This window comes from Neopsephotus bourkii, unplaced genomic scaffold (assembly GCF_033783945.1).
Source record: "Neopsephotus bourkii isolate Nb327-2 ecotype Australia unplaced genomic scaffold, CSIRO-AGI_Nbou_v1 NB_1629, whole genome shotgun sequence".
Taxonomy (NCBI): domain Eukaryota; kingdom Metazoa; phylum Chordata; class Aves; order Psittaciformes; family Psittacidae; genus Neopsephotus; species Neopsephotus bourkii.
In genome coordinates, this window is record NW_026902104.1 from 989,610 (window position 1) to 1,055,617 (window position 66,008).

Here is a 66,008-nt window from a genome sequence, read left to right on the forward strand (position 1 = left end):
ATGAATGTGCCAATATCAGTCACTGTCTTTTAACTCCATATATTCGTGCTCAACAGTAGCAAAAGCAATGCTTTTTTCCTTGGGGCTGTCAGGAATCCAACTCATTTGTAATTTTTAAGTGGACACCTGGGGCAGATTCTGTCCAAGCACAACAAATCAATGCAGTTAGTTATACCAAATGCATTCAAACAAGGGTACCTGAAGGGGAGAGAAGAAAAAAGTGCTGCAGCAAAGGAAATGATGGAGAGAAGTGTGCATGCTACAGGCTTGGAGTTGGCAGCAAGTTTTATCTATGCCCTGGGAATGAGGAAGAGATTGAGGATCAGATAAAGGGAATTATAAAAGGGAGGTTGGGGCTGCGGAGGCACCTGAATACAAGCCAAAGAGGTAGATTTAACAAAAGAAGAAGGTAAAGTAGTGAGTCTAGGATGGGTCTCCACGGTTGAAGCAGGGGAACCAATAGAACCACTTACTGTGCCTTAGACACTGGACAGGCCTGGAGGGGAATCTCATTTCTGGACCATTTGATTCAGGACCGGTGTTCTGGACTATGAAGCGGCTGGGGTATTTTATAGCTCATATCACTTACGCTGCTAGCATCGCTTTAGCATGGCAATAAATGTCACAAGAAAAGCATCTTGTGCAACAGCCCAGCTCTTGGAAATGGTGCAGAATGAAAAAGAACCTCTTATGGCTGCTTTTATAGAAGCAGGTAATATAGAAGATAGGGTTTGCTTTCTTTTCAAGGGGTACATTTTAGTCACGGGTGGGGGCGAGTTGTAGGACTGGTTGAAGTGGATGTCAGTGCTTTATTTTTTACTTTAAAATGTTTATGTTTGATGATAGCAAAAGAATAAGCTTTTGTGTGACAAAGCAATCCAGCTACCTTGTCATTTATAATGGGCACCTGAGACAGATTATGCCACAGCAGAGCAGACCAGTACAGTCAGTTGGACTAAATGCACTAAAACAAATACACTTGGATGGGAGAAGGAACGGATGCCACAGGAATGGAAATCATATTGGGTGGGCGGGAGGGGGAGAGAGGAGTTACTTGCAACAGGGAATAAGGAGGGATGGGAGGCTTCGTCTCCACGTGCTAGAAATAGCTGAACTCATCCACCAAGATCATAATTAAACCAGCTTTAATAGTGCAGTGTCATCAAAAAGAGGGAAATTATCTCCACTCCAAAATGAGTACACTATGGAAGGATGCTTATAGATGTCTCACAAGGCTTCAGGTAGTTTCTTATTCTCCTTTATTCAAACACCAACATTACTGTAATCCATCAAGATCATTATGACAGAAGGGATCAAGAGGTGCATTTGGTATTTTACATTATGTGAATCTGAATCCTGGAACAATGAGCAGATGGTGGCACAGTGGTAGAGGCGTCTCACTGTGATGAGCTCATGTCGATGGCAAACTCATCCTGCAGGATGATCCTCAGCTGTAGCTGATCACACAGGTCAGACAGTGATGGGATAAGGATCTCAGTGACTTGGCTGTTATTGTGCCTCTGGGTATGTGCTTCACTGAGCAGTCCAAGTTTGACCAGAACTCCAGCACAACTACAGAACAAGTGGTGCCAGTGCGCTTGAACTTGAATGGAAAGGTAGCCCTGAGACTGCTTGTTCCTGAGGGCTGAGAAAAGCCCTCCTGGGAAAGCACTTGCTCCTTTCAGAAGAGGCAGGGGTATACCATTCTTTCACCCATAGTGTCACCTCTAGACTAAACCCTTTCTCTGTATGGGAGGGAACTGAGGAATATGATGTAGGGGCTGCCAGCAGCATCGGGCTGTGTGCACACAAAAACCAGCTCGGCGCTTCTGGAAAGAGGCAAGCGGCTGGTGGCGGGGGAGAGGAGGGAGACACGGCCGCGCTGCGGCTCTTCGTGCAGGCGGATGCTGCTCGGTTCCAGCGCGACCTGCCCCGCCGCTGGAGCCGCTCCAACAGCGCCTGAGCCGGGCTGCGAGGAGGGACCGCACCAGTCAGGGCACAGCCTCATCCGCACGCCTCTCATCTCTGCCGGCTGCGGTAGCGCCACAGATGCATCCACTCGCTGTCAATCTCCTCCCTCCACTGGAACTACTTCACCGGGCCTTTTACCGGTAAGCTTGGGGGGGGGTTCTTTAAAGCTCTTTGGAAATAACGTGAGCAGAGGGTGGGTCCCTCCGTGGCGAGAAGCGCTCGCACATCCTCGCTCCAAGGGTGCAGCCCTCTGCCTTTTCTCTTCCACCCGGGACGGACTGGGGAAGCCGCAGCTGGCGGAGGTAGGGTGGGAAGCGGTGCGGGGCATCCCCGGGGAGGGAGCCGGGCGGAGGTGGCGTTTTACCACCCAGCGGTACCCCCGCCGAGGTGAGATGAGGGGAGAGCCCCTTGATGGGGTGGGCGGCGGTGGGGTATGTGCATGTACATGTGTATGTGTGTGTGAGTGTCTGTCTGTCTGTTTCCGCGATTGTGTGGGGTGAAAACTTGGTGCTTTCTCGCAAATCACGGTCGTTGTGTGAAGCTGAAGGCGTGGATGATGATTTGGGGTCCATGTACTTGTTCTGACTTGATATCTCCAGCCTGTGAAGCCTCCTCATGGGTTTTTACTGCGGGTTGAAAAACGTTTCGGGTGTTGGTGTTTTCTTTCTTTTTGTTTTCCTTTTCAGCGCTTGAAAATCAGTGACCTGTAAACCACGTGTAAAATAAATGCTGATGTGTTTGCATCTCTCCGGTTACAGTGTGAAGAAAGAGGAACATCCTTACAGCGCTTGCCTGCCTACCCACCCTATGAACAAACAGGTCAGTACCTAAAACAAATCCAAATAACTTGGGAAAAGGGATTTCCATGTATAACATGCACTGTCATTTATAGAGATGTGTATTTAACCTAGTTAAACTCAAAACATTGGTGGCTTGAAGTTTAGTCCATTTTCCTTTGCAGGAAAGAGTGCCTTTTGCTGGAAGTAAGGTGTAGAAAGCGATCCTTCCAGTATGTTGCCGTGTGAACCAGTGTGCCTCATTGGGTGTGGGAAATACATATGAATGCTGTTTCTTGCTTCAGGATGATAATGTTTTAATAATGGAATGCAGCTGCCTTTTAATCCTTCATAAAAGTCTTACATTTAACTTTAATTTGCAAGTGTGCAATGTTAGCGAGAGTTAGTTGTGCTGCAGTTGTGCTTGAACTGGAGCAAATGAAATCCCTGGTATCTCTACAGGTTGCAGTGAATGGGGCAAGTGTGACTGTATTGCCCCGTATGTGTGTGAGATTTAGGCAAGTGTAGCTAAAAGTAAATACAGGCCTGTGCTTTTGATCCAGTTGTGTGAAATCTTGCAGCGTCTTGCACAATTCACATAGTGAAGATATCAGCTGCATGAGGTGTCCTTCTGACACAGAGGCTGTTGTGCAAATCAGGATAGAGAGATAATTCTCTGATGAACCTGTCCTGATTATATGAATGTCTTAAGAGATGCTCCCTTACTTCATGTGCTCCCCGTCAAAACTGATTTTTGCCAAGAGAAATCATCTCTAGTGAAGACAAATCCCAGCACCAGGGAAGCAGGTGAGAAATTCAACACAATGAGTTTTCCATTTCCCCTTTGCAAACCACTGCAGCAGTCATCATGGGTGTGCTTAAGTGTTACTGTTGTAACAGTGGTTACTGCTTTGCTCTTCAGCAATGCTTTGGTTTTTCAAAGAGTCATTTGCTCTAAGTGGGGCTTTTTGGGTAATGACTTAATGTCTCCAGCACTGAACAGCAGTGCTTTGATGCAGGAGTGGCTGGTATATGTTAAGTTATGAGCAGATAGTTCTTTTGTAGTCACTTTGCAATTACAGATAACTCCATGCATATCTGAAAGCTAAAGCTAAAGGTTTTTTCTCTCCCTAAAGACAAGTATTTTACCCAGGTGGTTATTGATAAATGTACAGTTAAAACCTGCTGTCTCTTTTAAAGAAGGAATTGATGTGTATCAGTGCTTCTAATTGGTATCCCTTACATCATCCGCAGGTTACAGTGAGAGTTCTTCATAACTGTTATATTCTGATGGTAAAAATAAGGTTTCACTGCCATTTATTCATGGTGTACATGATGCTTGATTGCCTCAGGATAGGAAAGCAATGGATGAGTAAATAAATCACCAGCGTGGCTAGTAATTTTAAACTGGCTGATGATTGATAAAGCTGTTATCAAGCCAAGAAAAGAGAGTATTGGGAAAGTAGCTTGGCAGTAAACAAGGAGCCCATATGGACTTAGAAAAGGGGGCCAATGAGTATAAAACCCTGACATTCTGGAAGTGAAATGTGTCAGTTTCTAAAAAGCCAGTCTGGGTTACATTTCACAACAGAAATCAGAAGACAGAGAAGGAAAGTGGAAGCAATGGGCAAAGCTCAGAGTGAAGCCAGTCCCCAAACCTGACAAATACCTTGCTTCTCTTTTGAATGTGAACATAGGTGTTGGACCATGGGTACGCAGGCTGAAGAACTCATGGGGTTTAGAACATGGAAACTGCATGAGGAAACATTCTGCCTTGTCCCTCAGCTGTCTCTGGTTGGAGCTAAGGAGACCACGGGGCTGACCCAGTGAGTTGTGGCCATGGACTACAGACCACCTCTTAGCTCCTGTCCTCAGCACAGATTTGCACTGGCAATTGCCGAACAGGACAGCCCTTAACAGCCACTGGTATGCTCCACTGTTGGTATGGAAGAATTAGGAGATGGGGGTCAGGATCGATCACACCAGAATAACTTGTTATTTCTGTGCTCAAATATGTGGTTTCTGGAAATGAGAAAGGCAGGGAAGTGCTCATTCTTGTGTTCCTCTGACACTCCTAAGCTTGCTGTTTGGCATCACCCCTTTCCTCCTCAACCCCTGTGGAGCATAAGGATTTCTGATGTGGGAATTGTCAGTACTCTGAGGTGTTGAAAGGCCTTTTGGCGTGAAGAGCTGTCTGGCCAGGGCATGGAGAAATAAAGGATGAACGGAAATAACAGGAAACCTAAACCACATTTGAATCCTAGAAAACCTTTCTGGAGGATATGAACTGATCAACAGCCTTACCGTCAGCGTGCATGTTCCATGTTACCTTTGGGTTTGTCTGACATAACTACATGTTAGATTTGTTTGGATTGAGTGACTTCTCATCACAAGTTAAACTGTTTGTTTTATGTGAAGAGTGATCATAATAGGCTGTGTATTAATATGCACACCCACATGTACACGAACACATCAGCAGATAAAAGAAAGATGCCTGCCTTAATGTTCTTATAACCTTTTTTCTTGCTGAAGCAGGCTGTATCTGCCTTACAACTCTGGCAGAAGCATCCAGCTGTGCTCAGCAGCCACCAGCATTGTGCCTGCATGGCTGTGGTTGTGTCTGTGTTGTAGGGATACGTGGGATTGCTGAGTATGCACTAGCCCCAGCATGCCCATTGCTCTCCTTTCCTGGGGCAACGGGAGCTGGTTAGCGTGTATCTACATGTAGGCACTGTGGGGAAAGGAGCGGACTGGGACCTGAGTGTGAAATCTGGCATCATTAGCATGACAATATAGACACCTCCCTGCTCAGCAAGGAAAAGTTAGTGGTAACAAACCACCCGGCAGCTCTTGAGGAGAACACAGGGTTTTCATGCAGTATGATCTAGTTGACGAAATGAGATTTTAGGAGGAGCCTCACCTGATTCAGTTGAGTTCAGGCCTTGAGACAGAATCACTGAGTTCTTTCACATTGCTTAAGTGTTTATCTTTTTATTGTTTCAGGATGCTCACCAGAACGCCAAGTGTTGTTGCTCAAGCATTCCTTCTTCTAAGCATTATTCTTGTCATTGCTATTGCAGTGATTCAGATAAATCAGCAACAGATCCTCTCCCCAGGGCTTAAGGTAAGTCTTGGGATACCTGAGGAAGGAGAACAGTGTTTTCAACTGATATTTAATAATGTCCCTTTCTAAACTAATTTTTTATGGGATGAGTCAAATGAAACATAAATTAATGCTTAATCACATTGGGAAGACTGAAGCTGAGAGAGAAAGAGAATTGCTTAAGATCACAGAGTCAGTGGCAAAACAGGAAAAGCATTCCCTCATTGCCTGTGATGCCTATCACATAACGTCTTCTCCAGGACTGAAAGGCCAAACGTGAATCTGCCACTGCTTTTCTGGCTTTGCCAGATTTAAAGTAATAGTATAATAATTTTGAATTTAAAAGTTTAATTTCTGCACACTCCCCCCCAAGCAGAGCCAGGAAGTTTATGCTGAGATCTTTGCACTCTGCTGCTGTGTATCAAAAGTATTTGGGCTGAGTGTGCACTTTATGATTTAGCATGTATTGAGTCTTGCCAGATACTAACAGAAGCAAAGCAGCTTCACAAGGAGGGGCAGAGCAAACTGGAAGAGGTAAAGTGATGTCCTCTGGAATTCAGGCTTTGTCTTGTGCTGCTGGAGTATGTGTGCTGGTTCTTCAGTGAGAGATGCATGCAACTGGGGACAAAGGTGTAGAAATGAGCCTTCTAGGGAAGCTGTGCAGTCTGGCAGTTTGAGTTCTGCCAACAATAGCTGTAAGCACATAAACCTTGTCAAGTCTTTCTCTGAAGTCCTTTTTGCTTTTCCCTCTGCGAAAGCACTTAACTGGATAGTTCACATAACAATAGGCCAATGTGTTATTACACTTCATGAAGTTATAAATCGTTTGGTGGTGTGTATGAATCATACAATGGGATAAAACTGTATTCTAATACCAGTTTTATGTGTTTGTGGTGTGGCAGGGTGTGCACACTGGGATCTTGCATAGGGGGACAGTGCCTCAGGTTTACTCCCTGTTGTGAATCTCAGCCTTACATCCTGCCATTTTTCATGCAAGGCAAGACTGGATTGACCTGTAGGCTGAAGCCACTATCTAAAAGACAGCCTACGCATTGCTTGTGTTTGTCATCCATTCAGTTTCACATTCAGGAGGATGAAGTTGTCTGCCTTTGAGCAACTGTTAGACCCATGTTGACCATTTGGTTTAGGTGGGGAGATCTGCTTTCTCAATCTCAGCAGCTTCATGGCTGGTTCTGAAGGAAGACTAATCTTCTGCCTGCCAATGCAGAAAATCCCAGCTGACACAGAGGATCCTGTGTGTGCAGAGATGCTCAGTGGTCCTCAGTTAATGATTAACACTCACAAAAGGAGGACTTTGGTTATGCCAGTGTGAAACCTTCCAATAGTTGATCTGATGGAGCCTGGAAGGGGCAGTGTCCTGATGTTAGTGGTTGATTAAAATTAAATACATATGACAATAACATGATGAAAACAGACTTACTCTTTGCAGATGGCCTTGTTCTTCTGGCTCTTCTCCATAAAACCAAACAGCTACTGAATGATAACTAGAGTTTGTGTTATAATAGTTCTTTCCCAGGATGCACATTGAGAGGGTCCAGGTTCATTCCTTTGTGGACCAAGAGAGAAATTATCTGTTGTGCTATGTTTTAAAGCGTTGTTGCAGAAGTAAATGGTTTGGTTCCCTAGGTTATCTGAAGATTGAGCCAGGGATTTGTGAAGGAAGGGTCTGGCCATGTGCATGAGGCTGAGGCACTGAAAGAGCTCATGACTTAGTGGCACACACTGTGAAGTCAGAAGACTGATGAAGAGAGCACAGCCATCCTCACTGACATAGTTTGTGAAGAAGCCCAGAACTGTAGATGATGCCAGCTCTGAATGTAGTGAGCCTTTGTACCAGTCGAAACATCTTGCGTTGTCTAATGATGTTTGGTGAGCCCTGAAGAGAAAAAGCCCTCCCTTCATTATTGTGTTTCTTTAATTTACCTCTCCAGGTGCTGCAGTTCTCTACACCTAAATTTTGCATGTCTCTTTTGGCTCTTCGGGAGTGTTTTGGCCTTGTTTGTGGATCATATAATTGATTAAAAGTAGTTCAAGCCTATGTAGCTGAACTGAAGTGTGCTTCTGGCATGGATGCATTTTTATAGCCTCTATCCTCCTGGTTTAGCTTGTTAGCTTCTCATGGTAGTTTTCCAAAGCATCATAACTGGGCCAGCTTTAAGAATTCTCTCACTCTCTTAAAATGCTGCATCCTCTGTCATTTCTGTTTAATTAAAGATTAATCTTAGTCCTGGTATCTGGCACACTTCTCTGTGATCACTGCTTCATGATGCTGCATGGACCGGTTCACACAGAGTGAACTTGCCCAAGTTCAGAGGAGCTTCACAAGTCACCCTGCAATGGGCTCAGGAGCCCTCTTCAAAAATGAGCATCTCTTCAAAAGGACTCGGGGGAAAAGAGGTGGAGAAGGAAGAAAATAATGAACACATTGGTTCAGATAAGTGCAGCATTACTCTTTGGAACTGAAACCTGTAACTTTCAGGCAGGAGGCTTGGAAATACAGGGAAAGATGGAAGTAGGTCAAAAAGCCCCACAGCTAGCCAGGGTAAAAATATTTCCATTATCTTCCAGCTCTCCTTGGCCATGATAGCTCTTAAAGTAGCTAAGCTAAAAGCTTATGGTTGGCACTTCGAGCTGCCTGAGACTGGATTAAATTAATAGCCCTTGAGCAAATTGACCATTACTGTATTATGTGTCTCCACAGTGCTTATCTATCTCTCTTTCAAGGAGCGGGAATACACTCGCAGTATCTTTGCTAAAGCAGTTCCTTGAACAGAACCTGATGGTGTAGTGGCTTGCTGGTAGCTGTGGAGCCTTCCACCTTTTGGTTGATCAGGGTAAACATCATCCGGATAAGTATAAATGGAATTCTCACTGTCTAACAGTCCTCTGGGCAACAGACCAGACTGGAAGTGCTGGTATTTCTTTGGGGTTCAGGAGTGTAGGACTGCAGTGGGATCTGGAGATTAATGGGGTGTGGAAGTTGAATGGTTTACCACCTGAAGCAGTGATCCTTCTCCATCAGACTTGAGGCTCCCTAGGGAGGCAGTGGGATGAAATGCATTGGCTCGCTGCAGAGGCTTGTCCTGCTTTGCAGCCAGATGGAAGCTCTCATTTTCCAGTATTGCCAGGCTCTGAGGCAGCTGTGGTTTGGAAAGGAAAAAACGTTAACAGAGAAATGAACTCTACAGCATGAGATTCCTACCAATGAGATGGCTTTGGAAGAGGCAGGCAGCTAAACGTGCTTTCAGGGATCACAAAGAGGATAAGCAAAATCACCGTTTTCTTCCCGTCATGCAGTTTGCCTTCTCAATTTCTACAGTTTTCCATTGCCATAAAAGATAGGAAAGGGGGAAAGACCCATCTGGGTACCAGTGAAATGGGACGAGGAAACCTGTGCTTTAATCCCACAGGGAGTCCAAGTGACCTGGGGCAAGTCACTGAAGTGTTTGTCATTTAGTTCATAAATAAAGCTGGGGTAATCTTGATTCCCTCTTTGTTTTCTCACACGCTGGCACAGCCTGTTTTCAATGGCAAACTCTTAGGTGGCCTGCCTCAACCACTCAAAGGGAGAGGCTTATGGAGCAATCAGAAAAGAACCAGACTCATTGCATCATTCTCACTGTGGGCTGCTATGTACTTTACCTCTTTGCTTGTGGCTTCATGGATCCCTTGTGCATCCTTGAATCTAAACCTGTGCTTAGGTATCAAACCCTTCAGTGTACAGGGAGTCTAGCTGAGGTAATAGGAAATGGTCTTGCCGTAAAATCAGATCCTGACACAGTGTTATGTATGTGTTAGTGTGGATTTTGAACCTCATGCTGAAATGGGATGAGCATTCTCCATCCCCACTGAATTCATTGCTGTAGATACATGGGATGTTCTTTGTTTTGCAGCCAGATTCATTCTGTGCTTGGCTGTTGGATTCATGCCTAAGTGCCCGGCACTAGAAATAATCTCTGTTATAAATATACTGTGCATACATATTTTACAGTGTTTGATGGTGCAAAGAAGAACAGCTGCATATGGGCTGTTAAGCTGCCACTGTCTGTTTCTTGATCTGATGTAGTCTTTTTTAATCCCCAGTATGGAATAGTCCTTGATGCAGGATCCTCTCGAACTACCATCTATGTCTATGAATGGCCAGCAGAAAAAGAAAATGACACGGGAATAGTAAGCCAAACCTTCAAGTGCAATGTGAAAGGTGAGCTCCAATGGAGTTATCCTCTAAGAAGACGTTATCTGGAATTTTATACTGCCTTTTATACACTATGTTCCCTTTTTATTGCTGAGGAGCAGAACTGTTCAAGCTATGTCTATATCTGTCAGCATCAGTCATTCTCCTACTGATACAGCAGCGTGCTCTAATCTGCAGTGGGGATGGGAAACTGTAGCTAAACTTGATTTACTGATTTAGTAACTGCAGTGCATGAGCGGTGCAGGCAGATTTCAATCTACAGAGAATCAGGCCCTGTCAATGTTTAGTTCTTGTGCACCAAAATGATTTTTTTTAAAAGGAAAGTATAAAATATATTTAAAAAAGAGCTTGGAAGAAGAACTCTTTGAGAAGAATGGGGATCTGCCCTCCTTAGATGTTAGCCATTAATTTTGGTGGAGTGGTGTTTAAAACCCTGTCTCTGATGTTTGAGTCAGGTTTCCTAGAGGAACAAGGTGATGCAGGTCATCTGGAATTGTTCTGTAATTACTTCCTTCAGGTATCAACCGCAGTGATACCTGAGTAAGCTTTCAAAGATACCAAAATTCCACACGTTTTATGAAGACAGGTGGCCATGCAGGGAAGAGCAATCCGTATTATTAAGCAGTAGCTAATCCATAAGGGATTTCTGCAGGAAGCCAGACTTCATAAATTCTACCCTGAGCCTAATGAACTTTAGTGTATTCTCTAAGGTACTGACTTAAGCAGTACTGCTTTGTTTAGTGTATGGGTTTGGGTTTGCCAGTTAGCTAAGAGGAGAAGGTGGGGCAGCTCAGGAAGTCTCGGTGCTGATTTTGTTGCACATAATAACTGTAGTGTTCAACAGGAATTTTCCCCTTTCCTTCCCTCTCAGTCCTACATCACTCTTTGTGTCTGCAAATAGATGCTGGCGATGCAGTCATATTGGTCCGTGAGTAACTAAGAGATAAGGCAATAGCTTCCTAACAGCACCAGCATTGCTATCTTCAGCATTAAACATGTGTGGGCATTCTTAGGAATTTTGGAACAAGGAAAGCAAGTGTAATGTGCACAGATGTAATGCACTGTCATGTGCCTGACGCTGTGTCTTCACAGGCTGTGGGAATGGTGGCCAGCCTGCTGAAGTGGGGAAGCACTCTGCTAGCTCATGCCTTCACTCATTAGAGGCAAGGTAGAATATTGCCTTTAAGAATTATAGTGTGAGAAGAACCTGCAGAGAAACTGCATTACTCTTCTGGAGAGATGACAGAGGAGTACTCTGAGCACTTGTTTTAATTGGATTAGATTTTGGTTTAATTCCAGCTGAATATGAAAAGAATTGTGAAATGGATGAGTCCAAATTGCTGTGAACCGTTCAGGTCTACAAGAGCCTTAACAATGATCAACCAGAGCTCTCATCCTCCAGCATACAAAATATCCAGGGTTCACTGCTCCAGTCTTGGGTAACTGCACTGGAGGAGACAGAGGGCTCAAAGGAGAGGTTCCCATAGAAGTACAGAATGGTTTGGGTTGGAAAGGACCTTAAGATCATCCAGTTTCAATTCCATGCCAAGGGCAGGGATGCCTCACACTAGACAATGTCCCCCATCTAAGCTGTGAATACATCTGTCTTGTTTCTTTAGTGACCTTCCACTCATAGCCTTAAGCACTTAAATTGGGGGTGGTTCAGGGCATATTGAGAGGCAGATTTTCACATACCTACTGAACTTGAAAGTCAAATGATCAACTACTCTGTTAGCTCCAGGGTGGTTTTGTGATTTCCTATCTACCTTTATTAGATACCTCTGCCCTGTGTGTGGGAACCAGCCCCAAAACCCTTTCTAAACAGTGTAGTTCATCTGTCCTGGTTAGGGTGTAAGCACCGGCAAACCACTTGTCCAAAACAGAACGGTCACTGTCTGTGACCTGCTCTGTCTGAGCACTGGGAGATGGAGGTTGCTGCCACCAAGGGACTGTGAGGCAATGGCAGGATGTAAAACAGTAGTTGCTGCTCTGTTTATTCCCAGTAACAGCTTTTCCTCCAGCTTCAGGCCTGCCTGTGCTAGACTTCAGACTTTTAGAAGGTCTTATGCCAAACCATCTAATGATGACACGATTCACACTGTGAAAAAGAGAGTGGCAGAGCATGGAGTCTGTAAAGTCTTATGTATTTTTGTGGTTTGTTCTTTTTTCAGTGCAATGTGGCTGGACATAAATGGGTTCCTTGTGGACCTGGTGGTCCTTGGAGTGTTGAGCAAGGGAGGAAAGACTCTGACGTTAATTATTCATGTAACTTTCATTCCCATTATTCAAAGGCTTTGGGAATCTGGGAAGCTGTGAGGTGCCGATCAGTTCATCACCAGCTTAGACTTGGACCTCTTAGGACTTCAAGAGCTGCATGTGCATCTTGCAATTTCACCAGCAGTTCTTTGCAGAAGCTGCTTTATTTTGTTCTGAGCTGAGAGCAGTGAGCTGCAGAGGTGCCATGGTGTCCAAAACAGCTGTGGCAAACCAGATGGGGAAATCTCTGGTTTAGGTTGTGGAAGGAGGGATTTTCTATACTTCAGCAGATCAGAGAAGTTTTACATCCATAAGACATGCTGTTGTGTGCAGCATCTGCCATGAATAAGCCTATTTCCTTCATAAGTATAGCACTGTTGTCACTGTGTTATCACACAGTTATGCTGTGTATCTTCCTTTAGGCATGGTATAGAGGTGTATATGTATACACACTGAAATACAGGCGAGCAGTTTGCAAGTATCTATCTCCCACAGCTGAGACAGTCACTACATTGATTAAGCACTCCCAGCTATCAAGCATCCTCTCCTTGTTTGCAAGTACAGGAGGGATGGGTAAATCTCTTTCTCTTAACACCTGCTTGCTAATCGGGCTAATTTGTAGTTGGCAAAGCAGAATGAAATCAATCTACTTGTTCTCTTTTAGGCCCTGGTATATCCAGCTATGAGAGTAACCTTGGAGCTCTTGCCAAACCTTTTGATGACTGCCTGAATAAAGTCAAGGAGAGAATACCGGTTCATCTGCATAAGAACACTTCTGTTTATCTGGGGGCTACAGCTGGCATGAGGCTACTGAGGTATGGCAGAAACTTGAGCTCCTCTGTGTGCATTATAGCAGAGCAGTCTATGAAACCAAATGTTCTGCAAATGTTCTGGATGCATTTTTATCCGTTGGAAATTGGCCATCCCTAAAGGAAATGGAGCCCAGCCAATTTAATTTAATTAACATTTCTGATAGGGAAAGTGGGGCTGTGTGAAAATCCTCTGTGGTGCTGTACTGAAAACAAATCGTGCTTTATTCTGGAGAAGGCAAGAGTTCAATTTTCCTTTCCATACCTGTCTTGAAATTCAGTGTTATGCAAACAGGTAATGATGGTGTGTATTGGTGGGCAGCAAAGGCAGATTAAAGCTGGGCCCCACAGAGTTTTCTGACTGCTAATGTGGCTTTTGGGCTCTGCTTGTGGCTTTAGCCCTGGCTTAAACTGGCTTTTTATAGTAGTTCTGTGGCTGAATGGAGTGGGAAGAAAGGCTCCAGGACTGTTCTGACCAGCACTTGTCATGCAAGCATTCAGTTCACTGAAAAAGAAAGTGTATGTGTGTATGTATGTATATATATATATGTATATGTGTGTGTATATATATATATATAAGAAACAAAATACCCATGAGCTTGTAGGCTAAAGAATGAAGTTTATACGTAGGGGGGGGAGTTGCTTGCTGAAATGCTGTTGGATAACATGGCTGTTCCCTGTCATAAACTTCCCTTTGGGGAAACAACCTCTATTTTTCATTAGGTGATGGTAGGAATTCTCTTGACTTGCCAGCCAGTGAACAATAAACGTGAAATTGCCTTTCCAGATGCTCAGTGTCTTATATTTTGTGAATTGCTTAGGTTGCAAAATGAAACGGCAGCCAATGAAGTCCTTGCGAGCATTCAAAACTACTTCAGAGCACAGCCTTTTGACTTTAGGGGTGCGCAAATCATAACGGGGCCAGAGGAAGGGCTGTATGGATGGATAACAGCCAACTATATAATGGGCAATTTCTTAGAGGTGTGTGGAAAAAACCTGCATGCTTTTCTTTCACCGTTTCTCTCTTATAAATGAGAAGTTTGAGAGGACATGCCTGTTAAATGTCATAGCTATAGATTCCATTTCGCACTGAAATACATAACAGCATCTTTTTTGTGGCAGTAATAGAAAAAAACAAACATAAAGAATATGATGTTACAGGAACGTGATGTGGCAAAGGTAAAATTGTTGACCCACAAAACGGGGCTCGTCCCTAAATGACACCGGATGCCCTTCCTAGAAATAGGAGTTGCACTGCTTTTAAATGCATCGATGTGTTAAGTGTGACAGGTCTTGATTGTCTTGACAGTGGTGCCAACTAGAGAGGTCTTCTTCTGCTTCTTGGTGAATTCCTCAGTTGAGTGCTGTCCCTGCAGCTCTGCTGGTGAAGGATCTGCACAGCTTAGGGGGCTCCTGGCAGTGTTGGCTCACTTGTCTTAGTGGACAACATTGAAGCAGTGAAGGTGTTGAAGCTGATGTGGCCAAATGTGCTTCATCTGAGCCAGAGATCACTCCTACACCATTCATCCCAGTACTGCTGGAAAGCTGCAGGCTATGAGCAGTGGGCTGTGATAATCTTGTGCAGACAAAGCAATACCAATATAAAGATACTTGTGCTGTGTTTGAACTCAGAATAGGGTCATGCAGGAGGCTCATGGCAGAGAGGTAGTCAAGTATATTGGAAGATCCCTTTATATATATATTCAGTATAATTTATTCCCAGTAAAAGCTTTACCAAGATGGTGAGCAACTGCATTCATGGCAGCAGTTAACTGCACTTAGATAGTCTTGCTAGGTTGAAAGAAATTCCAACCAAACCCCCGAGTATTGTTTGCTGTCCTGGTTGAATGGTTCCTGTTAGGTCATGGCAATTGATGAGGAGGAATTAGTCATTAGTAATCTTAAGTGATAGCTCATGGTGAGTGTGTTGCTGACTCTTGCAGAGAAAAGTGGCATTGGAATGGCATCTTCTGGAATAGGTTTTCTCACTGTGTGTATTTCGTGCAACACACATGATACAATAAACTTCAGGGTGGTGTCAGTCTCCTACCACATGGATTTTAATAATGCAAATAACAAATTGTATCAAATTATCAAATACATCAGGTTCATAAGGAATACTGAAGGACTGCAAGACAGTGTGAAGCCAGTTTAGTATGGAGAGTTGTGTGAAGACCTGTATGGGGAACATCACTAGTAGGGGAGAGGAATGGCCACCATTCCTGTGACAGTGGCCTGAGTCAAATTCTGGTAGGGGCTGTTAATGGGAATCTTGCACTGTAAAGTCTTGTGAGTGTATTTGCTAACCCTGGGAGCTTCTTTTCCCTTCCTCCGCATACATTCAATCATCATGTTCAGTAGGTAATACTACAGTAAATACTGAGGTAGATGATCTTACAGAATCTATATTCTGTGTAGATCAAATACAGAATTTGGGCAATGTTTGAGTAATAGGAAAATGCCAGCTGAATGGGTCAGATTTATTGCCACTGCAGTTTCAGGGAAGGAAGTGTGCAGACCAGGGGGTTTTGTTCTTTTGACCTCAATGTAGCTTTCATTTTTCTGTGGTTTTCATTCTATTTTCACCCTTTTCCTGTGTGATCTTTTAATATTCTATTCCTTTAATAATCATTCTTGCCTTGAAACAAGCAAATCTTCATACTATTTACATCCACGTTTGTTCAAGTTCTCATGGGTACGTAATACCCTGCATTCTAGTATGGATACTGACCTGGCTAGTCCTATGCTTTGGTTGCTGTGCTGCCCTCTGAGTTGAATGCTAAACTGCATTCCTTTGTCCATCTCTCAAGATCACTCCATTCTGTGCAAATACATCTCTCTTCCATGAAAAACACCTGCATGCTTGCCCAAGAGCTGATTTTTCTGAAAGGGTACAGGACAAAGAGGCAGGGAAATCTCCAAAAGTTAAGAGCAGAAAAGCTTGACCAAAAGGGAGAACAAGCAGATGGTATCTGATTAGTCCTTTTACTTTTACATGTAGAGAAACCTCTGGAGAACGTGGGTTCATCCTTACAGAAAAGAGACAATGGGTGCATTGGACCTTGGAGGAGCTTCCACTCAGATTTCATTTATCCCAGAGGACTCTCAGGAGAACTTCAATAGCACCTTACAAGTGAAGTTGTACGGTTACAACTACAACGTCTACACACAGAGCTTCCAGTGCTACGGGAGAGATGAAGCTGAGAAAAGGCTTTTAGCGTTGCTGCTCCAGGTCTGTTTAAGCCCCTTTGCTATGTTGCTCTTCCAAGTGTTCAGTAATTGTAGGAGGTTCTTCAGCTTGTGTGGAGTTTTGGAGTTTGGAAGCCTCCAGACTTCCCTTTGGTGGGGTTTGGAAGCCTCCAGACTTCCCTTTGGTGGGGTTTGGAAGCCTCCAGACTTCCCTTTGGTGGGGTTTGGAAGCTTCCAGACTTCCCTTTGGTGGGGTTTGGAGACCACAGTAAGAGCTCTGTTGTGCTTAGTTATGGACCAACACACTTGGGTTTCATACAAAGATCCTTGTATCTGTTAAAAATTGGTAAGTTTTCTACCATTTGACATAAAAAGGCCCAACTGGTCCTGTAAGTGTTTTGCTGGTCTTGCCAATGCTTTCTTGAGGAAGGAGTTTCTATGAATGACAATGATCAGCAGTGTTGTACTGATATCAGTCGTGACAGAGGAGAGAGCAAAACTACATGCATGTGTGGTTTAAAAAGATTCCCATAGTTACAGTCAAATTGGGTCCTTCTTGCATTTTAATAGCCTTTACTGGGTTTGGTTTTTTTCTTTCCCAGAAATCAAACAGCAGCTCCAATGTGGATAATCCATGTTACCCTCACAATTATACTACTGCATTCACCATGAAGCATCTCTCTGGCAGCCTTTGTACACAGTCCCTGAGACCAGCAAATTACCACCCAAGTGAGCTTGTGCACTTCCATGGAACAGGGGATCCAGGTCTGTGCCAGGAGATGGTTTCTTCATTGTTCAACTTCAGTGCTTGCAGAGACAGAGAAGACTGTCCATTTCATGGAACACATCAGCCAAAAGTTAAAGGGAATTTTGTGGTAGGTTTGCAAACTCCATTTCTCTTTGAGCCTCCTGGCTTTTGATTTCTATAGTTATAAAAATAACAGGCCTGCCATCTACTCCTTTCCTATAGGCTTTCTCAGGATTCTACTATACAATTAATGCTTTGAATTTATCCGGGCACTTTTCCCTGGCTGACTTCAATTCAAGTATGTGGTTTTTCTGTTCCCAGAGCTGGGCACAGGTGAGTGGGTTGGCTGGGATTTTGGGTTGGTTTTGCTTTCCCTTCTGTATCTGTAAAAGGGACATATAAAAAGAACACGATCTGAACAAGCATTCAGAACCTTTTCAGAAGGTCTGGTTTAACCTCAATGTTTGTTTTCCCAATGCCCTTCAAACCATGTAGTATTTGTAGCATGCTTAAAACTTGGACTAGGTTTCAAAATCTATTTCAGAGCTTTAGCCATGCTGTAAAGATGACATGGAAAGCATAGAAACCATAACATACTCCATCTTTTATGTATAGTCTAAGATGTAGTTTCATTGTTTACCACGTAAACTATGTCACTGTCAGGGTATTTCTTTCTTTACATCTCTGTATCTTGTTGTCCACAATTTGGGGTTCTTGAAAAATGCAAATAAATTCTAATTAGAACCCAAACTGTTCTCTAGTTATAAAGCCTGAAGCGTTTTGTGTAAATTCCATGTTTATAACCAACCTTTTGCTTTCAGCTCCAGTTTATGCTGCCTAAATTTGAAGAAGTATATGCTAGATCCTACTGTTTTTCAGCCAATTTCATTTATTACTTGCTTATACATGGTTACAACTTTGATGCAGAAACTTGGCCACGGATACATTTTCAAAAGGAGGTGAGTAATAATAATCTCCTCTTATTGTTCCTTTAATCCAAAGAAGTTTAGAAGGAAAGAGAAGATGCAGCAGCTTACAAAAACAGTCAAAACCAGCCTTTGTAAATGATTGTCAGACCTTTGGCACGAGGCAAAACTACTTCTCAAGCCTCAGTAGCAATTTCAGTCTGGTTCTAGTGGCTGCAGCATTACCTTGAGATGCTGCCTAGATTCTTTGTAAGAGCTTTAAGAAAGGATCAAATAATTGTGTGTTAAACCTTGTCCCAGTTGGTGAAAGCAGTAGCTCAAAACACCTCACCCGTCAAGGTCCACTGCTGGGTTGGATGGGAGAGCTGCTTTTGTCTGCAGGCAGAGCCCTGGGGGAACCAGCAGAGCTGGTTTGTGATCGGTGAGTGGTGATGATGCAACTCAGGCAGTTTTAATCCTCAACTGGCATATCCATCTGTGCCATGATCTGGTTCCCTGGAATAAGAATGTGTCTTGATGGGGTACTGGCTTTCAGCTGGCAGAGAGAGAAGGCTTATAACATTTCTGTCATAGCTGTGTTTCTGTCTTCCCTGACCTCAGTTTTCCTCCTAAAAACCAGAGTACTTGTGATGAACTTGAGTGTATATATATCTGTATCTACCTCTCTCTCTCTATATATATATCTCCATTCTAAAGATACTGCTAAGAAACCCTTGCTTTCATATTGGAAGGCATGGGTACTAGCAAAGCTTGGCTGTCACATCAAGAAGTGTGGTCCCCACAGTCCTCTCTGCGACTGTACAGAGACTTATTTTAAACCCTTGTCCCAGACTGTCTCATCATCTCCATACAGTTTGGAAATGCTTCAGCACTTTCATGTAGCAAAACAATGGGTTTACGTAGTTTCTTCAGGAGAGGAGGGTGAACATTTATAGCCTATGCTAGGCCTGTATTCCTTTTTTATTAGTGAACACAATGAATGAAAAGAACCTTAAACCAGTGCAAATGTCTGGGCAAGATCTAGGGCAAGATGATGTGCAAATGTTATCAACCTTATAATAAGAGATTTTTTTCCCCTCTTTTAGCAAAGAAAAACCCCTTTGATTCCCCTTACCTCTTTGCTCAGGTGTTGTGTTCCAGTTGCTGTTGCTGTAGCTTTCTTCTTATTAGTGAAACAGAAGGTATTAAGATATACACAACTATAAAAAGGACCCAATATTATAGGCCATTATGATCTCCTACCACCAGTAGGTGACTGCTTGAAAGTGTTCATTAAAAACATTAAATCATTTATTGAAGTTTCTCTCTCAACTCCATCATGCTGTTGATGGAATTCTAGGAATTAGCACAGTAATGCTGATTTTATTTTTATTTTTTATTTTTAAATTCTTTCTTTTTCTTAAGTGTGTTTCTTGGACAGAAAATCGTGTAACTGGCTGCCTGCATACACACCCACATCCTTGTACCCATCCATCTAATACCTGCATCTCACTTCTTTAGCCCAGTGATCAATTTTATCCGCATCCTCTGGAACCACAAAAACAAGAGCAATTTAAAATGGTTTTATATCTTTGTATATTCCACTCAGGTTTTCTCCTTGGTTAACTGAAAGGGCAGTTGTCAGCATCAGCAGTTGAGCGTTTGGAACCCCTTTTCTTTGACTGTCCAATGGGAATTCTGTCTGTCTTTCAGGTTGGCAACAGCAGCATAGCGTGGTCACTCGGTTACATGTTAAGCCTCACAAACATGATCCCAGCAGAAGGCAAGCTGATCCAGTTACCTCTGAAACCTGCTTTGTTTGCTGGGCTCCTTGTCTGCCTCACAGCTACAGCATTGTTGTGTCTTCTCTTCCTTGTGTACCTGTGGATTGCATCACGTCACCAGAAGAATGGCAGCCGTGTTGAACATGTATTTATTCCAGAATGAATGACTTTTACTGGAAAGTTTTATAGTGCTATGAAGTAGGACTTTATTCTTGAAAAATGGAGGGTGAAATAAAAACAAAATGCAGAAAGAGTTCAGGACCAGAAGCACTGAGGAGAGACATTAAGGAATCTGTGATACGGTGACTTGGAGTGCTTTTATCTTGACACTTGTTTCTGTAAACCTCACTCATCCAGTGTGCAGCAGAGGAACCATGGGCAGGTTTGTTAATAAGGGATTAATAGCCTTTTCCTGACAGGTATGTATTATTGCTGTTGTTCATGTTGATCTGTGCTGATAAATAGATGTGACCACAGTGGTGGTTGTTTAAGTGTGCCATGAAACACAGCAGCTGTCCTGGTGTGCTGTGCTGCCACTGAAAGCTCCCAGATAATCTCATTTCTGAAACTGGAACAAGCACTGGGTAATGACAGCAACTGAAAGGAACAGCTAGGGTAGAGTTTCTTCTATTGCTGTTCCAAATTGGTCTGCATAAAGATGTAATAAATTGCCAATACCTCTCAGGAATGTCAAGCCAGTTTCAAGCCTAAGCTATATCTTTTTGTACCACGGAGATCTTGGCATGCCTCCGCTATGGTACGTAGGATTTGTTTTGAAGGTTGAACAAAATGCTTTCACGCTTTGGTAACTGATCCTAGACTTAAATGTCTCATAGTTACTTCCAGAAGCCACTGGGGTTTTCAGTGTCCTTTAATGCTTACAGAAATGCTTCTGGTAGGTTCTCATCCTGAAACACTAAGCTGTTGATCTCAGGCAGCTGCAGTCAGTGCTGACTTGTCATGTGTGTGTTATTTCAACTGTCTGGATAGACTCTCAGGCCTGGGACCTTCTGAAGCATTAACATGTTGAGCCCTCCATTCAGAGCCAAGAGGAACAGGATCCACCCTGCAGGGCAGCAGAATACCCTTTCTGAGGTGGGTTTAGGAATGTATTGCTGGAGCTACAGTCAGGCTTGTAGTGCCTCGATAAGCCTTTTACCTGTCCTGGCCTCCGTGTGCCTTCAGCAGCACTGGGATCTACCTAACACATCAACTCCGGAGCTTTTGGGAAGTGCTGCTGCCTTTGTGCTCCAAAGAGCTGACTTCCCTGACTTTCAGCTGACTGAAAGCCCCAGCATTCTTCACCAAACCTCTCATTCCCTTAAGTCATAAGACTACAATCTTACCCACTGCTCAAGGCGTTCTTCATGGTTGATGCCCCTTTTACCTGCTTGTCTTTTGGTCTTCAGCTTAGTTCTGAAATAACCCTTGAAAACAGACTCCTGCCACGTCATCTGTCCTCTTTTCCCCTTGTACACTGTTAATTCCTCTTTATATTGCCATAACATGATCTATGAAACTGCAACGGTAATACAGCTGAAGGAGTTAGCAGGAAGAAGGGACTGTTGTACTTTTGAGGACCTGCAAGAGGAGAAAAGAGCATCTCTGCTTCACTTTCCTCCTCCCCTTCTACTGTCTCCTTTTGCCCAGACTCAATACCCCCATGGAGCTCCATCCCCAAATGTCCTCCAAATAGCTACTGCCAGTCAGTTTGCATTCCTCTCTTTCCATCTTCTCAGGATTGCTCCCATTTGTGCGTTGTTTCCCCTGCTTACATCTTTCCTCTGTAAAGGGATGGTTACTCATTTAATGCAGTTTTTCAGTGTGAGAAAGTAAAAACTAGAAGGGAAATTGCCATATTCAGCATATACTGCTAATCAGCTAAAGTTTGTGAGGCCACTTGAGTACAGGTTTCCTTGCAGCTGTGTGGCATGCAAGAGTGCATGCACTCAAAGTCAAGTTAACACTGGATTATGAATTGCAGTGGCATGTAGCGTGTTTTCTATCCTGACTTCATCTATTCCCCATATTGATTAGGTTGTGAGAGAACAGTGGCCAGTATTTTTAGCCATTAATATTTTCATGTTCTGTTTTTTGCTTCTGTATCACTTTCTTTCAGCTTTGGTTGGGATTTTGCTTTGTGTTTCACAGGCTGATGGATGATTTGAAATGAACTAAATACCTTTTTAAATGGAAAAAAGAATGAAAGTTAGTGATTTTCAAGAGGATCAGCAGGGAGGGTTTTGTCCCTTCTGTGTCGGTATACCACTATGTCCTGTCAGTCTTACTGGAGTAGCAGTACATAAAATAAGGCAGAATGTATCACAAGGTGATAAAATGCTCTATAGCACCCAACTTACATCTGATAAACCAAAAAGCTTAATTCACAATTCATTGGCATTACAGAATAATGGCATGAGATAAAAGCTTTATCTTGGGTGTGATGCATCTGGGACTGCAGTTAAGGGTAAAAAATCCCAACAGTTGGATGACAGCATTAAAATATTTTAAGTTACCAAATGGTATTCTGGAATATGTACCTGCCTTACAAAACATTTGCTTTGTGAATGGCAGGGCCAGTCAGTCATGGGTTTACAGAAATGGAACATGCTTGGAAGTGTGCTTCCTTGAAATTGGCAGCTACAGAACAAATTTAACAATCATTTGGACGTGGATGGAGACAGGGAATGCCTTCCCCCTGCCAATCACCTCCTCTTTACCTGCAGTTCATGCCTGGACAAGCAGAAAGCTAGGCTGCACTCGGCTCCCTGCAGTGGTTGCTTCTTGGAGGGAAGCTGGGGCAGTGGTGGTGGTCATGGCTTCACATGCAGAGCTAAACCCTCCCTGAGGTGCAAGGCAGAACCCCATCAGCCATGGGGTCCTTGACCTGTCAGCTGGAACCAAACAAGGGTCTGGGAAAGACAGTGTATTAGCAGTGATTGAGAGCCTGCACAGTTGTAGGTTGTCTTTTCATACACTTTATTGCCTGTATATGAAGACTAATAAAACTAACTTGTGAAAAGTTAATCCAAGTGTACTTTTCCTTATGATTTCCCCCGGTATCAATGTTGTCATCCTGGTAGACACACTGTTATTACTGGAGAGGTGGGAAATCTCTGAAATGCTTTACTGGAGGGTGGAAATGAGCAAGCTCCCAAAGTGATGCTGCAAAATGCTGCACAGTAGACAGTGCTCTTTATCTCCAGATTCAATATTCTTAACAAGGAATTAAAACCAAGCCACTCTTGTGATTTTTATTTATTTTTTAAACATATATACACAACACAGACAAACACATAAGCTTCCACTTTTAAACACTGTTTTCAGTTAGGGACACCACCACATTCTAGGGTTTCTTTCAGATTCAGGGCCAGAATACAGAGCTGAAAGCTTATGTGCCAAAGAGGAGCAGCAATTCCCGGTTACCAGAGCCAACTGATCGAGATGCAGCTGCATTAGAGAAAGAACGGTGGGGCACTGGGAAAAGGAACTATAGGCATTCCCCTATAGGGAATAGAGATTGTCTAACAGGAAAAAACACATCTATGGAAAAACAGCAGGAAATTAATCCACCAGAAGAATGAGATAAAAGATGAATTGCATAAGGCCATGGGGTGGGGGTGGGGGGGGGGGGGCAAAAATGACAATTTCTCATAAAGCAATATCCAATACTGGTGGAAGAAAGCAACTTGTACTGCGATGTAATTCAGCACTGCCGGGATGGGTGAAGAGAACAGAACAGTAAGCAACGTAGACTGGTGTAACCCACTACGGGGAGGTTTTACTTGAGTTTTAAGTTCAGTAATCATTTTGGGCACAAGGCACGTTCACTTAGATGGCCACGAAGCAAGTGTATCACCCGGAGTGCTTGCCTGTCCTGCACTTGTCTCCCGAGCTCGGAGATAACGTGCCCAAGAACAGAACGAACGTCCCTTTCGGCTGTTTCTAAACCAACTTCTCACCACCTACGGAGCCCACCGGTAACGCTGGATTCACCCCATTCCGCATCTGCTCTGTTGTACCCCGCGTGCTGCCAGGCCACACTCCCAAACGAGGGGCCGGTTCTGCGCGGTGGTGCGAGCGAACACCCACGGCCCGGGCCTTGTTCCTCCTCATCCCCTCGTTAAAACAAACGTCCCGTCTCGAACATGAGGACAACTGTAACAGAGCGCGTCGCAGCACGTGGGCTGTTCTCTACCTGAGCTCAAACACAAGCTCACAAGACAGGTTTCCGCCATCCTCCACGACACCGCGCCGCTGCCTGACGGTGAGGCGGAACCAAGCGCACCGAGGCTGTCCTCCCTCCCCTGGACCTCGGGAGAACCGCAGCTCGCTGCCATCCTCAACGACACCACCCCTTACCGGCAACACACGCGGGCCCGGCAAGATAGCAGCAGCCCTTCCCTTACCCACCCCCAGCGCGCATGCACGCACAGACGCACGCACGCACGCACGCACGCACGCACGCACGCACGCACGCCACCGTGACGCTCCTCCGACGCACGCGCAGTGGCGGCTCCGCGTGGATTTCCGGGCGCTGCAGGAGCAGCTCCTCCTTTTCTGCTCGCGGGCGGCCATCATGGTACGTGCGGCCGGCGCTGGGCTCCGCGGCCCCGGCGGGCTCCCCGCTGCCTTTCCCCTCTCCCTCCGGTGCCTTCCCGCTGCCCCTGTGTCTCCCTGCGCCTGGCTGAGCGGCTGGGCTCACGCATTCAACCCTCCGTGAGGGGAAGGCCGCGGCCGCCCCACGCGTGCTGGGCTGGGACCGGGCCTCGTGTGTGGGTGCGGGTCGGGCAGGGCCGTGTCCGCAGGACGGTGCCTGGCTCAGGGCTTCAGCCCCGCGCCTCTGCCTGCCCGCGGCCTCCAGCGGAGTCATCTAAAAGTAGCTGTGGAAGTGTTACCGTGGGCCCCGCGGCTCGGGCGGAGGGGGTTCGTGCGGTTCGGAAGCTTGGGAAGCTGCTTTAAAGGCTGTGAGGGTCTTCGGTCTGTTCTCACCTAACTGCGACCAATTCTCGTTGCTCCCAGGTGTTCAAACGCTTCGTCGAGATCGGCAGAGTTGCCTTCATTTCCTTCGGGCCTCATGCTGGCAAGCTGGTGGCCATTGTGGATGTTATTGACCAAAACAGGGTAAGCCATGAGTGCCCTACCTGTAATTTTTATGGCTTAATAGAAGCTTGTACACTAAGCTTGTAAATAGGGTTTTCAAAGAAATAAGCAATTGACAAAATACGGAATTTAGTAGTCATTTTCTATTTGAATCTTCCAGTAGCAAGCTTTTATCACTGGAAAGTGATACATTCCCTTCTCTGCTATGTTTCCTAGGAGTAGAAGTGGACAAGTGATGCCAGTTGGAGTGTAATATTTATGAATGGAATGGCATTGATGTGTGTTTAAAGCAAGTGCTTGGGCTGGGGGACTCTCCTTGTGTAATGCTTAAAGAAAAATGGGAAAAAAAAGGTGAAATATGTAATTTTAGTTCTGTGGGGGGTTTTCTTTTTACATTCAGTTTGTTGTGTTTGTTTTTTCCCCAAAACCAAAGATTAGGCCTTTAAAATTATTTTTGTAAAGCTTGGGTTGTGTACATAAGACTAAACTCGAGTTTTGTTTGCTTGATGTAATTTTGGACCATTGTTGTCAAGGTGCTATTCATAAAGTATTAGGAAGTTGCTGTCTAAATCAAGCATGAAGGGAAAGTGCTGGTCCAGTGTGCCCTCATATGTGTTTTCTTTTTTCAGGCCCTGGTTGATGGCCCCTGCAGTGGTGTCAGGAGGCAGGCTATGCCCTTCAAGTGCATGCAGCTGACTGACTTTGTTCTCAAGTTCCCACACAGGTGAGTTGTTGGCAGTTTTTGACCTCTGTAACAAACTGTGCTGTCACTTGATGACTGAATTATTTGATCTGATGCTTACTAAATCTGTAAGGTTCGTACAACATGAAGTCAATGGATTAATGTATGCACAGTAAGCACTTGACAGGCTGTATTATAGTTGAATGCATTTAAGTTTGCATTACCAGTGTTGGCTGATAGCTGCTGTGCAGGAGCAAAGGAAACACCATGCTGGCCTAGGTAACTTGCAGATAGTTGTGGGGGAAAGCAGTTGCAGTAAATACTGTGTGCATCTTTGCTTTTGCTACTATCTGGATCACCTTTAGACATTAAATGTAATCCCTGTGTACAGAACTGCACTGGAATTGCAAGAGTTCTTTTTAGCTTAGTTACTGTATAAATTAATTTAAAATCAAGGATTGCTGCCTTTCTGATTCTGAAGTAGTGCTAAGAATAGTACCTCAGTATGCCTTTTGGAATCATCTGTGAGCCCTAGCAAAGCGTTTGCACGCCAAAACATTCATTAGGTCACAGAGATGTATGTGGCATTGACTTAAAGTGTCTGAAGTAATGTGATGTATGGAATTTGATGGGGCAGCATCAGAGAGAACCTTTTTATAAAGCCTTTGAATACAATTTTGTGGCTGTTGTATTGCAGTGCTCGTCAGAAGTGTGTGCGTCGTGCCTGGGAGAAGGAGAATATAAATGAAAAATGGGCAGCGACAAGATGGGCAAAGAAGATCGAAGCCCGAGAAAAGGTACGTCTTTCACTGGATGCATAAGACACATTGTACTGCTTATACTTACTAAAATCAGCTTAAATCTAATAAACTACGTGTATATGCAGTTGCAGGCTAAGATTAAAGATAGATGAGGCATAGATGTGTTGAAGTTGCTACCTGTTGGCTTCAGCCTTTTGTAGTTTAATGGCAGATATGGTTTTGTTAAGTCATTTCTATAACCGCCTTTCTTCCTGCACCATTGCTTCCCAGCAAAGGCCTTAAACAGTGAACTAGTTCCAGATGTGCAGCTAAGCCTAATTGGAAATGGTCAGGGTTACTTGTGGAATGTTTTGAAACAGAGTTGTACTACTTGTATATGAGTATGTCAGAGCTTAATGACTTGATTCTTTTCAAACAGAAAGCCAAAATGACTGACTTTGATCGCTACAAGGTTATGAAAGCAAAGAAAATGGTAAGTATTGGAGTGTTGCTATTTTATTGCTTGTAGCTTTTACTATATTATATAGAGTCAGATGCAGACATTGGGAGCCTTACTGTCATAGCTGGTTTGGGTTATGAAGTGGCATAAAGTATGTGAATGCATTGAATTTTTCATGCTACTGTGGGCTTCCCTTCAGTATTTGGTCACACTTGAACCTATGTGATCTGTGTGTCAGTCCCCCTGGTTATAGCTGAGGAAGGGATTACCTGCTGATGAAATCAGATGCTCTCGATGAGTTGCTGTGATAGTATTTCATTCTATACACATAAAATACTGGGATGCCCAAGTTACCAGCCATAATGATGTTAACCATTTATCAGAACAGTTTTAGGTGGAATTTGACGTTTTAAATGTAACACATGGTAGATGTTGTGACTATAAAATATAAATAAAATTGGTTAACAAAGGGTGACGACAGAATCTGAAAGCATAGTATTTAAATTAAGGCATATTTGAGTCGTTGCTGGTTTCATTCTGATTAATGGTCAACATTTTCTTTTTTTACAGAGAAACAGGATCATCAAGCATGAAATGAAGAAGCTCCAGAAGTTGGCTTCTCAAAAGGGCAAGAAGCCAGAGAAGGCGCCAAAGCCACAGAAGGCATCAAAGGCAGAAAAGGCGCCAAAGCCCCAGAAGGCACAGAAGCAGGAGAAGGCGCAGAAGGCACAGAAATAAAAATGAACTTCTGGTTGTGTATGACTTTGTGTCTTCTGATTCTTTAAAATTAACAAATGGTTTAACATCTGTTTTTAAATTTTAATAAGTTCACTTTTGCATCTGACCAAGAATTGTTGTCTGTCTCCTTTATTAATAATGTCCCAGTGTTGGGTTCTGGTGGTTTCGAGGAGTGTGCAGAAATGTTTGTCATGTTCTGTGACACCATTCAGACTGCGCTGACTGCTCTATACCTAGTGCCAGTTGAACTCTTTGCATGCCCGGTTAGTTGTCCAGATCCTGACATTTTAAAGCAGCCTGTTATGGAAACAGTTGGGAATGTACAGGATTACTTGCACAGCCTTGGGTATAAAAGGTGAGAAATGATTACCCTCATTTTTTCTGTATAAGCCATAAACTGAAAGTATGTGTTCTGGTTAGAATCAAAGTATGTCAGTGTTTGAAAGACTGACATGTTGCTGTTCAAATGCTTTAAATGACTCCCATGTTTAAAAAAAACCCAAGCCTTCCACCACTGTTCAAGTACTGACCTGGAATACTTGCATCAGATGTCTAACACCACAGTAGTCCTGTAAGTACAGCTACAATAATTAGTAGTTAATAATTATTATGGTGACTTGTGTTTAAGCATGCTTGTTTTTTAGAATGGTTGAAAGATAAAGAGTTTGTGTCAAGAGCTGAGTAATTACAGTTAGGCAGCATATAATTCCTGCTTTTTGGTCAAGATTAACTAAAAGGGGTCATGACCTAAGAATTACTCAATCCATTTGAGGCACTGAAGTGCTTTGCACTATGTTTCTATATCTTAATGCCATAATCCATCTTTTCCTGTGTTTTCCCCTGTGCAGTTTGTTGCCAGGGGTTATGTGTTCTTCATTTTGAGTGAAGAAATAGTGGAAGTCTTGAGATCTCTGGTAATGGAAAAGCAGATTATTTTTATAATGAAATATAAAATGGAGGAGGGAGAATATAAGTTTTAAAAACAAATACATAATAAAATATATAATATAATCATGTGTTTTTAAGTAGTTACATGGCTAGTGCTGCTTATTTCAGCCAGCATTGGCCATCTGCATGCTGAAACACTTCAAACCGTATAATGTTGTCTTGAGCTATTTTTATGCCCTTGGAAATTGAGTTGATATGAACATGGTTGATATGAATGGATAGAACAACTAAGGAAAAAGAATCAAATTATGCAACTTGAGATTAAACCCCATGTTCAGGCATCGGGATCCTGATTTTAAATTGGATTTTAAAGTGATTAAATCCACGTACTCTGAAACTCTTAACTGGAAAGGAACTTGAAAGGTCTGTCAACCTGGAGGTCCTTTAAGGTGAAGGATTTGTACTTTAGGGTTGTTTGGGTTTTTTTTTATGTACTACTGTTAAGCTCAGTTACATAAGATGGGGAATATTGGTACAAGTGCCTGTAGACAAACTGCCTTTAGTCATAATGAGCTCACAAGTGCTGTTTCTACATTATTTGGTGGTTTTTTAAAGGTACTTGCTTCCAAAGGGTAACTGGTTGTGACTTCATCAATTTATCCAGTTTTCATTCCCACTAGTACTGCTTGGCAGCCACTGAGTTATCCAGAACATTTCCGTGATACAGTGTGTGCTGTAGCCTGTGATGCTGCCTGGCAGTTCCTCCACAGGAGCCTTATAACAGTACAAAAGATAGATGCAGGTTGTGTCTGCTCTAGCACTGCACTGTGGAAGTGGGTGTACTGTGGGAGGGCAGCATTAAAAATGATGGCCCTGTTAGGGAGAGTAAGTGTTATGTGCCTTAGAAGAAAACTTGTCTGCTGTCAAGTGCTGTGAAAGCACTGGGTTTTAGTTTGGAGGAAAGGGGAGAAGACAACAGTAGAATATATACTGGTCTTTGGTACTTGTGCTGTGTCTTTCTGACAGCATATTCCATGTGAGCAGCGTCTGGTGCTCCTCTTAGCAACTGAAACCACCTGTAGCTCTGTACCGATGGTAGCCCACCTTCCTTTCAATCCACGAGTGCTAATGCCATCTATGCTGCTTTGTCTTCTTAAAGCTATGAGGTTACACTTGGTTCAGTTTTGTTTCTGAAGGTTGCCACACGATGGCAACGTTAGCTCTTCACAAGGCTGTTCCTAAGACCCAAACCAGGCAAGCTGCCTGCAAGGGGCAGTGCCAAACAAAGGGGATGGCACTCACATTTGAGGGCAGTGGGTGTGCTAATCCAGGCTTTTATTTTGCCTTTAGTTGGCTAAGATGTAAGGGTTTAGTTAACTAAGGGTATACTTCCTTACTTTGTGGATCTGAGTGTAAAGAAAAAGGATCTGCTGTTCAGAAAAAGCTTAAAGTAAGTCCCAGTGTTGATTTTCTCAGTTTATTTCACATAATGAGGTTTGCTGGGGGCAGAGTGGGGGATGTACCCTACCCCAGATATCCTGAGACCAGCATGTGATTGCTGTACTTCCTAAACTGATACTGCTAGTTTGCAAACACAGTCCTGACCTCTGTGCCTTGATGTCTGGGAGATGTGAGCAATGCTAGGAGTAGGATTGGACCCTTAGCATAGTCTGTAGTTAAAAAGTGTAAAATCTACTGCTACTGTGAAGCAGCTGCAGTTCTGGGCCAAGTGATTTGCAGGTGATGCATAATTTGGTTTTCTTCATCAGGAAAGGTTTTATTTAAGTGCTTTTGTTCTTGTCTAAGCATGTGTGTTGTTGTTTGGCATCTGAATAGGTTTTGTTTTGGAGATGTAATAGTCTTGGAAGAGGAATCTCTGGATTTACTGGTCTTCCTGGTTTTCACATACCAGTATTCAGACTGTCCTTCAGTTGAGGTTTGCTTGGTGACCATGATGTTTCAAGTAATCTGATCTTGTACCTGCCTATATATTAATAGTAGGTAATGCTGTCCACTCTGAACTACTGTACCACTGATGCTGGCATGGGATTATGGCTGGTCGGGAGTACAGCTGGATTCTCTAATTTATTTTGCCTTCACTTGTAATGCTCTTTCAGTGTTTCCAGCCCTGTATGCTTCTCTTTCCCCCTGCCCACATTGGGAAGGTGTCTCTGAAAACTCCACATGCCTGCTTTTCATGGTGATGAGAAGGTGCTGATTTCTACTCACAACATTATTCATATATGAGCAAGTACAGCTTACAAGCAGGAAGTGGCAACTGGAAGAAATTATGGGGATGGCTGTGTGGTTGGGCTCTGCTCATTTCAGGTCTTTAGCTTTTGGTTCCTTCTTTGTATAATCAATTTTTTTCTTTTTTGTTTAATTTGGAAATAGTTTTCGTTACTGTTTCAAGCTTGACATCATATATACTATTGTAATCTGGTACTTTTGAGTTTCTACTGGGATTTCCTTCTCTGAAGCAGAAAACGTACCTGTTTAAGCACTGCATGCCTAGTTGTGCTGAAGTGCCGCAACCCCTGTCCTTACCTTGATACAGGCAGTGTGGCCCTGTGTATACTGGAGATGTACCCATCCCCTCTCTTTTTTAACCTGAACTCATAACAGGCTTCGTTTTTGGATGCTGTGCAACCTCCACTTCATGCTGTTCACAAGTGCGAGTTTGGCTCAACCTTCACTTTGTGCAGATGACCCATGTGTCATATTGTTTTAAATAAATGAGGAGCTGGTGATGTTTTCCTCACCACACATTCAATAATCATAAGTCAGTCTGAGTGGTCTCCAGGTAAGTCTTTGTAGCAAACTCCCCTTCCTCCCCCAAAAGCTTTCACACCACTATGTGCATCTGAACTAGAGAACTCTTCCACCTGCAGTCAGCTATTTGTGCTGATCACCAGCCTAAAAATTACACCGTTGCTACCAGCAGAGAGCCACTTCCTCCTTCATGAGCTGCACTGACCTAGTTCTTATTATAGAAGAAGCATTATTTAACATTTTGTCAGTGGTCTTCTTGTTTGAGGCTATTTTCCAGGGTATTTTGTTCTGTCACTGTTCGGGAGCATCATTCCTTCTATACTGTGGGGAGAGGCCCTGACCTGCCATTGTGGTCCTCAGCAGAGCTGAGCTCTTCCCTCACATCTGCTTTGGGCTGCTCATGGAGCATGGGTGGTGTTTTGGGGCGGTGTGCTGCTAATAAAGGTTTCTGTGGAAGGATCTCATCAGGAAGCTCTGCTTTGATGAAAACTCTGGGTGCTTTGGAAAAGTTAATGGTGTTCATATTTAAACAACATGAAAGAACATTGTCTTTGAGATCAGCTGTCCTTTACCTAAGGATGCACATTGGGAGGCCACAACATACAAATATCTTTCTCAGCAGTCAAGATGTTTTAGAGCCACTGTTTGAACCTCGTATTTACAAAAGGCATCAAACAAAAGAAAGGACCATTGCTTAGCTGTGTTAACTGCAATCAGATGCTATATTAAGATGATCTAAAGAAAGGACGGGAAATAGACTTGTGGGCTTTTTCCTTCTTCTCTTTTTCCCTGGAGCCCCTAAATAACTTTTAAAGGGATTTCTCTTTTTTGTTTTGATTATCTTTTATTTCTACTGCTTGTCTCATTTGTATTGCACACACTGAGTCTTGGCTCATCCTGGAAGTCTCTGTGGATAATGGGGAAAAAAATCAGAGCGTTTACAGCATAGTGAAGTAAATTAAGTCTGACTAGCTGAAAGTGGCATCATTTTTGCTCTGGTTGCTCAAAGCCTTTTCAAGGTCCAGGGAGAGGCTGGCAGGCTGCAGCTGTTGACAATGCATACAGGTCCTCAACCCAGTTTTAAGCAGGCTTCCTCAGCTCCCAGCCACCTGAATGTGACCTTGGAAGGGAAGATGTTCACGCAGTGGACATGCCTGGCCTCTGCTGGCAGTGCCACTGTTGTCCTGGAGTGGGAGGCAAGTGTCAGTGCACAGGGGATAGAAACCAGGTGATGTGGGGGTTGATGTGCTTCTGCAGCCCACAGCTTCACAAGTGGGGCATAGGCCCTGTCATGGCACAGTCCTCAGGCTCTTTTCATTCTCCCCTGCTCACTGGGTGGTTTTGGGTTGCTCTTCAGAGGTCAGCACCATGCATAGATCAGGTAGGAATGACCACTTGGCTGTGGCTCCACTGACTTTTCTCATTGGCACTGGACTGCACTAGACTGCCAGCATTCCCGTTGGGAGCATAAGGAGTGTGCTTTGCTGGGTCAGACCAGTGATCCCTCTCCCCCCAGCCTGGGTCTCTGGCACTGTGGAGGCAGAGGACGTTAGTTTAGTCCCTCCTCTTGCAGTTCCCCAGCATCTGCAATAGCAGGATTATGGGTGCTGAAAGATAAACCCCTGCCCATTCCTCTTAGTACATCTTTTACATCTACTGTCTGTGAATTTGTTCAATCTTTTGAGCCTGCTCATGCTGCCTCCCTCCAAAATCTTGTAGTAACATGTTCCAGAAACTGGCTGCTGCTGTGTAGAAAACTCTGTTTAGTGTTTTAAATCAGCCTCCTTCCCTAAGAACTAACCAGTGTTAGAGACAGGAGCTGCTATTCAGCCCCATGACACTGTGTGACACTCAACTTGGAGGTGAAAAGGAGTCCATGGAAAGGAGGTGAGTTACGGTGAGTCCCTGTTCAGAGTGACTTGGTGTTTGAAGGTCCATCAGAGTCACAATTACGTGTCAATGTGGGCAATGGTGTCATAGAACAATTATTCCAGTAAGACACTTAAAAGCATCCACATGCTGTGTGGTGCAAAATGCTTTCATCCTATAGCAAAGTTGAGACTGTGGGCAGAAGGAAGTCCCAATGCTGGGTCACAGGATGAGAGTGTCCAGGACCACAGGCACTGCCAATAGCCCTGGGGCACTGCTCAGGCAGGAAATTCAGTGTCCTTATGGTCCTTGGAAGTCGGAGCTTGGAGCAAGGTAGGCCCTGACTATGTGACCTTTCTGACCATTTTACTCAAAGCCTGCAGGGGGCTTGGCTCCAGGGCTATTTCCCTTCATCATTAGATGATAACGAAGCAGTCCCTGGGGGAATGGAAAGGACAAATGCTCCAAGCCTCCAAGTTTCCCTCTCTCCCCTCCTACACTGTTCCATGGGGTTCCCAGCCCGCTCCCTCTCATGTCTGAAAGTTCACAGAACTCAATTCCTCTGATGATTAGGAACTTTCTAATTGTCAACCTAAATTTATCCGTGACCAATTTATAGCCAGGAGGCTCCACTTCTTGCTTCTGTAACCACACAGTTGTCAGGAAAGATTCATGAGCCCATATGTTGGTCAGGCCCTTTTTGAGCAGCCACAATTCAAAGCCTTCGGATTAAATACTGCCTGATGACTCCATGTGTTAATGCATACATTTTTCTCCCATCCTGCTCTCATGGTGACAAAGGACTTTCCCTAATGCGGAGGTATATATACCCAGCCAATACAGTGTCTTTGTGGACCCAACTCAAGCATATGTCACTGACTCCTTCCAGGAAAGGAAACAGATTGCTTCTGTCTTGTTTTCTCTCTTTTTGGGGGGGAGGGAGATGTTCTGTGCATCAGCTTGTGTTCATTTCTGTCTCGTTTCTTTCTCCCTGATCCTGTAGGTTGGAGTTGGAGGTCTGAGATGCTCCGAGGGAAATCAAGTCATAGTTCAGCCTGATGCCCCCCAGGCATGGGACACCGGTGCAGTGAATCCAGGAAGGCAGGCTCTGCCCCCAGCATCTGGTCCGTTCACCTGCAGAGGTAGGAATTGAGGTTTCTGTCCCTGGGGAGGTCTCAGAGAGAGCCACAGCCATGCTCTGCAGGGAGCCAGGGCACACAGCACCCATGCAAAGTGCTCCAGTCTCATGCTAATGCCGGCTGCACTGCTCTGCGCTCCTGCCTGGCTCCATCCATGCTCCCTTTCAGGCTTCCTCAGAGTCATCCCCCTGCAGTTTTAAGCCATGCTCAGTGTGGGTTGTGCAGGGAAAGCTTTGTTCACCCTGCCCCTGCCTTTGAGGTGCAGAGCCCCACTGTGGTTCCTTGCCTCTCCTTAAAGCACCTCTGAGTAAGATGAGCTTGGACAGCTCTTGTTCAGGAGGTCGAGGGAGTGAGCCAAGCAGCTCTGAATCACCAATGCTGATTCTTAGCCCCTCTAAGCCCAGATAATTAGAGCAACTGTTCAGGATATCCTTTTTCTGTGATGCTATACAGTTCCCAGTATTCCCAGGCTTGTCTGTGGCTTTTCCTAGCCACCTTCTGTGAATGTGGTAGCATGGGTGGATGGCTAAACAAAGTCCTCATCAAGAAGGAGTGTAAGGATCATCAGCTAATGTGGTTTCATGGTCAAACTCGTTATCTTCCTGAGACCACAGCATCTGTGCTGGCAGGGCACATTTGGGTGTCTCCAAGGCAACGGGCACAGCACCATATGCCAGTTGGATTTGGAAAATGGTATCATTTAGAGGGCTTTACATACGAGATGAGAAACTGTGTCAACAACAGATCTCAACACGAGAAATCGGTGCTAAAGCTTTTTTACGCTGAGGGGTGGAATTGTCCTTCATCCAACACGCAGTATTTTTAAACAGTGACCAAGTTAAGGATACACAGACACATGCATGCATTTAATTGCTGAAGTTTGCAGATGGTGTAGGATTAGTGGGATAGTAAATAATAGAGATCTGAATCCCTGGATTTACATGGTGACAGGCCAAGAAAATGGTGTTTCTGACTCATCTGAGTGCTGGGGTTTGTATCTAGAAAGGCGATTCATAGAATCACAGCCTGGTTTGGGTTGGAAGGGACCTTAAATCATATCCAGTTCCATGGGCAGGGATGCCTTCCTCTAGACCAGGTTGCTCCAAGCTCCATCCAACCTGGCCTTGAACACTGCCAGGGATGGGGCAGCCGCAGCTTCTCTGTCACTTGTCACTGACCTCCACTTGGACATAAAGCCATTGACCACAGCTCTCTGAGTGTGACCTTCCAGGTAATTCCTTACCATGGAGTGGTCCATCTTCCATCTGTCAAATCCATGCCAGGCCTTTGGCAATGCAGAATGGTCACAAATGATGCCTTTTCCTGGGGGAGCAGGCCAGGAAATAGTTTCTTCTCTAATAACACAGCAAATGTCTTGGGCATGGGCCATGGGTGGTAAGAGCTGCTTCTGGCTGAAGGTGGGAGAGCTTTAAAAATAGCCCTGAGCAATTATGGGATGAAAAGAAAACCCTAACTCATTTGAGTCATCCCAGTTCATGTCCTGCAAAACGATGCTGCGGTCTGACAAGCCATCCATTGCTCCTAGCATGTACCTAAAATGTAAGCTGGAGGAATGAGTAATCACCTCTGAAGGCCTTAATGACCCTTTGAACCTTCCTCCATCTACTTGTGTCTGAGTCATGATAGCAAAGAGGATGCAATAGGTATTTGTGGGAGGCATGAAGCCGGTGTGCTTAGGGAGCATGTGGTTGCTCTGCAGATGTTACTGTTTCCTCTGGCATCTTAAATGCTGCTTATAAAGGATTTCTCTCCCTTCAAGACATGACCCCTGCCTTTTGTCTCGAGTCAGACAAACGGGGACAAAAGCATCCTGGCGGCATTAATTTATTCTGATTAGAGGATTGGGGGGGTGCAGCTTCTTCAGTGCATTTGGGAACGTTCAGAGCATTCCATAAGTGACCTGGGTGGGCTCATTTCCATGTGAACAATGAGGGAAAACTGAGACGCAAGAGTCTGTTCCCACACACAGCGCATTGAAAGAAATCACCCATGTCCAGCTTTTTCTCTGCATTAGGGACTTGGGGCTTGTTCCCTTCAGGGACAGCAGCTGGGGAACTGTGGAATGGATGCATAGGTTGGAACTAGGTAATCTTAAGGTCCTTTCCAACCCTAACTATTCTGTGATTCTATGTCAACGCTCCAAAACCAGATACAAAACTCAGTTCTGCAATTCATCTGCTTCTCAGCATCTTCTGGGTACCACACTCAGACCCACAGCGCTGAGCAGGAGCCCAGCTCTCTTCCCCATTCTGCTTGATCCCTATAGCCTTTGTTTCCCATCTTTTTCACAGCTGCTGCAAAGGAAGGCTGAAGTATCAGCATCTCCTCTACAGCCTTAGTAGTGTGTCAAGGCCCATTACCAACAGATTTGAGATGGAGACCTGGAGTGGCAGGAAGAAAGGCTTTCTGAGCAGTTCATTTGTAATCAGTGGTTGATAGGCAGTGATTTATCTGGATAGGGTTTTGGTTTCAGAAATCCATTCAAGCTTATGATTATCTTGGAATATAGGAAAAGTCATATTCATAGTCCCCCAAACCCATTAGAACCTCTCACTTTTCTAAAAGAGAGGGGGAAAAAGACCCCTTCAGCTTTACTTTCTTAGAGGCAGAAGAGCCTTCTCTTCTCTTGAAATCTGTCTGCTTTCCACTGCCTGTCTTCAGCTCCCAAGGGAGGAAGGAATGCAGATCCACTGGGACAGAAAGGGAAAGAAAAAAATAGGGTTTTGGGAAAAACCTAATCAGCCTATTTCCATCCTTCTGCAGCAGGTATGCCTTTACAAGGACAAGCAAGGGGAAAGGCAAGTCAGGCTATGAAATGGAGGTGGGGTTATACCAGAAGCTTTTGCTAATGGCTGTAGTGGTGGCGTTCTGGGGAGCACAGAGGTCCCTGTGCTGATGTGGGTGCACCAGAGCCCATGGCTGCCTTTGATCTCCATCGGTTTGCCTGGGCTCTGCCCTTCTACTGCTTCTCCCTGAGGGAAACATCCTCCCTGTGCCTTGCAATAGGAGTAAACCAGCTTTTCCTCGTGCCTATGTGCAAGGTGAGAGGGAGCAGGCTTGAGAGAACCTTAACATTGGGAATTGTAGCTTCCCTGGTCTGAGACCCTTGTGTGGGATGGGGCTGGTTTGGAGGCTGTGTGTATTTGGAGGCTGTAAGCTGGGTGCAGTCCCCCTCCCTGCTCTCCTCTGTCTGCATTTGCTGCCTACATTGCATGGTAGTTTCTTGGAGCTTGGACCACCCCTCATCCTGCAGAGATGGCATCGATATTATCCAAGGACCATCCCCAGTGAAAATGAGGGAAACCTCAGGGATTTCTTGTGTTTGACAGCGAGCTGTATGAATAGCTGTGAGAACATGGGCAGAAGCAGTCACAGGGTGGAAACCTAAAAAGAGAGAGGAAAAGCTGCTTCCACTCTTCAGGTAATCACTGCTTTTCCATAATGAAGTAGCAGGGATGGGGCTGGAGCTGTGCTGGTGGGCTCAGGTACAATGTAGGCACGACTCTATAGATTTAGGGGCGGCTTCCTGGGCCTCCTCAGGAAACAGGTTCTTAGGTCTTGCTGCCTTTTTAATCCGATTTTTGCACTGTGAGCATCATTTAAAGCCACTTCTTCAGGGGAAGGAGGGGCAAAATACAATTGAGATTTCAAAATGCTGAGATGGAAGCATTTGTGTCGAGGCTCGGTGGATTCATCATAGCGGTTTGGCCACTGATCCCTTAAGTCTGCCTCCCACAGCAGCCGCCCAGGCCTGTGTCTGATGGCAAATCCCTCAAATGCCAGGCGTGCATTTCAAGCAGTTATTTGTATGGAGAGGCAATCCCGGGAGAGCAGCCGGAGCGCCTGGCCTGTCAGTCAGAGCTCGCCATGCTGCTGCCCCGGCAGCAATCATTTTGACAGAAGATTGCATATAAATTGGAGTGTTTCAAACTTAAGAAAGGGAGGTGAAAGCAAACGCTTCCGAGGTGCCACCGGTGAGTTGTGATGTGCAGGGTTCAGCTTCGGGAGCCTGCAGGTCCCTTCTCCTCGGCTGCCACTGGCCCAACAGCCATGGGCTTGGTCCAGTCTCTGCACCGAGGATAACATGGGGTTATTGCTGACTACCTAATATCACTAATTCTGTTAGAAATGGTAGGTGATCGGCTGCCCTGGAGGACTGCCTTCAAGGAAAATATTTTGTCATAGAATCATAGAATGGTTTGGGTTGGAAAGGACCTTAAGAGCATCCAGTTCCAACCCCCTGCCATGGGCAGGGACACCTCACACTAAACCATGCCACCCAAAGCTGTGTCCAACCTGGCCTTGAACACCGCCAGGGATGGAGCATTTACCGACATGTCCAATGCTGGTGTGCCCAGGACAGCCAAGGGGGCCAGGGAGCTTGGCAGCAGCAATGGGAGGATGCAGGGCTTGGTTTCTGTACCCTTTCCTCATGCCCAAGGGTGGTGTAAAGAGGGGCATGCTGAAACTAAAATCATAGAATCATAGAATAGTTAGGGTTGGAAAGGACCTTAAGATCATCAAGTTCCAACCGCCCTGCCATGGGCAGGGACACCTCACACTAAACCATATTACCCGAGACTCACTGCTTTTGTGTGTAACCTTAATTCCACTTCTGCAGTTTTGAGTAGCAATGAAAGGGGTTGGGAGATGCACCATATTAAATATAACATGCACTCAATGAAGCCAGGCACTGGTTGAGGTGGTTGCACAGGTCGGGTTTCCTCCTGTCCCCAGCCTGGGCTAGTGGGAGCTGAAGTCACTGTCAGGCTGGGGCAGTTGGTGGCATCCCCATCCCCAGGGACTGATGGGTTTTGCTTGGCTGCAGCCCTGGGCTGGAAGGGGAAGGTTATATCAAAACTAACTGCTTTGTAGCATGGCAGCTGCCTGTATGCCCTGCTTGGCCATGGAGGGCTGGTGGAATGCATTGCTTTGCAAAGTGATGCCTCCAGCCCCTCTTCTCCCATAGATCTGAGGAAATGGCATTCAGGATGCATGCTATAACTGGGTGCTAGTGTGGGGGGAGCTGCACTGGCCAAGCACTGGAGGTCACGGCTCTCCTGCCTGCCCTGGAAAAGCGGTCACCTGAGCACCCTAAAAACGGCTTTAACACATGGGTGCCTTTTAAGCAGGTAAGAGATGTCCCAGGCACCGATGTGGCGCAGCTCTTTGCTGGGCTGGCATGAAAGCAAAGCAAAGCGAAGCTACCAAACCCCTGCAAGGGGTATTTGTTTCTTCAGGCACCCGTGAGCAGAGCTGTGATTCGCTTTCCCGGCTCCGGGACCAACGTGGTCCCTGGGGCTCTGCCTGTCCCTCCGCTTGGCTGGCACCGGGTCAGTGTGCGCAGAGCGGCACATGTGCCTCCAGCCGCCTTTACCTGCGCCTCCAGGCGCAAACCAGCCCTCGGGATGACAAAAAGATGGAGGAAAAAAAGCATCAAGAAGGGCTTTTATTGTGAAAAAGAGACTCTGCAAGAGCCCGTTCCCCCCTTCCCAGCCTCCCCGCTCCCCTCCCCATAGGGAGGTGGGTCTGGGATGAGGCAGAGTTTGAAAACTCGCAGCTGAAGTGGGCTGTGCGCGCTGCCCGCATGTCAGCCCTGTGGCAGCGCCAGTGGGGCAACAGGGGTTGCGGAGGGCCGTGGGGAGCAGGCAGCCCCTTGCCATGGTGAATGGCTTGGGGAGAGGAGGCTGCGGGATTTATTGCCCTCAGTGTTGCTGCTTTCTGAACGGTTGTGTTTTTGGGGGGGGGCTGGTGCCCCATGGCAGTGCCACAGGCGGCTGGCACCCGGCGAGGAGCAGCGCTGTGAGACATGGTAGGACTGAGGGGTTTCCTTGCCGGGCTGGCAGTGGGAGGTGATGCTGCGTCTGCTCAGGGCCACCAACCCCGTGAGATGAGGTGCAAGGCCATGGCCTGGCTGCCTCTGTTGCGGGGGGAAAGTCTAGTGGGATGCCTCCGAGAGTATGGGCACTGTGAGGGAAGCAAGGCACAGACCCGCTCCAGCGTGTGTCTGTCCTTCATAGCACTAAGGGTGGACAAAGGAGGTTGTAAGGATGTGTGTAAAGACAGTGCTTGGGGCTGCTGTAGCTGAAGGCACTGCTGTTGGCCAGGGAGGCAATTAGTTTCCTCAGCCAAAACCCATCTTTTTTAAGAGGCCGGGTGGCATCGCTTCAGGTAGGCAAAGAGCGTGGGGCAAAGGCAGCGCAGTGCAAATAGAAAGCACAAAGATCCCATCAGTCTTCACAATGCACAGCACTCTCATCAAAACCAGCCACTTTGGCAAGGGAAAACTCCCCTCCTCCCCCTAAGAAACGTTGCATTTCTCTGGCATCAGCAGATTTCCCTGCATCCGCAGCGTGTTCCAAACCTTAGGGTGGTTTTTCATGTCTGGGTTTTGCGCTCAAGTTTGGGCTGTCCCTTGGCGATCAGATTCCAGATCCATCTGAGCAGACACAAGCCAGCTGAGCTGGGATGGGGACCCCACCACTCCCGTTACTGCTGTGCCACCCAGGGATCTGCAGCAGGGCCAGGGTCTCTGCCTCTGCTTCACCACCTCAGCCCTTGCGAAGCTGGCATGGGGCAGGAATTGCAGACGTGTCTGATGAATGAGCCTGGTGCCGCTGCCAGGAACCGGTGCTTTGGTGTCAGTTATGTTGTGTTCTGAATGCTTTTGTGTCCTCAGAAGTGTGGTGATGACTCAGAGCATCCCTGGGAGCACTGGGGCAGTGCCAGCCTTCACCAGAGCAGGAGCGTATGTATGCGGGGCACTAATGTCGTGCTTTATACTTTCTGTCCTACACTTTGCATAGGCTGTCTTGAGTTTCTTACTTAATGGACTTTAGCAGCAGGATAAATAGACAAGGCTTTGGCTCCTGTCACCCATTTTAGGGCTGGAGATAGCTACTCCCTATCAGAGGAAAACAGAAGGCAGCTCTCCGTGCACCAGCTTTCATTTGCAGTAATGCTTTCCTGTACGAGCCTTCACTATGAAGCCTTTCAAAGAGTCTATAGTCTGTGGCGTGGTCTCCCCTCTGAGAGCACGGTATTCCATTTTTGCCAGGGGTTCCGTTTTGCTTTGGTAAGGGAAGGTCTGCTTCTGCAGTCCTTTCCCCTTTGTGAGCTCCCGTATTGGTTGCTTTGATTTCACCTGGGTCATCCGGGTTTGCCCTGGGCACCTGTAGGCAGGGCAGCGATGGTCATGAGGAATAAACTCAGGCTTGCCCCAAGCTCGTTGTCTCATTGCTTCATTTACAGCAAAGCCCTAAGCAGAATGCTCCAGGCAATCTCTGACTCCTTTCAACATCACCAGGACGGTGACCACTTGCAGAGAGCCAGAGGGATCCCCGCTGTTAGGATGGAGCATGGTGCTTGCAGCCGGCTGCTTGTCGGATCTGGATGCTGTACGTGCCTGACCTGCAGGAGCAGTGAGCGCTGGGGGATGACTGCATTGCAGAAACATCTCCTTTATTCTGGTTTCAAACCCTGCCAGCGAGTCATTTCCAACCCCGCTGTCATTCGCCTACTATGAGGCAGCCAGAATAAGAGGGGCTGATTACACTTTATTAATCCTCTGGCATAGGTGCCAGATGCCTTAATTCCCCCTTCTGTTTCAAAGGCTTAATATCTCCAGTCCATCTGCAGCTATTTGCCTTGCCCTGATGGAAAAGCCCCTGTTTTGGAGCCAGGCTTGATGCTTATACAGTGTTTGCTCCAGGGGGTTCACTGGGTGAAGGGGAAGCAGGCTGGAGGGTTGCAAGCTTCACCAAGAATGGGGTCTGCAGGACACAGGGGCAATCACAGCCAAGCAGTGAGCAGCTTTCCTCCCCTTTTTTCCCCTTTAAGAAGAGGAAAACAGGGTTATAACAGGGTTCTCTTCCTGCAGCAGAGGCCACAGCTTGCATGAGCAGCTCTGTTCTGAAGAAAGCCCGCAGGGCTGAAAAGCCCTGCTGTCCTCTTCATTCCTTTGCTTTGGAATCCCACAAATGCGCTTTCCATGCTCTCCAGGAAGGGAACAATCCTGACAGCCAGCTCAGGGAAACCCAACCAGACAACTTGGGCAACCTGTGCTGAGATGCCAACGAGGGAATCCAGTGCTGCTCCTCACCAACAGCCTGAAGTGGGTTTTGCAAGCCCCTGATGGGCATCAAACAGGCACCCCTGTGCCCTGGTGCTGATCCAGTGGTCAGTAATGAAAATAATGGATCAGAATCCTGTCCCCTTCCCAAAGGTAGGAAAAAATGTGACCCCCCCAGTACAACAGCTAAAACGGGACTGGGTGCCAACGTGTGTAAGCGTATTCTAGCGGCTTTCCAGGCACTCACCAGCAGCACTGTAAAACTCATCAAGAGGGATAGGAAACCAAACGTGATCTTATTTAAAGGTTGATTCTGTTTGAATGCGTTCCTCCCATATTAAATGCAGCCCAGAGCATGCTGCAAAAGGATGTGGGTTTCTGGCCCTTCTGCTCCTTGCTGCTGCTATGTGTGGAGGAGCCCAGGCAGTGTAATCCCATGGGGGATGGAGGCCAAATCTGGTGAGTGGTGCAGGAGTACAGCAAGAGACACTACTGGGGTAAAGGGGTTTGCGAGGAAGGGGATCCAGAGGTTCTGGATCTGACTTTCCCCAGTTTGGGAATCCCACAGGAGGCATCAGCGTGAGCCATTGGTTGTGGCTGGAAACAAAGCCCTGTGGACTGACCAGAGCTATCTATTCCCAAGTGTTACAGGGAACAAAGCATTTTGGTTTTTGCAGAAGAAATCCAGGCATTTCGAGGCAGTTTGTGTGTGGGACTTGAAGGGAAGGAGTCCAGCCACAGGCTGCTGCCCTCCTCCAAAGCATCCTCTGCACAACCTCTCCCGAACAAAGGCAAGCCTGTTCAAAACGAACGGGGGCATGAGGCACAGATGTTGCACAAAGGCAAGCCACATCTGTTTCGCCGGGGAAGGGGCCCCCTTCTTGCTGTTTCAGCAGGCAGATGGGAAAGCTGCTCTGCAAACCTCCGGAGCTGAGCGCAACAGGCTGGCTTAGAAACTGGGATGAAGGGAAGGGGGAATCCTGCACAGCAGCAAGGGAGCAATGGCTGCCCCAAACCACTGCTCTCCCTCCTTTCATCCCTGCCAGGATTCCTAGCTTGTGCTTGTCTCACGTAGGGGTGAGGGCTGGAGGAATGAGCAGAGAGGAGGGAAGGTGAGAAGGACCTCCCTAGTGATGCTAGTAGGACAGTCGTGTATTCAGGGCTGCTTGGATCCTAGCTGTCTCCTGTGAACACGAAGGTGCTGTTTTGGGTCTGTAGTGATCTGGATGATGTGGGTGCAGGGTGATATCGCTTAACATAATAAGGCTTTTAGTGGTGAAAGGTGATGGAGGTGTTTGCACATGTAACTAGAGCAACCCTGGGCATCTCCTGCAAGACAGCCAGCAATCTCATAGGAGATGTGTCACCAAGAAGCAGAAGATCCAGCTAAGAGTCTGCAGTAAATGTCCTGACTCTGAACTTAAATAGGAGAAAGATAAGGCTTTTGAAAGCTTTTAGTTTGCTTGCTTTAAGCAGAAGTATGGCATCCTGGAGACTGTTTATTTTTGTGGTGCTTTATGTTGTCTTATGGGATTAATACGGAAAGGTCCTGAGCTGCGCTGATCACAAAGCTCCCTGTCCATCCCTCACAGAGCTGAGTGTTAACTTCCTGCAAGCTGTAAGATTTACAGAGGGGAAGCAAGGAGAATTATGAATCTCTCCTTTTTCTCAGTGAAAATCACAAGATTTAGGGGTAGGGACAGAGCACAGGAAAAGCAAGGCCCTGCTGGTACCCTGCAGGGCTTTCATCTATCCCAGGTCTTTCGTAAAGATGCTGAGCAGGACATTTGGGATGCTGAGCAGGATTTGGGATGACATTTGTGATGCTGGGAGCCTTGCCGCTCCTGTAGGCTCCTCCTGGGCAGGGGTTACGAGCCCTTGTTTTGGCTGTACTTGTTTGGTCCACAGCTGAGCTGTAACCAGCCGGCGCAGTGGGAAAGGCACTGTCACATACAAGGGCTGGGGTTTTCTCATTGCTAAGAGCAGTTTCCAGCAGTGGCTGAAGGTTTTGTTCAGAACGGCGTTTTGGGTGATGGAGCGGATGAGAAGAGGCTGTGCTCTGTGGCTGGGCAGAGAAACACCTCCCAAACCCAGGAACAGTGAGTCTGGGTGAGGGGGATCGAGCAAGGAGGGGGACGCCTCACACCTGAGGAGCAAAAAGCTCAAGGGGCTCATGCCAAAGACACCAGGTTGTGACTACAGAACTGTGGAGCTCGAGGGTTTTGGGGTTCCTATAGTTTGCTGCCCCAAGGGAAGAGCTGTGAAGGCAGCATTATCTCACAAGCTAAAGGAAGCACGTTGACACCATCCCTTCACAGTCAGTGCTCAGAGTGAAGGGTACCAACAGCGTTTCACCCCTTTCTGCTGGAGCATCGTCCTGTGCTCTTGCAAACCGTGCTTGTCTCACAGTTAGGCTATAAATGGTCTCCTTGAGGCTTTGCACACTGTCCAGAGTTTAGCAAAGTACAGCATGTTATAGGGTTTCACCCTGGGCAATTTAACTTGGTTTTGGACATGCTGGTGGGAAGGTTTGTGCGCCAGCTACAAGGACTTTGCTGACTTTGCAGGGAAGGACCCAGCACCATGTGCTGATGCATCACTTTCCATTGCCCAGTGCTTGCTGTGACTTCCTTGCCATGCAATCTGTGGGAGCACAGACAAAGCTGGTGCAGGTCTGCTAGGAATTACAGCCCCTTTGATGGATCGTGAGGCCGGGTGAAGGGCCATCCATTCCTCATGCCCTGTGGTTATCCGGGTGCAGGTGGGTGCTGGTGGGACCTGGTGCTGTCCCATGTGCTGGGTGTGCAGCAGTTGGACCTGCCCTCCTGGGCAGCCACTCTGAGCCGGGGCTCCCTTTGAGGCTGGCAGTCATCATTTAATAGCTGTCTTTAGTAGATTCTCACTGCAGGCCATCTATCTTCCCTGAGCAGGATGATGTAGGAAGGTACTTAAGCACTTGAATGATGGACAACGCACGCTGCCAAGGATTTCCTTCTGCTCAGGCTTGCCCGGAATCAACCCAGAGGCAGAGCTTTTGTCTCCTTCCATATCCTCAACCTGGTTATGGGTCCCCAGCAGTGAGCTTAGCCCATGTGCCATGCCCTGGACAACACCAAAGGGAAGAGGCTGCTCCCCTCCCGGATCCGGTTGATGCACCAGCTCTCAGCCTCTCTCCCTGATGCATCACAAGGCTCTGGAGACGTTCCCGGAGGTGGGGGGCAGCCAGAGGAGCTTTCCCAGTTGCTTTTCAGACGCTCTTTGTTAACACTGGTCACGGTGGGCTGCGTCTCCTATTGCCTGGACAGCTTTGCGGTTCATCGGGCGGGCAGCGAGTGTAAGTGCAGCTCTGTGTGTTCCACCTCCCATGCAAATGATGCCCTGCGCTGCGTGCATCCAGGTAAAGGCACGTTCCTGCTTATAACCTGCTCACTGGTGGCCTTTGGCAAAGTCCTCTGAGCTCAAGAGGCCAAGAGGGACGTGTCCATGGCCAAGGCATCCTGGTTGGGCACCTCACTGGGATGGTGGGATTTACTGCTGGAGAGGTCTGGCAGTGCTGGTGCAGGGCCAGGAGCACTCCTTTAGATACCAGAGGAAAGCAGGGATCCATTCCCGTTTTAAAGGCCACGTATTTCCAGGGCATCTTTCTGGGTTTAGGGCTGTTTCTCTTGCATTCCTGGATAATGAAGTTTGGGGTTTGTTTTTCTTTTATTTCAAGCTCAGCAAAGCCAATTTGATGCACTTTGAAAAGAAATTGAAAACAGGCGTCTCTGCTCCAGATTCTGCCAAGGTTCAAGCATCCCGGGAATACAATGTCAAGGATAACCCCACCCCCAACCACAGCTTTATCCCAGATGGCCAGGCTGCACAGGCTCTCCACTGTGCCTTCAGGAGCCCATTCATGCTCTATGTCCCCCTGACGAGCAAGGATATACATGATTTACTTACTGGCATCCTGGAACAAGCAGTACCTCTCTTAAGCCTTTTTATGGGCTTTGCCTGTAGCTTTCCCACTGGGAAACGGATCCGATTTCTGGTGAAGACGTGCTGTACTGTCAGTCTGTCTGGCAAAGCAGAGCTCTATGCATGGTTTGCATTTGGGGCTGAATGGAAGCCATAGCTTGACCTGCAGCATGAGCTCAGAGAAAGTCTCCATGGAAAAGTATTTATCCTGGGCTTGTCAATAGAGCTTTATGTGCACGGTGTTCAATCATTAGGTTACTTGCAATATCGACTGTCAGAAATAACACAGGGGCTGTCCTTGGGCTTTGCTTCTTTCTCCTTATAGTCGATGTGGCAGGGAAAGCCTGAGCAGTGCTGGGGAAGGGAGCCTGCGGTGGTGGGGGAGAAATGAAGCTCTAATTTATGGTGCCCAGACCCAAGCTCACTGTCAAAACAAGGCAGGGTGGGTTTGGACAATAATGGTTCCTTAACCACTTGGGCTGTGAGCTGACTTGACATTAAAACCCCAGCCATCATTGCCAACCATTTGGCACCCACTGCTTTCCAGCTGTGGATTAAAAAGGATTTTCCCTGCAGTATTTCCAAGGCTCCTGCGTGGTCCCCTGCCAGGACACTTGGAGTTTTTAGGCTCTTTCCATGCCCAGGGATGCAGTAAGTGACCAAAAAGTTATTATCAGGTGGATAACAGCAGCGATCACCCCACGAATCCTCTGTGCAGAGGAAGAGGGCTGTGGGTGATTTTGGTGAGAGCAATGTGGGTCGTGTCTCTCAAAGGGATGGGATGGGGGAGGCAATGGAAAAGGTTGCCCATGGAAGCAGGGAAGGGAGCTTGGCTGGATGCAGATGGGAGGACTGAGATTTAGTTAACCCTGCCCATGGAGATGAACTCCATAGATGTCATTGCAGTGAATTCAGCCTGCTTTGAGGCTGGAGGGGACTGAAGCACTTACAGTGGGGACTTGAAAGGAGTATGGGTATCAGGGTATCAGGACCTGACATTCTTACCCACAGAGTTATTTTACTGTGGTTATACTAGGATTTAGACATTGCACCTCCCTTAAACTCTTGCTCAGGATGCCAGACCTGCATTGGGGCTGCTTGGGAACAAGCTTGTGTCTGCGTTCTGCAAGACTTGCTTAAAATCCAGGACACAAAGGTTTTGGGTAGCTGGGCTCGGGCGCTGCCTGTGTTGGTTGGTGTTGGCTGTGGTTCCATGACAAATCATTATCCCATCCAAGGGGAGCATTGCAACCAGCCACTTGGCAGAAGTCCTGCTGCCCCTTGGGGCTGCTCAGGGGGTGTTCGTGCTCACCCCCGGACCAGAAAGGGGCCTAAAGCAGTAACTGGGACAGGACATCACTCTCTGAACAGACTCATCCTGGACTAACTCCTTTTCACTTTGGGGTTTAAGGGAGAGCTAAATCAGAGGGTGCCCTGGCAGGTCCCAAAGCCCTGTAACAGGCAGAGGCCAGTGTCAGCGATGGGTGAGCGCAGAATTCGGCCTGGAGGATGTGTTTTGCTGCATTACATTGCATTTCTGGGAGAGAAACAGTAACCTGAGAGCTGTAAAGCTGAATCACTCCAAGTGCACCATCACTTGTTCTTATGAACTGCAGTAAATCTGCCCAGTCCTTGGAGGAAAACCCCCATGGCTGCTGCCAGTGAGTTGGTGGCTTTGTGGCTCCTCTTCATCACCTTGGCTCTGTAGTAGTGCCTTTGGGAGAGATGCGGCTCCCCATCATGGGGCCACCCTGCGGTGAGGGCATGAAACCTGATGGATTTAGGATGCTGCTGGATCAGCTTAGGAAGGGGCTCACATGCTGCATGCAGGTGCTTGGGGCTGGAGTCGTGCTGGTGGCGGGTCCCTGCAGCCAGCAGGAACCTGCAGTCCGAAAAGCCCCATGGCTGGAAGTGCTTCTGCTCATCCAGCTGCTTTCTGGAAGTCATTCCGGCTGCTGGCTCTCACCTCCCTCCCATCCCTCCCTAGCGTTTCAGCTCCTATTTTCCAAGCTTTTCCTCTCACAAACAATCTCCTACCCCTCCTTTGGCACTGTGCTGCCTGCCATGGATGTAGTTCTGCTTCCAAGATAAATAATGGCAGAAAAATGTATCCCCGTGGACGTTCCCTTGACTTCCAGAGTGGGTTCGAGCCACTTGGAAATGCCTCTTGTGCAGCAGAAAAACAGCACCAAGGTACCTTTTGCTGCTCCAGCCCAAGCCTGGGTGGATGTGGCACGGGCACGGATGTGGTCTGGGGATGGGGTGGGCTGGGAGGTTCTCTGGGTCCTGCCCCATCTCTTCCCTCCACCTCACCCTGAAAGGGAGGGTCCTGTGCCCCAGTGCTCTGTGCATGGGATTGCTTTCAGCCAAAGGGGAGATAGGAGGTTAGCAATGCAGGAAACACGCACAGTATTTGCACACAACTGCCTTTCCAGCTTATATAGTTTTTATAAGCCTCTACAGATTATAAAGCATGAGTAAAAGGAAGGAGGAGGAGAGCTATGTGTATGAAGATACGTACATCAGAACGTGGCAGTACTGGTCTAAAGGTGGTTCCTTACTGCAGGACATCAGAATATGGTAGGTTTCAGAAGGAGCACTTTGCATTCTAGGCTGTCACAGCTCCTGACTGGTGGTTGGAGCTGCCTGGATTTGCTGGGTGCAATGATGGGTATTGCTCCAGAGGCTGTGTCTCAGCACGCACCGAGATGTCCTGCAAAGGAAGGCATGGGGATCCAGTGTGCAACCGGGATAGGAACCACTGAGGGTACCCAGAGTAAGGTCTGAAGATAAAAATCTCTTAGGAACTGGGAAATGTTTGCATCCAGCCAGGAATCTGCTCTGGTTTTGTCAAGGTTTTTTTACTCTTTTTCATTTCTTGAGTCTTTAAAGCAAAATATCTGACCATGAAGAATTCATTGCCTGTAAGGTTGTCCTGTACATCAGTGCTGCAGACATGGCAATATCTGCGGTGGGTCTGCCAGTGTTCTGACTGGCTTCCAAAAGGACTGCTGCTGATTTATAGCACAAAAGAAAGCCCATCAAGCTTATTGACAGCTCTGCTTGCAGTGTGGACATCCTAACCCATAAACCTCAAGGGGACCCCTGGTAACGCTCTCTCTTTCCCTACAGGTGCAGCGACCATGGAGAAGGACGGGGCTGAAGCCCCCTGCCCCGGCAGCCCTCGCCGTGCTGCTGGCCCTGGCCCTGCTGGCCCTTGCCCGCCTTCCCCCCCCTCCACACCACTCCCCACACCCGCTGCCAGCATCATCCCCCCCAGCCCCATGGCGGGAGGTGGCTGCCCCCCTATCCAGGGGACGAGCCCCCAGTGGAAGGGTCCCTGTACCCTCCCCTGGCCTGCGGCAGGACCAGCCCCCTGGCCGGGGCAGGAGGAGGCGGCGGCGGGGGGCAGCAGGGGATGCTCCCCCATGGCTCTCTGATGATGACCTCCAGAAGATGCAGCTCCTGGCCAGGGGGCGGGTGGTGTCCAAAACCCGCATCCCAGCCCACGGGCAGGTCCTGCGAGTGGGACTGCGGGCCATAGGGGATGCTGAAGGGGACAGCTCGCCAGGAAGGGACTGCCAGGACGGGCGCTGTGGGCTCATCAAGCGCCCCGGGGACCTCTACGAGGTGCTGGCTTTCCACCTGGACAGGGTGCTGGGGCTGAACCGCAGCCTGCCCGCCGTGGCCCGGCGCTTCACCAGCCACCTCCTGCCCTACAGCTACACCGACGGCTCCCCAAGACCCATCATCTGGTGGGCACCTGACCTCCAGCACCTAGAGGATGCCAACAACGACCAGAACTCCTGCGCCCTGGGGTGGCTGCAGTACCAGGAGATGCTGCGGCCCCACGGGCCAATGCCAGCGACTCGGGATGCTCCCTGCTCCAGCATCCCACGTGGCGAGTGGAGCCGCCTGGCCCTCTTCGACTTCCTCCTCCAGGTAGGGCTGGGGTGATGGAGACTCCCATCCCTCTGGCTGTGCCCCCCTGTGTGCCTGCCTTGTGTGACTGTGGGCTCCTCTGCGGGGTAGCACAGGGCTTTGGGGATGTGTTTTTACTCATTCGGTAACAGGGAGCAGCAGAGCTTTGTGCAGAAGCAATCATGGTCCATGCTTGGGACTTGCAGGGGAAACACAGGGAGGTTTTGGATGCAGCAAGTCTGCTCTTACATGGACGAGCTTTCTCCCATCACAGCTCTATTGGCTCTGCCTCACATGGATGCCAGCAGCAGCCTGGCGTGGGGCATTCCTGGGGACAAGCAGTGTGTTCTGCATCAGATCCAACTCCAGGGATGTGCTGCTGGTGCTGGAAATCAAGAGCTCTGCACCTTCATATGGCATTACCTTCGTCCTCCTTCTCCTCCTTGGCTTTAATAGTGCTTAATCTTCTGTCTGGAAAATCATACCCTGCTGCTGTGAGGGATTAGGGCAGCATCCCAGGGAGTTATCATTTCTTGGAGGGCAGCTGTGAGGAGGCAAAAGTGATTTCTATGGAAGAAAGCCTCTTTGGGTACCTTTGGGCTGGAGCTTTGGTTATCAGACAAGGGGGAAATGCCTGAAAGGGCAAGTATTAAAATACAGAAAAAGTGAAGAAAAGCCTGCCCAAAACTGTTAAAATTTGTGCTCCCTTTATTCTATCTCCTTTTTCTTTGGCAAAGCCTGGCCATTAATCTTTACAGCCTCAGACTGTGGCTGGCAGAGGTGGAGCAGTGCTGGAACAGCCAGAGAAATGAGATCAGCCAACCCCTTTCCCTTCCCCAGGCCAAAATTCCATCAAGTGCTATGGAAAGGCTGAGTCTCCAGGAGAAAGTGTCTGGGTTTAAGGAACCTTTCCTCTGTGGGGCTGAAGCAGAAGCAGCACAATGATAAATCCAAGGGCAATCCGCTGGTTTTCCTCAATAGCTCCAATGGGATCCTCCCATGTGGAAGAGTCAGGTAAAGAGGCACCAAGTCAGCAGGATGTGAAATAGCAGCTGACAGAAATGGCTTTAACCTCTCAGAGCTCTGGCTGGGGAAGGAGATGCTGCGAGCTTGGAGCCCTGCTGTACGCTGGCATTGAAGTCTTGGTTGTTTTCTTCAACCAGTCTTGAAACTGGGCTGCTTCTGTATGGGTTTCTCTTGGTGTTGGCCACAAGGGAGCATCCCTCTTGGTGCAAAGCTTTATGGAGGCAGAACACTGAGCCCCATGGAAAGGAGGCAGCTGCTGGTGGCTTTGTCCTGCATTTCAAAGGGCAAAAAAGAAGGCATTGACTCCAAAGCTCTGCAGCTGCATCCATACCCTGTTGGACCTAAGGGGATGCTCTGGTGTGGCTGAGCTTTGTGTGGGTCCCAGCTGGGGCTGAAGGTGAGCTTCTCATGGGGTTTGAGCTCGGGTGAGAGAAAGTGTGGCTCACGTATTTGTGTTCTAGCAGCAAGACCTAATGACCCATTCGTTAGAGCCATTTAGGCTCTGATGAGGGAAAGAGCAGGCTCTGTGTAACACAGACTGCTTTTCCCCTTTTCCATCTATCCATTTGTCTTTCCATTAAGAGCTGCTCAGGTAGGGATAGATGAAAGGGCAGATATGTGACTGCAGCCAGATGAAACCATCATCCAGTGCACCAAGACTTGGCCTGAGGAAAGTACATCTTTTTGAGGTTCCAAAACCTAGGTTTCCTTGGCTGCTTTTGGGTTTTGGGTGTTCTCTTTACATTCATTGCCGTGCACATCTTCCCTTGGTTTCAGCTGGAAGCACAACCCATTTACGCTGTGCAAGTATGGAGTGTGGAAGTGGGGGTGCAGAACGTGTCTGAATTGCACTGGGAAAGCCTGCCTCTTCTCCAAGCCAAAGGGGTTTGCAAGGCAGCTCAGCTTCTGAATGCTTCCCTGACACTTTCTCATTCCATTTGATGTCTACTGAGGATTCTTAGATCCTTTTCATTTTCCTTGGAGCAAGGGAAGTTCAAAACTGGGTCTCCCCATCCCGAACACGCAATGTCCAGTTTGGCACTCACATCCCAACGTGTCTCCTGCAGGTTCATGACCGCCTGGACCGCTACTGCTGTGGATTTCAACCCGAACCCTCTGAGCCCTGCGTGGAGGAGATGCTCCATGAGAAGTGCCGAAACCCAGCGGAGCTGGTCCTGGTGCACATCCTGGTATGGTCCCCCGGTCCCCAGGGGCTGCTCTGGGGCTAAGATGAAGGAGATGCTTTTAGGACTGAAGTGGCAGCAAAGGGGATGCAGGTCCCATAGTGATGCTGGGTCTGTAATGGGTCCTGGTCACGAAGGGACCTGGGCTTTGGCAGCTGCTGGCCCCCAGATGCTCCCAGGGTTTCTCAATGCATTAAGAATCAGCCTAACCCCCCACACTGATGGTTTCCTGCAGTAAGTGAACTTCTTCCCATCCCACTGTCAGGTCCGGAGGAGCGCGCCGTCCCGCCTGGTGTTCATTGACAACGCAGGCAAGCCACAGCACCCCGAGGAGAAGCTCAACTTCAGGCTCCTGCAAGGCATAGACAGGTAGGAAGGGTGAAGTGCACCCTCCTGGGGGCACATCCCGGGGGAAGGCTGAGCTTGCACATGCAGGATGGACAGCAGCTCCATGTACCCCACTAGCCTAACCCATCACACGTGCCCCTGCTCTGAAAGCAGCTCTTTACCCTGCTCTGGGTGGCTGAAGGCAGTCTCCAAAGCCTATTTCTCCCTCTCTAACTGGCAGCTGCACAAAAATGATGAATATTCAGCTATTTTAGTATTATTTGTGTCATTACCTATCAGGCATTTTGGCACACTGTATAGGCCCCTTGATTTGGAGCTTGTTTGGATCCATCTCTGATGGAGCTGTTCTGCACATTCGTCATGGGCAGAGTTTGAAGGAGGAAGGCTCCTCATCCCGTGTTCCTCTGGGTGGAGATGCGTTCCTTGAAGCACCGGGTGACATCTGCTTGGCTGCTGCCCTCTTCCCACCTCATCCTCCCCTGGGTAACCCCTTCTCTCCATCTCTGTTCTGCTCCTGCACTGCAGCTTCCCTGCGGCGGCCGTGGCCACGCTGCGGTCGGGCAGGTTGCAGAGCCTGCTGCTGCAGTCACTGCGTGTGGACCGGGAGCTCTGGGAGAGCCAGGGTGGTGCCGAGGGCCTGAGGCCCCTGCTCCGGACCATCGACAGGCGGGCACGCATCCTGCTGCGGCACATCCGGGAGCACAGCCTGACCGTGTTCGAGGACCCGCCGTGCTGAGCCGAGCGCCAGCGGTGATGGATGCGCCTCACTGTGGGTGATGTGACACTGGGTGCGGGTGCTTGGGTCTCCAAAAGGTGTTTCCCACCTCCTCGTAGGATGCCCTGGAGAAGGAGACTGGATCGCAGGGAGTAAGAAAGAGGAGGAGGAGACATCTGAAACATCCCACAACTGCTTAGGAAAGGCAACTGTTGTCAAGTAATGGTCCAAGCACGGATTTTCAACTGAACGGCACATTCATGGGATTTTTTGGGGTGCCTTCACCCCCTACCCCAGCAGCTTTGAACACCAGAGGCTCAGACAGTTAACAGTCTATGGGGACCCTGGGAAGGGTTAAAGAAGCAGGGAGAATCACTGCTCAAGGTTGCAGGAAGTCACCGTCAGCCTTTCCATGGCTTGCACTGGGCTTTTGGATGATGCCTTTGCTGTTTCCAAAACCACACGGGCAGGGAGCACATGGAATAAAGCAGAGGGGGCTTTCTAAACAGGGACAAGTCACTGGAGCTGGGCTCTGCCTGTCCCACGTGGAGGAGGTGATGTGTGCCTGGGAGTGAGGATAAATCACTGCCCAAAGTGGGGGCCAGCCAGGATGCCAGACAGCCACTGCAGCTGCCCTCCCAGAGCCCATAGTGCTGTCCCCAGCGAGCACCATGTGCCATGTGCCATGCCATCCCATTGAATGTGGAATCTGAAGATGTAAATCCCTCCCTTGCTCTTTCCCTTTGCTGTCAGGAGATTAAAGGCAAACCCACCCCACTTGCAGAAAGGGCTCCTGTGTGCTTGCAGGCATGGCTGTGAGAAACCCTTTCCAAAGCTCACAGAAATATAGCACAAAACCCAGGCTTGGTTCAGCAGAAGGAGATCAAGTGCAGAATGCTTTGGCACCTCCAGCAGAGCCCATCCTGCTCCTGTCCCCCCCTTAAGCCCTTACCCAGCAGCAATGGGGCACAGCAGCATCCCAGCCAGGCATGTCCTCAAGTGTCAGGGCTGAGCAGGAGGCAAAAAGACAGAGGGATGGGCTCTGTCAGAGCCTCTCGCTCTCTGCAGTGCTTCCCAGCTGAGGCATGCAGTCAGTGTGTGACTGCACCAGAAGTCACTTGTGCCTTTGGGAAGCCAGGGAGACCAGGATGGGCACTTGGTGCTGTGCTGCTGTCCCATTGCCCTAGCTTTGGAGAACACGGCCACCCATGCGGTGAGAGGGGAACAAAAGGCAGGCGTTGATGCTTTCCTTGTTGCATCCCTCTTGGCATCATGTCAGTTTTAGAGGCGGCAAGGGGATGCTTTAACACCCATGCTGATAAGCACAAGCAATTACTGGTTTCTGCCTTTCTCCTCCTGCTGTAGAGAAGATGAGGTGAGGCGTGGGTGACGTGAATCAACAAGAGTGAGTGCTCTCTGAATGCATCAGCTCTCAGCATTGCAGGAAATCAGTGTCCAGAGCACCACCAGCATCGTCCTGGAGTCCTGCTCTCCAGTTAGCCAGGGAAAGCCTTTCCCCAGCACTCTGTCCATCCCATGAGTTACCACCCTGTTTGACATGCCATGGGATGGATGCCTGTTGAGGAAACCCCGCTAAAGCCCAAATCCTGGAGATCCATTACTGGGACATGAGCTCAGCCTTAAGCATGGAGGAGAAAAACAGAAGCACAGCTTCTCTGGGCACTCTGTGCCAGGGTCTCACCATGCTCACAGTAAAGAACTTCTTCATATCTAACCTAAATCTCCCCTCTTCTTGGGTCCCGTGAAAATCCATGCCCAGGCATGGTCTTATGGGAATAAAGGGGGCTAACTGTAACATAATTAAACCCAGAAAATAGACTGTGCAAAGCTGTGTGGTAACAAGAGCATCAGTGGGGATGCAGAGCATCAGTCATAGCCTCGTTTTTCTTATTAAAGTAAGGAATGTCATTAAAAGAAAGGTTTGCATCCCATATAAGCAAAGTTGTCAGCAAGAAGCGAGAAGGAGGGGCACTGTGTGGTGGCCAAAGCTGTAGCAACGCTGCGCTGGAACAACAGCTTCTGACTCGCCTCTGGGTGCTGCTGCTTGACCTCAGCTTTGCACAAGGTAATGGGGGTTTTCCTAGGGCTTTTTGCATTTCCTTAGGTATAAGTTTGCCAGCTAAATGCATATGGAGTGTCTGTCAGCAGTGATGATGCACATAAAAACCACTGTTGCTTTAACAAAGAGCCATGTATGGATAAATGGGAGAAGCAAAAGCCATGATCTTGCTGAGACTGATCATTAATCTAACTAAATTAATTAGTCATTTCTTCCATGGGCTTGTCAGTGTAGCCAGCAGAGAGCACAGGCTCTGAGCTGTTGTCACAGTGGTTTGGAGCAATCCCATGTGCTGCTCTTTGCCATGCAGTGTTGGGTTCATGTTGCTCCAGCTATGAATGTGTCGTATTTCCCGTGTTAAACCTGTTTTTATGGGTTTAGACTGTAGTTACAAAATCCACTCGGTACCATGCTTGACAAACAGGAGCTGATCTCAGCAGCGATCCTGCTTTAACCAGACTTCAGCGAGCATCGTCACAGCTCCTGTTGAATTGGGGTACATGAAAAGGGACATGGACCAAGCAGCGGTCCCACCGCATCCCTGCAGTATCCTTGTGCAAACCCTTGGCACAGTGGGAATGTGGGGCTCGCTGCCAGTGCCTGGGGAATAGTGTTTGAGAGCATGGGCATGCCTCCTCCCAGGGCTTCACGAGGAGGAAAGTGTTTCTTTCCACAGTGATCCCAATGGCACAGGATCCCATCGGGCTGCCCACAACCCTTTAGCTGGTGGCAAATGGGGCTGGGGGAAAGCAGGCAGGGGCCAAATAGTCTCAAACCAGCTGAACACATGCACATGCATGCATGCAAACTCATGCACATCACCCCACCACCTGCATGCATGCACCCACACTTGCCCTCACACACCTTTCTGCATGCATGGACCTGATATGCACACAGATACACGTGTGCACACACACATCCCTCATGTGCATGTGCATGTGCATGCATCCCTGCCATGCACACAGACATCATCCAGGCCCCCCCTCAGGCAGACCCCACAAGATGCTTGACCAAACCCACTCAAGCATCCCTGTGCTGCTCATTGGAAGTACGTTCTGGCTGCTGCCTGAGAGGCAAGAGCTAGCGAGTAAATCCAAATGTATTGTTAAATCACTGGATATAAAAATAATCTGGCTTTTAGAAAGCAATTTATTTATGCTTTCAGCACTTGCTTAAATATTTATGTGGAAAAGGAAAGAAAAACGTCCACTCCAACACAGGGCTATCGCTGTAGTGGGGGCCTTTAAGATTAATGGAAGTAAATTAACCTGATGTTTTATTTACATCCAGCAAAGCGATAGATAAACTCTGCTCGTGATGGATTTTGTTCATTAGCTGGGCAAACGCCTAAGGTGCAGCTTTCGATGTTGTTTCTTCCAAGCAGTCAGACAAATGCTTTATCAAAAGAGTATCAAATTGCCCGAAAACGAAGCAGATTAATGACCAGTAAAGGGAAGATCATTGAATTTATTACACAAGCAGCATCACTGGAGCTTAAGGAATGGCTTATTAGACAACTAATGTGTACAAGAGCATGGAAGGGCTGAACCCCCCCCCAGATTTGCTGTCCTGGATGTGGCTGCTCCCTAAATAGTCCCTTTATGGAGGCTTCACCTCCCTCCTCCTTCCCTCCCTTATGTCTGGGTTTGGTCTGTAACTCTCTCATTACAGCTTGTGAACCCATTTCCTCCCAGTTAAAACCCTCTTAGACTTGTAAGCAGCTCCAGGGATGATAACCTTGTCTTTCCCACTGGCTAATTTGGGGCCTTTGATTGCTATTGCATCAGTGATCATCATCTCAATAACAACAACAATAATATATAGGACTTCTCCAGTCTTTTGACTCCTTGGGAGAAAAATCCCCAGCGTTAGCACTTTATGGATCCCATGTGGCTCTTCCAGCAATTACCTCTGGAACGGTACTTAGCTGTCAGTTAAGGCAAATGGGGGAGAAGAGACCAGGAACCTAGGGAAAACGAAACATTCCTTGCAATGGGAGGAGCTGTGCTTGTGAGGTCTCTGTCCCCCCAGGCATGAGCTCAGGTTTTCAGGCTTCAGAAGGGGTATTTTGAGCCAAGGACAACTGAGAAACACTGATTTAGTGGGTGCTGTGAATCTCTGAGTGCCATCTCCAGCAGCTGGCATTGACTCAATGGGCTGTCTTTCAACCACGCTTGCCAAGCGCATCTTTAAAGCTTTATCTCTGGACCACCATATTTCAAGAGCATCATTAATTCCCTAATTCCCTTGCAGGTCCTGAGAAGGGCTGGAAGCATCTCCTGAGTGTAGCTGTGATGTGTGGGGGTCCCCCACTGCCAGCCAGCAGGCAGAACGGTGCTTGTGTCCCCATGCATGGGGTGGCGATAGGCAGCACATGTGCTTCCAGCTTCCATCTGCGGCTTGGGTTTGGATGCCATGTGAGGCACCCAGTCCCTGTCCCTGGCCAAACTCCAGTTTAGGACTTACCATTTTCCCTCCTTTGGGATGGGAGACTGTAATGTGTGATGTCTGTGCTCCTGGAGGTTCATGCCAAGGGAGAGGTGATGGGGAGGAAGGACATAGATGGTCTTTTACCCTCAATAGATAAAAGATCTTTGCTTTAAACCTCTGGGTTTTCTTGACTGGTACCAGACAGTAACATTTCAGCCCCGAGGAGTGTTAACTCGGCATTATGGGCTGCCTGAGCTTCCCCTGCCTGTCTGGAGGTGGCAGAGTGTGGTGATGCCTTCAGAAAGGGGTTTCAAAACAGGGATGGAGAGGAGCCCAAAGACAACATGAGTGCTGGCTCTGCACAGACATGGGATGGGATGGGACATGCCCATGCAGGGGGTGTTTCCCTGGTGGGGCTACCACAGCTTGGTGATGTTGCTGGTTAAGCTTTCTGCTGAAGCAGGAGTGGGACTGCCTCTTCCAGTCTTTCTTTTTGGGTGAGTTTTGCTCTATTGGGTTTAATGTTGGGCCGTATTGGAGCAGGGAAGAATTTAATGCAGGGGGAGGCTGGCGGATACAGGCTGCGCTGCAAGTGTTGCTGTATATTCACAGGTGTTCGGTTTTAATTGCCCCTTTCTGGCTGCATCAGAAAGAGCTCTGGAATAGGAAAAACAAGTTACATCCCAGGGCTGTTTGTGTGCATGGACAATACAGGGTTTATGGCCTTGGCCTTTCCTGAAACAGCTGAGTGGAAGATTTGGGCTCCTAGGAAGCGCATCTAGGTGCCAATGGGATAGCAGGGGGCTGAGATTTGCCACAACTGGGACAAACCTCCTTTAATGGTTTTTGTTCAGTTCCTCAGGGCCTGGCAGTTCTGCTCCTTGCCCACAGTCTGGGAGCAGGGAAGTGGTGATTATATTCAATTTAAGGCAACTGAGAGTGAAACCTGGCATCACATGCACAGACCCATAGGCGGGTGTACCTGAAGAGTTCATCCTGGTCACTTGAGTTGAAGTTGAAAGCTAAGGGTGCATTGATCAGAGATCACTTTTCCATCTCTGCTCCCACTGCTGAGATGCTGCTTACATCTGGTTGTCACATCTGGCTGGTAACCTCTGTCTGGTGCTGCCAGGCCCCTGCCCAGCTCATGATGGGTTTGCATACCCTTAGTGCTCTTCCTTTCTCCATCCCTTCCCCCAGCTCTGCCCCATCCCTGCATCCTTGCCATCCTCACCTGTGGGGTAAGGGAGGTTGGCTTTGGGTCCTTCAAATGGTTGGGGTCCAGATGGAGGGTTAAAATGGGGTAGCTTGCACTGCTTCTTCCTCACCTCAGGTAAGAAACAAGAAGGTGTCCAGGACCTTTAGCAACCCTCACTGGTCTCAGAAACCTTAAACACGTACACATATCCCATAGCATATGGGGAGAGCAGCTGCAGAAACCTGCTCTCCTCTACTGGCACAGGCGAGCTATTCACTGCCATAGACAGGGTGCTGGTGGCAAAGGGTGAGCAGCCCATTCCATCCCCATTCCATCCCCATTCCATCCCCATTCCACCCCCATTCCACCACAGAGGCCTGGGAAAGAGCCTTGCCTGCAGGCATAAGCTTGCAAACTCGGCTGTTCTCCTGACATGGAGTAGCTATATGGAAGGTCGCCCCATGCTGGGAGCTCCTGGTGTGCCTTCAGCCCCTCCTAGCTAGCCCCAGCACTAAGAGAAGTGGTTCCTGTGGTTGAGCAGACCAAACGGAGCCCATCTAATCCTTTATCTGCAGAGCAAACAGCAGAAGGGAAGCCTGGGCTGCTTCCTCCATGCAGCCACTGGGCGCTGGAGAGCACTCAGGACTGGTTTGAACGCCTTCCTCCTGCCCGTGTTTCCCACCAAAGGCCGGTTTCACAGCAGAGCTGGTGCCTGAAGCGAGGATGAAGTGGAAGGGCCACTGTCAGTCCGCTGGGGAAAAGTGCTGGCAAGTGTTCTCAGTGCTCCTGGCTCGGGGATGAGGCTCCCCCAGGATGTTACCTGGCTGATTTCATGCCGGAAACAGACAGGAAACCATCACTGATACAGCACAACCAAGCCCCAGCGCCGAGGTGAGAGGGGACCTTGGGGCAGGCTGGGGAGGGATGCCTTGGGGGAACAAGAGCAGTTTACTTGCCCAGCCACTTTGCTGTGGTCCCAAGGCTTAGGGACACCCTTGGGCTGCCATTCCACAGCTCTGCTGTTATCCATGGCCCAATCTAACCAAACACAACTGTTCCTGAGCAAACAACATTGAAGACTTGAGAGACCCAGGCTGAGGGTGACTGTAGGGCAAGAAATGCAGCCTGCACCATCAGCCTTGTCCCAGACAGGAATTCAAGCTTAGATGGGCAACAACTGTGTGAAATCAGCTGGTGTGGTCCATAGAGAGGAGGCAACTCATGGGGCAGATGAGGTCCATCTCTGCCCCCTGGGGCAATGCTGGGGCCAGGCCTGTTTCAACAACACGGGGTATGTGTTGCCACCAGCCCTCCATGGGCTCTGTGGAGATGCTGGCATCATCTGGGAGCCGTGTACCTTGGCTGTGCTCAAGCAAGCCTTTTGATAGCAGCAGTGAGGTGGTATTTGTCCTGATTTCTGCCTCCAAAAAGCAGGATTAGGACATCAGAAGGTCCTGCTGCTTAATCTTCCTTTGGGGGGACTTGGGTAAAGAAAGGGAAGAAAGAAGAGGGAAGAACAAAGCGCTGACAGCGGGCAGCTTGCATGAGCAGATGTGGAAGAAGAAAGTATTAAGGTAACGTATCTGAGCTTATCACTTGTGATCTTGAGGTGTCCTCAGAGACTCAGCCTTCCCTGGCTAAAGCAGGTATTTTTAGCACAAGATGAGAAACCTGAGCCCAACGCCTCTGCAGTGATGATGCTCCCCCCTCCATCTCCAGCCAGACTCCAGGCTGCACCCAAAATTACACCACCCTGACCATAGCCTGTGATGCCATCACCTCTGTGGGACCAGGCAATACAGCACCCACCTCCCCTGCTGCTGGGTGCTGGGAACCAGCCTCCCTGGCACCACACTGAGGTACCTAACCCAGGCTCTGCAGGAGCATCCCGCTGCTCAGCCTTGCACAGGGGCTTCACTGCAGCCCCATGCTGTGGGTCATCACCATTGCCCTGTGCAAGGTCTCTGTTTTCATATCCCACTAGTGCAGTGCACAGCGAGCGTTCTGCATGTACCAGGGATGCTTGGAGGCAGCTGATACCTGGGGAGCACAGCGACGGTGGAAGAAGCCAGCAGTCCAACAATACAAGAGCACCATACATCAACAGCACTCCATTCCCTGCCTTTATTTCTCCTTCTCTTCCAGAAAATGGGAAACAAGAAACACAGTGGGAGCTGTCCCTGCTTCAGCTGGGCATGGACTTCTCAAGCCTGGTCACAGTTCAAGAGGTGGGAAAAGAAGCACCCCAAACCCACACACTGCTGGTGGCACTGGGGTGCACAGCTTGGCTTTGTGCCCCGGGGCTCTGCTCGGGCTTTGCCCTGGGTTGTGCAGGGGGAAGGCTGCTGAGTCCTTCCCTGCCTCTCCCATCTGGTGCTGCTTTTGCACTCGTCCTTCTGAACAACCTCAGGCGTTTTGACTGCTCCCAGCAGTGACTGACACTTTCTATGCCTGCAGCATCATCACTTCCCTGCCCCTGCATGCCGGAGCTGCCCCTTGCACGCTCCACAGAGCATCCCTGCACTGTCTATATAATTGCTTTCATCCCCCTCTTTGCCTTCCCTCACACGGGGCTGGGAAACAGGGAACATTTGGGTGTTGAGAGGCAGAGGAAGGGGGAAAGCAGGCACCTGCCGGGCTGGTGGATTTGAGACCTGGTGTGCTGGGAGCGGAGGTGTCGGCGCAGGCACCTGCATGGACACAGGCAATAAAGTAATTTCTCTGTCTGTGCAAAGCTATGGCCTTGAAATTCACCTCTGTCATTTCATAGGGACCACTGGCTGCAGGAACCAGATGCTACCTGTCCGCCGTGCCTGGTCTATCAGAGTTTAATCACCTCGGGGAGAGAAGGGGCTGCCTCCTGCCGTGTGTGGCAAAGCGGCTCTGCAGGAGTCACTGTGCAGGAGTCACATCTCAGAGCTGGGGCAGTGACTGCGGATCCAGCTTCACACGGAGGAGGCTGAGATTCAATCTCACCCCCACCTGCAGGCTCCCTGGCTGGTGCTGGAAAGCGGTTTAAGCCATGCCTATGTTAAACAGGTAAGCGCGGATCTGGTTTTCACCTCCTGGTTCCTATGTCCGAATCCAGCATGAGCAGGGCCCTCCCGTGGTGAAGGACACCTTCAAGACAAACAGAGGCACGTCCAAGATCCGGTTTTGCTCCGTGAGAACCAAAGCAACAGATGGCAGGGATGCTGGTGCCGGTGTTGCATCTCCTCCGGTGCTGCCAGTGCGCTGATTCACACCAGCAACGGGCTTGCTCAGTGAGTAACGTGTTTGCTTCAAGGGCTGTGGTGGGTTACAGTGGGCAGTGGAGGAGACAGCCATGGGGAGAAACGGCACAAGGCTTTGTCTGACCCCATGCAGCCCTTATACAGTTCTATAATGCAAATGGTGTGCGCCTATAAACATAAAGTGGGCTGCCGAGGATGCTCAAAGTGCGGCAAACTGTCCTTATCCCTTTAGTTAAATCATTATATATTGAAAAATCATTGCTGGTATTACAGGGAGGCTGAAAAGCTACCTCTTCGTGAGTAAAGGATCAATAAATTGTTTCCTTTTTCCCTGTATGAAAACAACACCATTAAATCATACTGGTTTATTAAACAGGCAGCACCACCCAAGCACGAATGATGAAGCTAATCTCAAACCTGCCTGTGGGGAACTACAGCTCTTTTATCCACAGCCTCTATGGACTTAAAGAGCTTAGCCAAATCTCTAAACCCATGGTTATTTATTAGTTGGCACGGCCGGGGTTTGAGCCCCACAGAGGTACCCACAGAGGCAGAGCAGCTACAGCTCAGTGTTACCTGATGGAAGCTTTGAGGCTTCTTCTCCTCCATGCCTCAGGTTAGCATCTTCTGACCCCCTGCAGAAGCAAACCTGCATCCTTGGCTCACACCTGTGGGGACAGTCATCATTCATTTTGCACAGTGTCTTCTTCCTGCACCAGGACGGTGGGCCAAATGTTGGTTAACTTGATGGGCTGGGGGGCACAAAGGCAGTTGGGGCTGTATGGAAGGCATTTAATGGGGAACCACTCAAAGAAATGCCCTCTTCAGCTCCCTACAGTTGTGCAGGACATTCAGTGGAGATGCTTGTGGTGGAGCTCTCTGAAGGTTCAGGCAGGGCTCAGGAGGTGTCTGACGAGCAGCTGCTGGAGCTGAGGGCATCAAAGCCAGTTTGCAAGATGTGCTAATGAGGGGTAATGGGGTACAGAGCTAACAGGGAGAGCCCAGCCTCTGCTGGTCCATGGACTGCCCTGATGGTGCAGGCCCTCGCAGCTCTGGATGCGTTTTAATCAGCACTCAGATACCAGACAAGACAATATTCCCCTTCTTTTTCCATAAAGATTCAACCATTTATCCCACCAACCCCCTGGTGAGGCACCTTTACCGAGAAACCTTTTCAAAGGGCTGAAGGAGACCGTGGATTAAACCGATTCTTGAGCTGGTACTTAACAGGCCTGCTACAGCTTCACCAGACAGATCAAAGACATTATCACCCTGGGCCAAAATCAGCATATTCATTCAAACCCTGTAAGCCCTCCTTACCCCCAGTTTCTCCTCCAAATGCTTACCCCCAGCCCAGATGCTCCATCCAGCCTCTGTTATGAGGATGCTGGGACCGAGGTGTCCACCTATTCCCAGGTAAGCCTGTGTGCCATCTGGAGGATGTTGGGGCCATCAGAGCACCAGCTCTGGGTGTTTCCCAGGAGCCCTGGTGTTAGGACCAGCCTGACGTGCTGCCACACTGCAGCAGCGAATTGGGTGCAGGAGATGCAAAGGAGCCAGCCAGCGAGACCCAGCACAACCTTACAGGAGCCTGGGAACCATTACCGAGGCTGGCTTTGTCCTGCATCCCTCCATGAGATCCTTCATCGTGGCCCTTCTCACAAGCACCGTCATTTCTCCCCTCTTCCTCCCTCTGCAAAGGAAGGGATTGTAAAGATTAAACCCTGCTGAGAAGTAGAAGATCACAGACCCCTTGAGACACAGAGTACAGCTACAGCCAACTGCGTGATGGGGAAACAACAGCCTTTTGAAACGCTGGGATAGGCTTGGCAGGTAGGAAGATATTTCTCAGCTGAACACTCTCCTTCTGGTTGGGATTAATAGCTTGGGTCCAGCTTCACCCCTCCCATAACCAATGCATTGTAAAACATAACCAGCCCAAGAGGAGAAGTACCTGCTGAATGTCTTTTTAATGCTGATTTTTTCCCTCTGTAAAGCATTTCTTTTCTAATAGCTCTTCACAGCTCATTTTCCTTGGATTTGATAGAGATGCCTGCACTGAGCACATGCAGACACCTAAGTTCTCATGTTCCTTTTAACGTGGCGATGCACACAAGGTACAGGTGATGGAAACAACAAGGAGAGCTGTTCCCAGCTCTCCTTGTTATACATCCCTATATATATATATAAAATAGGTATATAATATATATAATGTGCATAATATATATGCAATATGTATATAATAAATGTCCCTAGGACATTTATTTCTGCTTGTGAGCTATCCACAAGGAGCCTGGGACATGGTTTTGTACACAGCCAGCTATTAGTCAAATCTGACACCCCATGGCCATGTTTTACCCTGATGCTGGTCCACCCTCCCAGGCAAGCCCTCTCTATCTGCATCCACAGCCCCTTAGCCACCATCCCCTGCCTCAGGTTTCTCCTGCCCATAGCCTTTGCCCAGGGAGACGGAGGTTTGCATGGGTTTTGTCTGAGCACATTCCCACTGTTTTGTGATCCTCTTCCACCCTGGAAAAGACCCTGTGCTGGGATTAAGCCGCCACTGTGTTGGAGCACTGAGGGAAGTTATTAAACAAGAACTCAATATATCCTTTGTACTTCTCTTAAACTAATAAACAATGGATGTTGTCGTCAAAGGGAAGGGAACAGCTGATAAAACACTCACAAGCTCTGCCTTTCAACCCCAATAAAATCCCAGCAAGGCGATGCTGAAGTGATGCTGAAATCCAAGCATTGAACTCGACACCGAAACACCAGCCCCCACACGTGAGAAGAATACGGCTGTTTTCTCAGTTTGCTATGGAAAAGCCAGGGTCTGGTGGGCTTGTTCTTCCACTTTTGCCATCGGGTGGATCAAAGGCTTCACCTCAAACCTGGTAGTTAAGATCAGGTCTTTGATCTCCTGCAGAGAAGCCATCAGGCAGTTCTCAGCTCCAGGTGTGGCATGGGTTCATCTACATTTCAGCACCACAGGGGCAAAACGCAGTGTCTACTCCATAATCTGATTTACAGTCCCCATGAAAGAAAGCCTTTGGCAAGTGCCCGTGGCTGTTCATTGCATGGTCTCTTAAGACAGAAGGAAAGAGAGGAAAGATGGAGGATGGAGGGGGACACATGCAGCACCTCTGAGATAACCCTCTTGTATGGCAGAGCTCCTCTGTCTGGACAGAGAGCCTGAAAGTCACACCAAGGAGGAAATGCCTGACAAATGGTGGGGAATGAGGCCAGCACATCCACAGGACACACTGCTCATGCTGTTCCACAGCCCGTCTTCACCTTGGCCAGCACGCAGTGGGAGAGCACAGGGAAGCTGCCACCAAACACAGAGAGGTTTGTGGTACCAGAGCAAGCTTTAATCCCACTTTTGAGGTGGGAGGTGATGCACCAGTCCCAGTCTGGACCTGGGAAAGCCTGGCATACAGCTGAGCCACCCAAAGGGGTTGTCCCAGGTGGTCTCAAAGTGGGTTCAGAGGGGTGTTGGAAGGAGGGTGCACGCTGTGCTCAGCCAGGATGCACGTGCCGTTTCACACAGTGGAGATCCACACATCACTGTGGATTCATGGTTGCTCACTCCTCCTTTACTCATGCCCACAGCCAGCTTGCTTGGTCTGGACAAAGGCGGTGGAAGCAGAGGATAAGACCATGGAGAAGC

At 47.9% G+C, this 66,008-nt stretch overlaps 3 protein-coding genes across 3 annotated transcripts; all 3 read left to right on the forward strand.

Moving 5' to 3' along the window:
- Positions 1–2,680: 2,680 nt before the first annotated feature.
- On the forward strand, positions 2,681–20,182 carry ENTPD3 (ectonucleoside triphosphate diphosphohydrolase 3). Its single transcript, XM_061373166.1, has 10 exons — positions 2,681–2,790; positions 5,751–5,871; positions 9,955–10,072; positions 12,987–13,137; positions 13,953–14,112; positions 16,133–16,363; positions 16,923–17,195; positions 17,291–17,401; positions 17,890–18,027; positions 19,687–20,182. The coding sequence occupies exons 2-10, from the start codon at positions 5,752–5,754 to the stop codon at positions 19,918–19,920; spliced, it is 1,536 nt and encodes a 511-aa protein (XP_061229150.1). The 5' UTR covers positions 2,681–2,790; position 5,751; the 3' UTR covers positions 19,921–20,182.
- A 4,074-nt stretch (positions 20,183–24,256) lies between these two features.
- On the forward strand, positions 24,257–27,504 carry RPL14 (ribosomal protein L14). Its single transcript, XM_061373167.1, has 6 exons — positions 24,257–24,339; positions 24,780–24,881; positions 25,490–25,584; positions 26,240–26,339; positions 26,722–26,775; positions 27,313–27,504. Exons 1-6 carry the CDS (start codon positions 24,337–24,339, stop codon positions 27,478–27,480), a joined length of 522 nt encoding a protein of 173 aa, XP_061229151.1. The 5' UTR covers positions 24,257–24,336; the 3' UTR covers positions 27,481–27,504.
- A 21,169-nt stretch (positions 27,505–48,673) lies between these two features.
- GASK1A (golgi associated kinase 1A) lies at positions 48,674–53,422 on the forward strand. Its single transcript, XM_061373180.1, has 5 exons — positions 48,674–48,780; positions 49,299–50,142; positions 52,215–52,337; positions 52,597–52,700; positions 53,205–53,422. Exons 1-5 carry the CDS (start codon positions 48,674–48,676, stop codon positions 53,413–53,415), a joined length of 1,389 nt encoding a protein of 462 aa, XP_061229164.1. The 3' UTR covers positions 53,416–53,422.
- The last annotated feature ends 12,586 nt before the right edge of the window (positions 53,423–66,008 follow it).

Excerpts from the sequence above, each read along its gene's own strand:
- GASK1A (XM_061373180.1), top strand. The coding sequence starts at position 48,674 with ATGAGTAAAAGGAAGGAGGAGGAGAGCTATGTGTATGAAGATACGTAC. Across the intron at positions 50,143-52,214 it reads TCTTCGACTTCCTCCTCCAG|GTTCATGACCGCCTGGACCG; the intron begins GTAGGGCTGGGG and ends TGTCTCCTGCAG. Across the intron at positions 52,338-52,596 it reads TGGTCCTGGTGCACATCCTG|GTCCGGAGGAGCGCGCCGTC; the intron begins GTATGGTCCCCC and ends TCCCACTGTCAG.
- RPL14 (XM_061373167.1), top strand. Across the intron at positions 25,585-26,239 it reads GTTCTCAAGTTCCCACACAG|TGCTCGTCAGAAGTGTGTGC; the intron begins GTGAGTTGTTGG and ends GTTGTATTGCAG. Across the intron at positions 26,776-27,312 it reads TTATGAAAGCAAAGAAAATG|AGAAACAGGATCATCAAGCA; the intron begins GTAAGTATTGGA and ends CTTTTTTTACAG.
- ENTPD3 (XM_061373166.1), top strand. The coding sequence starts at position 5,752 with ATGCTCACCAGAACGCCAAGTGTTGTTGCTCAAGCATTCCTTCTTCTA. Across the intron at positions 17,196-17,290 it reads AAGTTAAAGGGAATTTTGTG|GCTTTCTCAGGATTCTACTA; the intron begins GTAGGTTTGCAA and ends CCTTTCCTATAG. Across the intron at positions 18,028-19,686 it reads GGATACATTTTCAAAAGGAG|GTTGGCAACAGCAGCATAGC; the intron begins GTGAGTAATAAT and ends TCTGTCTTTCAG.